We start from the raw sequence: 72089 nt of genomic DNA, 5'->3' as shown, positions 1-72089 counted from the left end.
GGAGTCCAAACGGAATGAAACCTTCGGGAACATGATTTTATCACCGAACATGATCCAGGAGACTTGGACCCTACGACAAGTAACAAAGCAGGAGGCCACGAGGAAGGAGGGCGCGCCTACCCCCCCCTCCCCAAGCGCGCCCTCCACCCTCGTGGGCCCCCTGTTGCTCCACCGACGTACTCCTTCCTCCTACATATAACTACGTACCCCCAAACGATCAGATACGGAACCAAAACCCTAATTCCACCGCCGTAACTTTCTGTATCCACGAGATCCCATCTTGGGGCCTGCTCCAGAGCTCCACCGGAGGGGGCATCCATCACGCAGGGCTTCTACATCAACCCCACCATAGCCCCTTCGATGAAGTGTGAGTAGTTTACCTAAGACATTCGGGTCCATAGTTATTACCTAGATGGCTTCTTCTCTCTTTTTGGATCTCAATACAAAGTTCTCCCCCTCTCTTGTGGAGATCTATTCAATGTAATCTTCTTTTTGCGGTGTGTTTGTTGAGACCGATGAATTGTGGGTTTATGATCAAGATTATCTATGAACAATATTTGATTCTTCTCTGAATTCTTTTATGTATGATTGGTTATCTTTGCAAGTCTCTTTAAATTATCAGTTAGGTTTGTCCTACTAGATTGATCTTTCTTGCAATGGGAGAAGTGCATAGCTTTGGGTTCAATCTTGTGCTGTCCTTTCCCAATGACAGTAGGGGCAGCAAGGCACGTATTGTATTGTTGCCATTGAGGATAACTAGATGGGTTTTCTTATCATATTGCATGAATTTATCCCTCTACATCATGTCATCTTGCTTAAGGCATTAGACTGTTTTCACGAACTTAATATTCTAGATGCATGCTGGATAGCGGTCGATGAGTGGAGTAATAGTAGTAGATGCAGGCAGGAGTCGGTCTACTTGTCTTGGACGTGATGCCTATATACATGATCATACCTAGACATTCTCATCACTATGCTCAATTCTGTCAATTGCTCAACAGTAATTCGTTCACCCACCGTAAAATACTTATGCTTTCGAGAGAAGCCACTAGTGAAACCTATGGCCCCCGGGTCTATTTCATCATATTAATCTTCCAATACTTAGTTATTTCCTTTGCTTTTTACTTTGCTTTTATTTTACTTTGCATCTTTATCACAAAAATACCAAAAATATTATCTTATCATATCTATCAGATCTCACTCTCGTAAGTGACCGTGAAGGGATTGACAACCCCTTATCGCGTTGGTTGCGAGGAGTTATTTGCTTCGTGCAGGTACGAGAGACTCGCGTGTAGCCTCCTACTGGATTGATACCTTGGTTCTCAAAAACTAAGGGAAATACTTACGCTACTTTGCTACATCACCCTTTCCTCTTCAAAGGAAAACCAATACAGTGCTCAAGAGGTAGCAAGAAGGATTTCTGGCGCCGTTGCCGGGAAGGTCTACGCAAAAGTCAACATACCAAGTACCCATCACATACCCTTATCTCCCTCATTACATTATTTTCCATTTGCCTCTTGTTTTCCTCTCCCCCACTTCACCCTTGTCGTTTTATTCACCCTCTCTCTCTCTATCCTCCCTTTCTTTTTCCGTTCGCCTCTTTTCCGTTTGCTTGTCGTTATGGCTAGTCCCTTATCTGCTCCTTTGTCTCCCGAGTTTGAGGTTCTTCATTTCAAACAAAGGGAAGGAGAAAATTTAAAAGATGCTTGGTTTAGAAGGATGGAATCTTATCGTAATTTTACCCCAGATGTGAATTTTAGAATTTTGCTTCGCAAATTTTATGTTGGACTAAATATGTATCATAGACAACTTTTGGATTGCGTTGCCAAAGGCAATTTTATTGAAATTGAACACAGTATTGCGCATGAAATCATAGAAGGTATAGTAGAAACTCTACCTCAACAAAAGGGGCCTCATCATACCCAAGAGGAAACGCAAGTTTTTGAGAAAATTTGCGAAGTAACCAAGATTTTACAAAAGTCTCTTCAACCTCTTAAAAGCGTTAGCGGGAATCTCCACCGCATGAATATGTTGATTACCCTTTGCAATAAGAGGTTGGACTCTTTAGATCTCAAGATTTCCTAATATGAAGGGAAACATAAAGAACCTCCCGGATTCGAGCATAACTCCGCTAAAAGAATTAAGAATCAAGATGATAATACCTAGATCTATCCTTGCTTTTTATGCCTAGCTAGGGACGTTAAACGATAGCGCTTGTTGGGAGGCAACCCAATTTTGTTTTTATTCCTTGCTTTTTGCTCCTGTTTAGTAATAAATAATTTATCTAGCCTCTGTTTAGGTTGTGTTTTTTGTGTTTAATTAGTGTTTGTGCCAAGTAGAACCGTTGGGAAGACTTGGGGAAAGTCTTGATATCTTGCTGTAAAAAACAGAAACTTTAGCGCTCACGAGAACTGCTGCCATTTTCATTTGGAAAGTACTATTTAGTTAATTCTTTTTGCAGATGATTAATATATAAATTCCTCACGTCCAGAAATTTATTTTAGAATTTTTGGGGTTCATATGTTGCGCTAGATACATATTACTACAGACTGTTCTGTTTTTGATAGATTCTGTTTTTCATGTGTTGTTTGCTTATTTTGATGAATCTATGGCTAGTAAAATAGTTTATAAACCATAGAGAAGTTGGAATACAGTAGGTTTAACACCAATATAAATAAATAATGAGTTCATTACAGTACCTTTAAGTGGTCTTTTGTTTTCTTTCGCTAACGGAGCTCACGAGATTTTCTACGTTAAGTTTTGTGTTGTGAAGTTTTCAAGTTTTGGGTAAAGATTTGATGGATTATGGAACAAGGAGTGGCAAGAGCCTAAGCTTGGGGATGACCATGGCACCCCCAAGATAATCTAAGGACAACTAAAAGCCAAAGCTTGGGGATGCCCCGGAAGGTATCCCCTCTTTCGTCTACTTCTATGGGTAACTTTACTTGGAGCTATATTTTTATTCACCACATGATATGTGTTTTGCTTGGAGCGTCTTGTATGATTTGAGTCTTTTCTTTTTAGTTTACCACAATCATCCTTGCTGTACACACCTTTTGAGAGAGCCATACATGATTTGGAATTTGTTAGAATACTCTATGTGCTTCACTTATATCTAGTACTTCACTTATATCTTTTAGAGCACGGTGGTGGATTTGTTTTATAGAAACTATTGATATCTCATGCTTCACTTAGATTATTTTGAGAGTCTTAAATAGCATGGTAATTTGCTTAAATAATCCTAATCTGCTAGATATTCAAAATTGGTAAAAAAATTCTTATGAGTGTTTTGAATACTAAGAGAAGTTTGATGCTTGATGATTGTTTTGAGATATGGAGGTAATAATATCAAAGTCATGCTAGTTGAGTAGTTGTGAATTTTAGAAATGCTTGTGTTGAAGTTTGCAAGTCCTGTAGCATGCACGTATGTTAAACGTTATGTAACAAATTTGAAACATGAGGTGTTATTTGATTGTCCTCCTTATGAGTGGCGGTCGGGGATGAGAAATGGTCTTTTCCTACCAATCTATCCCCCTAGGAGCATGCACGTAGTGCTTGGTTTTTGATGACTTGTAGATTTTTGCAATAAGTATGTGAGTTATTTATGACTAATGTTGAGTCCATGGATTATACGCACTCTCACCCTTCCATCATTGCTAGCCTCTTCGGTACCGTGCATTGCCCTTTCTCACATTGAAAGTTGGTGGAAACTTCGCCGGTGCATCCAAACCCCATGATATGATATGCTCTTTCACACATAAACCTCCTTATAACTTCTTCAAAACAGCCACCATACCTACCTATTATGGCATTTCCATATCCATTCCGAGATATATTGCCATGCAACTTTCCACCATTCCGTTTATCATGACACATTCATCATTGTCATATTGCTTAGCATGATCATGTAGTTGACATAGTATTTGTGGCAAAGCCACCGTTCATAATTCTTTCATACATGTCACTCTTGGTTCATTGCATATCCCGGTACACCGCTGGAGGCATTCATATAGAGCCATACATTGTTCTAAGTATCGAGTTGTAATTCTTGAGTTGTAAGTAAATAGAAGTGTGATGACCATCAATCATAGAGCATTGTTCCAAAAAAAAGAAAGGCCAAATAGAAAAGAAAGGCCAAATAAAAAAAATATATATAAGGGACAATGCTACTATCCTTTGCCACACTTGTTCTTCAAAGTAGCACCATAATCTTCATGGTAGAGAGTCTTTTGTTTTGTCACTTTCATACACTAGTGGTAATTTTTTATTATAGAACTTGGCTTTTATATTCCAACAATGGGCCTCCTCAAGTGCCCTAGGTCTTCGTGAGCAAGCAAGTTGGATGCACACACACTTAGTTTCTTTTGTTGAGCTTTAATACATTTATAGCTCCAGTGCATCCATTGCGTGGCAATCCCTACTCCTTGCATTGACATAAATCGATGGGCATCTCCATAGCCCATTGATTAGCCTCATTGATGTGAGACTTTCTCTTTTTTGTCTTCTCCACATAACCCCCATCATATTCTATTCCACCCATAGTGCTATATCCATGGCTCGCGCTCATATATTGCGTGAAAGTTTATAGGTTTGAGATTACTAAAGTATGAAACAATTGCTTGGCTTGCCATCGGGGTTGTGCATGATGAGAGCATTCTTGTGTGAAGAAAATGGAGCATGACTAAACTATATGATTTTGTAGGGATGAACTTTCTTTGGCCATGTTATTTTGAGAAGACATAATTGCTTAGTTAGTCTGCTTGAAGTATTATTATTTTTATGTCAATATGAACTTTTATCTTGAAACTTTCGGATCTGAATATTCATACCACAATTAAGAAGAATTACATTAAAATTATGCCAATTAGCACTCCGCATCAAAAATTCTGTTTTTATCATTTACCTACTCGAGGACGAGAAGGAATTAAGCTTGGGGATGCTTGATACGTCTCGAACGTATCTATAACTTTTGATTGCTCCATGCTATATTATCTACTGTTTTGGACATTATTGGGCTTTATTATCCACTTTTATATTATTTTTGGGACTAACCTATTAACCGGACGCCTAGCCCAGAATTGTTATTTTTTGTCTATTTTAGGGTTTCGAAGAAAAGGAATATCAAATGGAGTCCAAACGGAATGAAACCTTGGGAACGTGATTTTCTCACTGAACATGATCCAGGAGACTTGGACCCTACGTCAAGAAACAAAGGAGGAGGCCACGAGGTAGGGGGCGCGCCTACCCCCCACTACTAGGGAAAAGGCTAGCAGCAGCGCAGGTTTTAGGTGTATCAGTAGCGCGGGTACCCACGCTACTCATAAGGCGCTACAGCTAATAGTTAGTAGTAGCGTGGGTGAAACCCGCGCTACTACTAACTTTGTTAGTAGTAGCGTGTGCCACCCACGCTACTGCTATTATAGACCCGCGCTACTACTAATGAAGTAGTAGTAGCGTGCCTATGATACCAGCGCTACTAGTATCCTAAATACTAGTAGGGCACTTTTTTCCCAACGCTACTAGTAACAAATTAGGAATTGAAAAAAAATAAAAATAGATGCAGTATTCATGAATGGAGATTAGAGACACATCCAATGCAAAATAAATTTCACAGAACCATCTTAACACTTGCAGTGTTCATGGATGCAACATTGAACATCTTAGCACGAAGAGATCACGAGGACACACACAACCATCATCAAAAGGTTGGTACCTTCCCTAGCGTTTCACCACCAACCTAACCAAACCACTTCTCTAGATGTATGTACAAAGAGTTGAGGTCCTCCACCTTGAGGAACTCCAGACGGTGGGGTCGTCCTCCACCTCGGTGACCTCCGGACGGTGGCGTCGAGGTCCTCCACCCCGGGGACCTCCTGCGTCACAATCACCTGGACGATAATCTGTATGACACGGTCGCGAGGCTTCACGGTGAAGTCTGCCCCCATCGGGCCACAGTAGTCCTCGTCGGTCACCCTGCACCCAGTCGAGAAAGTGAAAACTTATTGTGCAACACTATAAAGCAGTAGAAGTTAGAGACGTGAACCATCAGTTTCACATAGGAAACAGAAAAATATGATATTAGATGAAAGGCAGCAAGCATACTCTATCTCAAACAAACTTCGTGTCTGTGTACATAATAGTAGCATGGAGTGGGCACTGCTAGTGCGTGGTTAGAAAACGCTCTACTGACCATGCTTTCTACCAAGCTAGATATTTATGCAGTATACCACATACTAAGCTTGTGGTTAGCTGATCCGTTGGTTTGCTGTAAAATATTAGGGAAAGAAAGGGCATCAAGGATGATGAGATGATGGACCTACATTTCACATTATACCTGATATGAGCTGCAGTTACCATAACCTTGCTTGCCACCTCATAGATGTTGAAAAAAAAGTCTTGACAGCAAGGAAACTTCAAATGATACTTCCATGGCATGACAAACGAATGAATTCCCTGCACAAATTGTACTACTAGAATAAGAAAATTATTGCAAGATCCATGATGTGTTCATTACCATTTGTGTCATCCTCTGTATGGTACTTAAGCTATTCCTCTGAATCTGCTGAAAATTGTATCACCCTTGAGATCTTCAATAAAAGAAATCAACATTTTTGTTATTTAAAGTTCTTTTCTATATGTGATGGTCCTAGCATTCCACAAAAATATCAGAAATATTCTGAACATAATCTAACGACAGTGGAAAAAGTAATATACACATGTAATATTCATCTTCACTTATTACATGGGTTCACTGGATATGACTACCTCAACATTTGCACATGTTTCTTTTCCCTGCATCTAAGGAGCAAAAATGATATTCATTTTCTTCAGATGTCTTGACTTATAATCCCATAATATATAAGCATAACCAATTACGTAGAGTAATACTGGGATAAATAAAGAAACTTTAATTCACATTTTCCCTATTTGCATATAGTAGTAGCCAGATCTATGAAAATTAAACATCAACTCCTTTGTCATGTAAGCATGACGCACTAGCACAAAGAAGTTGCCGGATTGTCGAAAACCTATGACACTGTGAGACTGAACGAAGCTTCGCATTCCATACTCGTCATTCATGTGTTAAGAGTGTAGCACATAGGTCTATAGAAACATGCAAGCACGCATCTGAACATAGGTAGCAAATTTAAGCTATCTCGGTACAGCATGTTTGTGTATAAATTGATGAAGTGCACAAATAAACTGATGACAACTCCAAGCTGGCAGATAGCCGGACGGAGACCAAAACATTGGCCAGAGTAGAGCCGACAACGAAGCTGTTGGGTATCACCGATCCGGCAACGAATTGCTCAATGTATGTATGTAGCATGATGGAGCGATCGGGAACAGCACCTGCAGCCCAATCATGCAGCTTAGACCTGAGGCACTAACGCATCATCGATCTGCATCGCCCTTGAGCCTCCAGTGATCCCCCGATTTGGTCCCCGAATCGACCCCCAAATCCTTAGAGTTCCGTGGCGGAATACATGGGCGCCCAATGGAGCGCCATGGTGACGGCCCTGCCTACCTGTGCCTACGCGCGCTACCAGCGGGGGGCGAGACCGGCCTCGGACGGGGGAGATCCGGGCTGGCCGGCCAGACCGGACTCGATCCGGCTCGGTTCTTCACGCGGGAGGTCGTATTTAAGCGAGGAAACGAAGGGAAATCCGAGGAAAGATAAGGGCTTCCTTACCGGGAGGAGGACGGTTTCTCGCTGGTGCTCCTGTGGAGATGGGCGGCGAGGGTTTCCGGCGGCGAGAGGCTTCGGGGCGGCCTCTCCTGGTAAACGCCCTCCGACTTGTTCATCGTGCGCGGGCGCTTCTCGTCGGCGGTCGCGGGCTCCTCCCCCTCCTCGCGCTCGCGCTTCCACGCAGGGGACTGGTGCTCCTCCTTGTCCGCGCCCATCGCCGGCCGCCGGGAGGAAGGAGAGAGAAGGGGCGGGAAGAGGAGGAAGGGGAAGGGAGGGGGAGGAGGACGAGGTGGGGTGTTGCGCGCGGCCGGTGCTCGTCGGAACTGGCCGACGTGGGTGGGGGCGGCGGCGAGGAAATCGTGGGGTGAGGAGCCGGGGTGGGGTGGACCGAGGAGATCGTAGGGAGTTCCTGAGATAGAGAGAGTGGTGGGGTGGGAGTGGATCTAGCCGGGGTGGATGGTGCAGCAGTGGACACGGTTAGTAATAGCGTGGGGTTCTTAACTATGCTATAGCTACCTACTTAGTAGTAGCGCGGGTTTTATACCCCTCACTACTACTATGACCTGTTTCAGGGGTATGATGAAGATCATTTAGTAGTACCGCGGGTTTATACCACTCGCTACTACTATCAGCTTATTAGTAGCGCGGTTTTTATACCCCATGCTGCTACTAATTAGCAGTAGCGCCCGTTTTTAGACCGCGCTACTGATAAACTTCTGTGTATAAGGTTTTCCCTAGTAGTGCCCCCCCAGGCGCGCCCTCCACCCTCGTGGGCTCCCTGTTGCTCCACTGACGTACTCCTTCCTCCTATATATACCTACGTACCCCCAAACGATCAGATACGGAGCCAAAACCCTAATTCCGCCGCCGCAACCTTCTGTACCCGTGAGATCCCATCTTGGGGCCTTTTCCACCGCTCCGCCGGAGGGGGCATTGATCACAGAGGGCTTCTACATCAACACCATAGGCCCTCTGATGATGTCCGAGTAGTTTACCTCAGACCTTCAGGTCCATAGTTATTAGCTTGATGGCTTCTTCTCTCTCTTTGGATCTCAATACAAAGTTCTCGATTCTCATGGAGATCTATTCGATGTAATCTTCTTTTGTGGTGTGTTTGTCAAGATCCGATGAATTGTGGTTTTATGATCAAGATTATCTATGAACAATATTTGAATCTTCTCTAAATTCTTTTATGTATGATTGGTTATCTTTGCAAGTCTCTTCGAATTATCAGTTTGGTTTGGCCTACTAGATTGATGTTTCTTGCAATGGGAGAAGTGCTTAGCTTTGGGTTCAATCTTGCGGTGCTCGATCCCAGTGACAGAAAGGGAAACGACACGTATTGTATTGTTGCCATCGAGGACAAAATGATGGGGTTTATATCATATTGCATGAGTTTATCCCTCTACATCATGTCATCTTGCTTAAAGCATTACTCTATTCTTATGAACTTAATACCCTAGATGCATCCTGGATAGCGGTCGATGTGTGGAGTAATAGTAGTAGATTGAGGCAGGTGTCGGTCTATTTGTCAAGCACGTGATGCCTATATACATGATCATACCTAGATATTCTCATAACTATGCTCAATTCTATCAATTGCTCGACAGTAATTTGTTCACCCACCGTAATACTTATGCTATCTTGAGAGAAGCCACTAGTGAAACCTAAGGCCCTCGGGTATATTTTCCATCATACAAGTTTCCAATCTATATTATTTTGCAATCTTTACTTTCAATCTATATCATAAAAATACCAAAAATATTTATCTTATTGTCATTATCTCTATCAGGTCTCACTCTTGCAAGTGGTCTCGAAGGGATTGACAACCCCTTTATCGCGTTGGTTGCGAGGTTCTTTTTTGTTTGTGTGGGTATGAGGTGACTCACGCGTGGTCTCCTACTGGATTGATACCTTGGTTCTCAAAAACTGAGGGAAATACTTACGCTGCTTTGCTGCATCACCCCTTCCTCTTCAAGGGAAAACCAACGCATGCTCAAGAGGTAGCACATACCCATAATGGAGGAAGTTCTCATAACCACAGTGGCCCCAAGAATGGAAACGGGAATGGAGCAGGCAGTTATCAGAACCGCTCTAACGCAGCCACACCCGCCAAGAGGGATCTAAGTCACATTACTTGTTTCAAGTGCGAGAAGACTGGACATTACGCCACCGAATGTTCTGCAAAAAAGAATGGAAATGTCAATGGAAGCTCTGGAAAGAAGCCCAACCCTTTCAACAAGGGACAAGTGAACCACGTGAACGTGGAGGAGGTTCAAGAGCAGCCAGATGCAGTTATCGGTAAGTGTTTTGGTTAAGTCATTTACCGCTCTCGTTTTTTTGATATTGTTGCATCGCATTCATACATTTCAAAGGGATTTGTGGACAATTTTAAGTTACCCACCTTAGCCCTTAGGACACCCTTGTTGGTAAGCTCACCAGGTGCAGAGTATATGGCCACCTGATGGTGCAAACAGTTACCCTTAACCATTGGCAGCCATGTTTGCCCCTCAGACCTAATAATTCTGGAGTCACAAGGATTGGACTGATACTGGGTATGGATTGGCTATCGAAGTATGGAGGAAACATTGATTGTGCTAGTAGGTAAATTCTACTCACCACCCTGGAGGGAAAAAGGATTAAGTATGTATCCAAGCATGCACCAAAGAGAACTCACGTAAATTCTCTCACGGGAGTTGTTCAGGAGGAAGTGCCTATAGTGAATGATTATCCGGATGTATTTCCAGAGGAGTTACCAGGCATGCCGCCGGATCGAGATATTGAGTTTTTGATAGAGCTGTTTCCAGGAACCGGATCGATATAAAAGAGACCATACTGAATGCCCGCAAATGACCTGGAGGATATTAAGGTACAGATTAAGGAGTTATTGGAGAAAGGTTACATTCATCGAAGTTCGTCACCATGGGGAGCCCCAGTGCTCTTGGTTGAGAAGAAGGATTAATCTTTGAGAATGGTAGTTGAGTATCATGCATTGAATGAAGTGACGATCAAGAACAAGTACCCACCTTCGATGATCAATGATTTGTTTGACCAGTTGCAAGTAGCTAAAGTATTTTGCAAGATCGATCTTCGATCAGGATATCACCAGCTGAAGATCCGAGAACAGGATATACCTAAGACAACCTTCACCATGAGGTACGGGCTATATGAGTACACGGTTATGTCATTTGGATTGACTAACGCCCCTGCCTATTTCATGATTATGATGAATAAGGTGTTCATGGATTTCGTGGATAAGTTTTTTATGGTGTTCGTTGATGACATTTTGGTATACTCGAAGAATGAAGAGGAACCCAAGGAGCATTTGTGTTTAGTTCTCGAGAAACTCAGGGAACATCAGCTATATGCCAAGTTCAGCAAGTGTGAGTTTTTGTTGAAGGAAGTTGGATTCCTTGGACATGTTATATTAGGAGAAGGTATAGCAGTGGATCCTACCAAGGTTCAGTCTGTCACGGAGTGGTTGGCACCCACCTCAGTTAGAGAGATCCGTAGTTTTCTGGGACTCGCATGATATTACCGGAGATTCATCGAGAATTTTTCTAAGATTGCGAAGCCCGTGACGGAGTTGTTGAAAAAGGACACCAAGTTCAAATGGACAGATGAATGTGAGGCAAGTTTTCAGGGGCTGACGAAACGTTTGGTTACATCCCCAATGCTGATTCTACCGGATATACGCAAGGATTTCCAAGTGTATTGCGACGCATCTCGCTTAGGACTTGGAGGTGTACTTATGTAAGACGGAAGAGTTGTTTCATATGCCACACGTCAGCTTCGACCACATGAGTTGAATTATGCCACACATGATTTGGAGTTTGCAGCTGTAGTGCATGCGATCAATACCTGGAGACATTTTCTTATTGGAAATCATTGTGATGTGTACACGGATCATAATAGTCCGAAGTACATTTTCACATAGAAGGAGTTGAATCTCAGGCAAAGGAGATGGTTGGAGCTTATACAGGATTATGACATGATGTTGCACTATCATCGAGGCAAGGCCAATGTCGTACCAGACGCTTTGAGCCGGAAGAGTTATGCCAAAACCCTTGAAAGCGGAGGATTACCAAAGGAGTTAGCCGAAGATCTCAGGGAGGTACGTTTCGAGATAGTCCCTAGAGGTTTTGTTGCAGCATTAGAAATTGAGTCGACATTATTAGGAAAGATTCAAGAAGCTCAGAAGGATGATGAGGAAATTGCTGAGATAAAGGAGAAGATGAGCAAAGGAAAAGCCAAAGGTTTTCATGAAGATGAGCACGACACCTTGTGGTTTGAAGACTGTGTTTATGTGCCCAATAATGCAGATATTAGGAAGTTGATACTTTAGGAGGCTCATGACTCGCCATACTCAATACACCCCGGAAACACCAAGATGTATTTGGATTTAAAGGAGCATTTCTGGTGGACGGGAATTGACGGTGTCCTGGACTAGGGGGTACTCACCACGTCATTTCCCGATCTGTTAGATTGGGCCGAGGACCCCGATGGCCGTATACTCATGGGCTAGTTCGGACAGTTGCCGCATACATGGAAGATTCCACAAGACTTGGTGATCAAGACAAGGACTCCTCCCCACCGACGTATTCGGTTAGGACTCTTGTTATCCTAGGCCTCTGGTGCATTATATAAACAAAGGCCAGGCTGTCGGTAGAGGAACAACAATCATACCATAGGCTAGCTTCTAGGGTTTTAGCCTCTACGATCTCGTGGTAGATCAACTCTTGTAATACTCATATCATCAATATCAAACAAGCAGGACGTAGGGTATTACCTCCATCAAGAGGGCCCGAACTTGGGTACATATCGTGTCGCCTGCCTCCTATTACCATCGATCCTAGATGCACAGTTCGGGACCCCCTACCCGAGATCCGCCGGTTTTGACACCGACATTGGTGCTTTCATTGAGAGTTCCATTGTGTGATCAGCAAAAGGATCAATGGCTCGCCCGCAGGTCAACTGCGACGCTGGCATCTTCGTCGCCGGCTCAACTGGTCACCTTGGCTCGACCGAGGATCGTGCTCCATCTTCGGTTGTCATGTTCGGACGGGGGCCTTCTTCAAGATCAACTCCGTTCTCTATCATGATCATAGAGGAGTCATCCATAGAGATCGAGGGCTCAACGTCAACATTGCCCTCGGGCGGCCGTGCTGTTTTTATTGAAAACGAACTTGTATTCACCGTCACCACCTCCTCGAGTGTCGGTTTGATGATTGATTTGGTGGAATAGTGCGGAATTACGTTTACAACAGCCATGCAAAACTTCGTCGAGTTCCGATAGAGGAATCTCCGACAATCTATGATATACCATAGCCCTGTCAAATCTGGATGGGAATCTGGATGAGTTTAGGGTGTGGTCCCTAGAGCCCAACTCGGAGGTCATTTGGAAGATCCAACCGTTCATCTGTGGTGGAATTCCCATATCTACCACCCCTCCAAATTTCAGCTCAATCCGACGGTTCAAACTCCGGGAACCTTCCGATGAGTGGACCAATTTTCGGATCCGTTTTCCGCGTGAATACGGATCCGACCCGAATTCATGTTTATTTATGAATGTGATATTGGACAACCTTTTTAGAGGAATTCTCTTCTAGGGTATTGTGCGTTGTTTTTAAACACGTGCCTGTAATTTTTTAAGCCTCCCCTGAGGTCATCTTCATCATCATGCTGGTGTCAAACCAGTCTGGCAATATTGCTCCAAGGCTGCCGACCTGCGCTAGACACGTTGTCACTTTGTTAAGCCGAGCTCAACTTCTTCGGATCATCATCTCGGCAAGCCGAACAAGAGTCCGGCATCGCAAGGATAAATCATCACCAACATTGCCGCCCCACGGATTACACGGAGCGGGCATACCGGCATCGCCGCACGGTCACTTCATCAAGTCGGCATCGACCACGTCACGACCTGCATCGGCAGGGCCGCACTATTGCTTCTTCAAGCTGGTGTCCATCACTCCGACCTACTTCGACTCATCGGCTGACATCGAGGCTTCGACATCTCGGGTGGACCAGGGGCTTCGCCATCTCTTCATCAACCTACTCCGGAGATTTTGGCATCACTAGCCGACCAGCTCCGTCACGTTAGCTGGACCCAGGGCTTTGCCACGGCGAGGCAACCTTTGCCATCATCGCCATATCGTCGCTTTATTGCCCATCAGGCAATGGGTGTGCGGATCGAGTCCCAATTTTTGGAATCACCTTTCTTCGAATTGCTACAACAAATAAACCAGGTGCTATTAATCCTAGTATTTTTTGCTTGTTCGGGTTCATTTTTCCCGAGGAATTATTACTCTGGTTTGTTCATCATATGTACACAGGTCTATCAAATGATGGCCGCATTAATGACGGTCGCATGGTGGTTCAGTCAGTTTCCGTACATGGTCCGGCAAACGCCGCATCCGGAACTCGGACCGACCTGTGAATTCAGGCTTTGTCACGCCTTTACCTCATCACGCCGACGCCCTACATCGACATTGACTTCGGCGCCAGGCCATATTTCTTTTATTACTCACTTTGCACAAATTATTTATTATGCAACGATTTTTTAATTATTATTGTTACTATTATCTCCGGTTCGCACTATTTTTTGTGCACAGGAAAACGATCTGGGTTGGGCAGTATCGTCAACTCGGCGTACTGACATACCATGTCACCTCGGCTGGACGGGGGGCTTCATCAACACTTCATTACCCCATGCCAGGGACTTCGGCATCACTCTGCCGGCCCGCATGCATTGACCGTGCTATGTCACCACTTCGGAGTGCCGAGCTCTTTGCTCCGCCACCTTGGGACCGGCTTGCGGGATGGAACCTTGTCCCACATCAAGCTCGGGCCGCATCATCAATACCGAACACATTAACCAGCTAAGTTTACTTCATGCTCAAAGTTTTAAATTTCTAACTTGTGTTCGGTTCGACCAAGCATTATACCTTTTTGAAAAAAGGTTGCTTGTAGAGAATCTCCTTGTCAAAACTTTGTTTGTGACACACAAATTCAAATACCCCGTTTACTTGGGGGCTCCCTTGATGGAGCTTTTCCTAATGCATATGATTATACTTGTACGGCTTCGTTCCTTGTTCGTGTATCACGCCACAATATGCACCATATTGACCTAAGCGATTTGCAAGCTGTGTTGCCTGGCTCCTGTGCTTACCCCTACGTTCCCGATTATTCGGCTAGGGAGTAACGCGAGCACCTCTGCGATTGTCACGATCGGGTCATCCGAGCTCTGACCTCAGACAGGGTGAAGCCGAAAGCTAGCACTCTTATTGTTTTCAATCATGGTTGGCACACAACGGAACTCATGAGTACAAAAAATCTATTGCACAAGTCTCATAGTAATAATGAGCACAGAAGAAAGGTATCGGTGGGGGTACTATTTTGTTCGAAGATGCTTCTTACACTTTGTTAGTAATATAGCATAAGTTCCCTGAGCGCGCTTTGTCTGTTACAGCCTTATGGCCTGATTGCCTGGTCATCGGAAACACCGTCGATACTCTCGACAGGCGGAGTACATGACACTTTTCGGCCCTTGGCCGAAGAGGGAGAAGCCGACGGTCGGTTAAGACGCGTTTAAAGTTCGGGTGAACACAAATATGATATAAGTACTTCGGTACATACAATCATTATACATAAAATTCTTACCCAAGTCACTTGGTGGCTCTTAAAACTTATATATGAGCTATAAATGTGTTTTCTTCTTGGTCGTTGTCAAAACACGACAGAAGCACAATTTTTTCTTTCTCTTCCAATTTTCGGATTGGCACCGAACACTTGATCTTGTTCGGATGTCATGTTTTTACTGACGTTTTTTTGGTTTTCCAAGCTTTTTGACACTTTTAAACTATTTGTGTGTTTCCAGCACAAGTCTCACAGTGCAATGCCGGACACCTTTATAGATTCAGCAAAAACATTCTCGGATCTCACTATATATGCATTGGTTTCGAATTGTGTCTTCGGTCAATAGTTGGGTTGCCCGGCTCCTGCGCTTGCCTCCTACGTTCCACTTTTTCGGCTAGGTGTGCAAAGGGAGAACCACTGCGATTGTGCTTCCAGCTGACATGGTTAAGCACCTCAGTGGAGAAAGCCAAAAACTGACTGTCACAATAAGCGTAAACTGGTCAGCGATCCGATGACGGTGTTAAATGACGGGCCATTCATAACAATGGCCGAAGTGTTTACGGCTTGACCTCGACTGTCGCCGAACACTACCGGGGGCTAGTAACTAGCCTCCCAAACTAAATCCTCAATATTTTGCTCTTACATTAGGGCTGAGGTTTCATGATCATGCTTAGCATGACAGCCCAAAGAAAGGAACCGATAGCGGGACTATTTTCTTTGGAAGACATTTCTTATGTTAAACAGTAATATAACATATCTCTCTACGTACCTTTGTTTATAAAACCATATGGCCAGATTGCCTTGTTTGTCGTAAATCTTTGCCCTCATAAAGGCTTTATAAAGTAGGACAAACACTCCTCAGCTACTATCTGAGGAGGTGGAAGCCGATGGTCGGTCAACAAAGTTTTGTATAATGCGGATCAGAGCATTAATGATGTAAAGTACTTGGATACATAGAGTCATATACAAGCAACGAAAGAGCTGAGCAATATATAGAGACTTAATGATAGAAGTAGTACTTACAGACAGTAGCAAGTGACCCTTAATTTATCGAGGGCCTTTTGATAGAACCACTGGAAGAACTCCTCAAATGGAACAGTCAACAAATCAATTCCAACGAGGTCGTGCTCCTCTTTAACTCTCAGATACAAAGTATTCATCCCCCAGACTCTCTGCAGGTTTTCATGTGCCAATCATGGAATCTTCGCATCATCGTTGTTAGAGATTTTTCATATTTGACAAGAGGCTTCCCGTAATGGTATTGTTGTTCTTCCACCTCCAAGAAATCATAATGTACATTGTTGGGCAGGTAATCTTCAACACTATAACCGGGCACCATCCCCGGATCATTCGCGACGATATCGCTAGACACCTTGAGCTTGGGGCACGATTGGTCCGCTTGTTCGCCGAGCTGGGCAATTTTTTTCCCAACTCATCGTTCTGCTAACCTTCGATCACTGATAGTATTTCCCGACTGCTCCGCTTCGATATATACCTTTCCAATAATGCGCTCATAGTTGTTTTTCAATGGAGACTTTGGTGGTTTCCTCAGGGCATCGATAGTGCGCTTTGCTTTCACCCGATCTACCTTCTCCTCCGGATGTGGATGTCTCTTTGCTTTCACCCCTTCAAAGAAGTCATTCACTTCTTTTTCCATGATCTTCGCGTTTTCTTCCACGGTTCTCTCGTATGGTAACTTCTCTAGAGGCTTGAGAGGTGGACCGAATCTGTATTGCCTCCCGCCTCTGGCTGTACTTCTAGACACCAGAGCAGATGGAGCAGCTGCGGCTGTCTTCTTTCGTGCTTGCTTACGAGTAGGAGGGAAAGGACTACGACGCGCCGGAGCAGCCGGGGCGGCAGCGTGTCTCTTCCGCCCTTGCTGGCGAGGCGGAGATGGAGGCTGGTGGCTGCTCGGGCGCGCCGGCGTAGGCGAAGGAGGCGGAGTGCTGCCACGTGCCGGAGAAGGAGGAGGCCGTTGGCTGCTCGGGCGTGCCGGCACAGGCGAAGGAGGCAGAGTGCCGCCACACGCCAGAGAAGGAGGCTGAGTGCCCTGATCACTCGCCGGAGGATGAGGCGGTGGAGGAGGCGGAGTGCCCTGACTTGCCGGCGGCGGAGGAGGAGGAGGCGGAGGCGTCGAGTTTGCAATGTTCATGAGCTTCTTCCGCCATAGGCATGGAGTCATTAGAGCAGAACCCAGCTGAGTCTCCCCTTCACTGGTAGGGTGGCCAAGCTCGAGCTCCTCAAATCCCTCCGTTATTTCATCTACCATCACCCTAGCATATCCTTCTGGAATCGGCCGGTAGTGAAAAGTTGCGCCAGGTTCAGGACGTGCGAATAGGGCCAACAGCCGCCTTGACTTTCATATTCATCTATTGCGTCATAAGGTGGCAATTTTGAGACTCCATGATTAAGTCCACGGGGTAGCTAGCAGGAGCCGTGAAGACAGCCTCCTGAAGCAGCTCCGTATAAGCCACGCTGCTTCTCCACTGAGATGGCGGTGTAGCTTCGGGTGTAGCAGCTTCGGCAGGTCACGTGCTGCGGGCCTCATCTCTCCTCTAGCGCTTGTACCCTTGCGTGCAGCGCCTGTAGTTGGGTCAGCTCCTTTTTCTTCTTCCTCTCCGGCGTTTGTAACTGCCTGCGTCGGGAAATCCAGCCTTCCATGAATGGGAGCCTGGCGTGCCTCGTGTCCGTCCGGGGTGCTCACGATTCCCGAGGGCCTCTATGAGCTCCTCGTACTCTCTGTCCGGAACGAACGTCCCTTGCTGCGCCTTTTCGATATACTCCTGATGCTTCTCGATGGGTGTGTTCATCTACTCGTTGGTCCAAACGCACTTCCCTGTTACAGGGTCCAATTTTCCCCAACCCCGAAGAACCAAGTCCTGCAACGGTCTAGCCAGTGTCGCGTCTCTGGTTCGATCCCTTTAGCAATGAGGTCATTCTCAGCCTTGTCCCACAACAGCCGGGCTTTCAGGTAGCCACCTGACCCCGTGCGATGGTGATGCTTCTTCTTTGCAGCATTTTTCTTGTTTGTCACTGACATCTTCGCTGCTCTCTTAGATTTCTTTTTGGTGACTGATACGTCTCCGTCGTATCTACTTTTCCAAAAAAATTTGCCCTTGTTTTGGACTCTAACTTGCTTGATTTGAATGGAACTAACCCGGACTAATACTGTTTTCAGCAGAATTAGCATGGTGTTATTTATGTGTAGAAACAAACATTATCGGAATGACCTGAAACTTCACGCAGCAACTTTTTGGAAAATATAAAAAATACCTGCAAAAGATGAAGTCCAGGGGGCCCACCACCTGTCCACGAGGGTGGGGGGCACGCCTGCCCCCCTACCTCGTGGGCCTCCTAGTGCCTCTCCGACTCCAACTCCAACTCCATATATTGTGTTACGGGGAGAGAAAAAATCAGAGAGAAGAATTCATCGCGTTTTACGATATGGAGCCGCCGCCAAGCCCTAAAACCTCTCGGGAGGGCTGATCTGGAGTCCGTTCGGGGCTCTGGAGAGGGGAATCCATCGCCATCATCATCATCAACCATCCTCAATCACCAATTTCATGATGCTCACCGCCGTGCGTGAGTAATTGCATCGTAGGCTTGCTGGACGGTGATGGGTTGAATGGGATCTATCACGTAATCGAGTTAGTTTTGTTAGGGTTTGATTCCTAGTATCCACTATGTTCTGAGATTGATGTTGCTATGACTTTGCTATGCTTAATGCTTGTCACTAGGGTACGAGTGCCATGATTTCAGATCTGAACCTATGATGTTTTCGTCAATATATGAGTGTTCTTGATCCTATCATGCAAGTCTATAGTCACCTATTATGTGTTATGATCCGTTAACCCCAAAGTGACAATAATCGGGATACTTACCAGTGATGACTGTAGTTTGAGGAGTTCATGTATTCACTATGTGTTAATGCTTTGTTCTGGTACTCTATTAAAAGGAGGCCTTAATATCACATAGTTTCTGTAAGGACCCCGCTGCCACGGGAGGGTAGGACAAAAGATGTCATGCAAGTTCTTTTCCATACGCACGTATGACTATGTTCGGAATACATGCTTACATTATATCAATGAACTGGAGCTAGTTCTGTATCACCCTAGGTTATGACTGTTACATGATGAACCGCATCCGGCATAATTCTTCATCACCGATCCATTGCCTACAATCTTTCCATATATTGTTCTTCGCTTATTTACTTTCCCGTTGCTATTGCTATCATCACTACAAAATACCAAAAACATTACTTTTACTACTGTTACCTTTCGCTACCATTACCACTACTATCATATTAGTTTGCTACTAAATACTTTGCTGCAGATATTAAGTTTCCAGGTGTGATTGAATTGACAACTCAGCTGCTAATACTTGAGAGTATTCTTTGGCTCCCCTTGTGTCGAATGAATAAATTTGGGTTGAATACTTTACCCTCGAAAACTATTGCGATCCCCTATACTTGTGGGTTATCAAGACTATTTTCTGGCGCCGTTGCCGGGGAGCATAGCACTATTCTTTGAGTCACTTGGGATTTATATCTGCTTATCATTATGAAGAACTTGAAAGATCCAAGAACCAAGATTTATCCCTCAACTACGAGGGGAGGTAAGGAACTACCATCTAGCTCTGCACTTGATTCACCTTCTGTTTTGAGTAAGCTTGCGACACCTAAAATTGCTTCTGCTATTCGTTCTGATATGTCGCATGTTATTGATGATGATACTTCTGCTATGCATGATACTTATGATGAAACTACTTCTATGCTTGATACTACTGTGCCACTTGGTGAATTTCTTGATGAACAACTTGCTAGGGCTAGAGAGATTGAAAATATTGAATCTGATAATACTAATGAAAGTTATGATGAAGAATCACTTGTTATTCCCGGGGGTTATGTTTTTGATCAAGAAGCTTCTTTAGCTATTTTAGCTTGCAAAGACAGAAACGAACTTAAGAGGTTATTAGCTAAATGGAACAAGCAATCTCTAAATGCTAGAATGAAACCTGACCCTGCTTTTGCTACTTCACCTATTTGTGTTACCGATAAGGATTATGAATTCTCTGTTGATCCTGATATAATTACTTTGGTTGAATCTGATCCTTTTCATGGGTATGAATATGAAACTGTTGTGGCACATCTTACTAAATTAAATGATATAGCCACCTTGTTCACTACTGATGAGAGAACTCGTTAGTTTTATATCCGTAAATATTTCTGTTCTCATTAAAGGGTGATGCTAAGATATGGTTTAATTCTCTTGATCCTGGTTGTGTGCATAGTCCCCATGATATGATTTATTACTTCTCTGCTAAATATTTCCTGCTCATAAGAAACAAGCTGCTTTAAGGGATATATATATAATTTTGTGCAAATTAAAGAAGAGAGTCTCCCACAATCTTGGGGGGGCTTCTCCAATTACTTAATGCTCTTCCTGATCATCCTCTCAAGAAAAATGAAATAGTTCATATCTTTTATAATGGACTAATCAATGCTTCCAGAGATTACCTGGATAGTTGTGCTGGTTCTGTTTTCAGGGAAAGAACACCGGATGAAGCTGAAATTCTATTGAATAATATGTTGACAAATGAAAACAATTGGACACCTCCGGAGCCAATTCTCGAGCCTATTCCTAAACCAACTCCGAAGAAGATGGGTATTCTATTTCTCAGTCCTGAAGATATGCAAGAGGAAAAGAAATCTATGAAAGAAAAAGGTATTAAAGCTGAAGATGTTAAGAATCTACCTCCTATTGAAGAAATACACGGTCTTAATTTACAGCCCATTGAAGAAACTCATGGTGTTGATAACCCGACACAGGTAGTAAAGGTAAATTCTCTCTATAGATATGATAAAGCTGAAATCCCATTTACTAAGTTTGCTAGCCCAAGCTTAGATGAGTTTGATAAATTTATGGCTAAGCAAGAAGACTTTAATGCTTATTTTGGTACACAATTGAAATACAATTCAAATATGCTTGAACACTTGGGTGATTATATGGCTAATGCCAAAGGTGAACTTAAACTTATTAGTAACATGCTTATATGGTTACCACTCAAGTAGAACAAGTACTTAAAGCTCAAAATGATTTGCTCAATGAATTGAATAGTAAGAATAATGATAATGTTGTTAGAGTTATGACTAGAGGTGGCAGAATGACTCAGGAACCTTTGTATCCTGAAGGCCACCCTAAGATAATTGAGCAAGATTCTTAGAGAAATAATATAGATGCACCTAGTCCTTTTAAAAGGAAGAAAAAGAAAAATGATAGGACTTTGCATGCTTCTAGTGAACCTGTTATTGAAACACCTGAAAGTCGAAATGATATTTCTATTTCTGATGCTGAAACTCAATCTGGTAATGAACCTGAAACTAGTAATAATGTTAATGATAAGTTCATGATGATGCTCAACCTAGTAATGATAATGATGTAGAAATTGAACCTGTTGCTGATCTTGATAACCCACAATCACAGAATCAACGTTATGATAAGAAAGACTTTGTTGCTAGGAAACATGGTAAAGAAAGAAAACCATGGGTTCAGAAACCCATGCCTTTTCCTCGCAAACAATCCAAGAAAAAGGATGATGAGGATTTTGAGCGCTTTGCTGAAATGATTACACTACAAAAAAATACACTTCCGTGATGATACGTGTTTGTCACAGTAGGTCGCTTTTTTGTCATGCATGTACATCCATGACAAATTTATGGCAGAATAAAGATAGTCATACCTGTGCTGTCGTAGAAGTGTTCCATGACATTACCAAAATTATCATCACGGAAGTGTCCACTTCCATGACGATAAATCGCGTGTCACAGAAGTGCTTTCGTCAAGGGTGACCGACACGTGGCATCCACCGTAACGGAACGCCGTTAAGCTATCGGGTCGGGTTTTGGATCCGATAACCCATTAACAGCCCCGACCAATGGGGATTTTCCACGTGTAAAATCATCATTGGCTAGAGGAAACACGTGTTGGCTCATCGTCAGGACAGATGTCATCCACTCACTGGACAGAAGGCGCCTATGATATGTCGACACGTGGCACGGCCCAACAAGTTTAAATGGGCCGGCCCAACTAGAGGCCCAAAAGATTTTGCGGACCATAATGGGCCGGCCTAGCTAAAGGCCCACGAGATTTTGCGGACCATAATGGGCTGGCCCAGCTAAAGGCCCACAAGATTTTGTGGGCCATAATGGGCCGGCCCAGGTAAAGGCCCACAAGATTTTTTTGTGCCATAATGGGCCGGCCCAGGTAAAGGCCCACAAGATTCTTGCGGGTCATAATGGGCCGGCCCAGCTAAAGGCCCACGAGATGTCGCCGACATTAATGGGCCGACCTAGCTGTAGGCCCACAAGATTTTGAGAACCGCAGTAGGTCGGCCCATTAACTGGCTGCCAAGTTTTGGGCCAAATGCCGACCCATTTTTGATCCGGTCCATTAATGGCCTGCCACGCTCCGGGCCTAATGGTGGCCCATATGAGATCTGACCCGTTCAAAGCCTACCACGTTCTGGGCCCAAATTACGGCCCAGATCTGGTCCGGCCCTTTAAGAGGCTTTGGGCTCAATTATGGCCCATATCAGATTCGGCCCGTTAACTAGACACTATGCTTTTGGGCCCACTTGCTAAAGGCCCACTTAGTAATTTAGCCTGATATTAGTTTTGTCCTGTTAAGGGCCTGTTTAACATTCTGGCCCTATATTAATTTCGGCCTGTTAAAAGCCCGTCATATAGTTGGGCCTAACTATGGCCCGGTTTGCATCCGGCCTGCTCGCAGCCGATATCTGATTGGGCCAAACAAGGTCCCAGACAATTTTGGCCTGTTAAAAGCCCGTGATTTGATTCGCACAATCATGGGCTGGGGTTCATTTCGGGCTGCTGCTTAAGTAGTAGGAATTAAGAACAAACCTACTCTATACAATAAAGAAATTACGGCATAGTAACTAAGAATAAACCTACACTACACAATAAAGGATTTAAGGTATATTACATCCACTGGGCATCAAAGTTTGCCACTAGTGATCATAAAGCGCAACGAAGAAGCAGATTACAAAAACTGGGCACCATTGCAGCATAACAAAATAATACTGAACCGAGACCACTTCCAAGACAGTTCAATAAAGGTTAGCCTTGCGGGGTAACTGCTGGGCAAGCTGCTGAGCAAGGCTGCGAGACCGGCCTAGCATGTCGGTCATAGCTTCCGGGTTTAGCTGTTTAGCGATGAGGTTCTCATTGGTGGTCTGTGCAATCTTTCTTAGAGATAGGACCTCAAGTCGAAGTTGAGTTCCAGAATGCCTTTCTGCTAGAACTTGGGACTGAAGAAGTCGAACTGATTCAGACAACGAAATCTGTGAGCTTGTTTGACTGTTAGTCTCAAGTAACTTGAACACTGCATCAAGACAAGACTTTGGGGTTGTCTCGCTATCTTTAAGATGGTTTTCCTTCTTTGCTGCAATATATGTTGGGTTTGTCTCACAGCCTTCACCAGACTTGTACATGCCATCAGGCATATCACCCTGAAACAAAGCAAAGAGATGACAGGTTTTGCATGTGTATAAACAAAGATGGTAACTGTTTTGTCAATTCTATCCAATTTCAAATTAGAAAATAAGGAGTATGTTCAAAATATCAATAGCATAATTTGGCATTGTTCATAATGCGGGGAGCTTCACCACACTACTGGATTACCATGTCAACATAACAAGCATAGATGAAGGGCAAAGAAAATCATTGTATCTATTTTGGATAGTGTGCATGGCATGTTGTTCATATCATTAGCCACATCAGTAAGATAAAATAGGAGATGACAAGGCGCAAACGTGGGCTGCTTCACCACACACTAGATTATAGATCCACAAAAACAAGCATACATATAGGGAGTATTAAGTAATGTGCATGGTATGAATAAGGAATTTGGTTTTACAAGTAAAACTTAGAACTTACGGTTCTTACAAACATGCATTTTGGTAGAAACAGCAAACTAAACAGCAGTAAACGATAGGGAGTATGAGCAAATTAAACAGCAGTTGAGGATAAAGGATTTATAAGGACTGACTTACATTAACAATTAACACGGGCTTTATAATGCCCTTCTCCATGGCAAGGGAAGGATAACTCAAGAATTTCAGCACAGAATCTTCTTCATAAGCATTGCCTGTACTCTACATTTTGTAGAGAGTAATTATAGATATGATAATACTGGAAGGGATAGAGGATAATGAAGATAAGATGCAGATTGATGCTATATAATGAACTACCAATCCCTAGAAGTACAAGCGTTATAGGACAAAATGTACTGACAAGAGCAATGGGCTACACTTCTGCACTGGCATTGTCTGTGTATTCTACTTGTTGGTAATATTAAATATAGATCTAATCTTTTTTAGTAAATGGTGGGCGAGGGAGATAAGATGTAGAATGCTACAAAATGAACCAATCCCTCTTCCCATAATACAAGAGTGTTTTGAACACTGGTGTATTGTACAAAACGTTCTTATATTATGGGAAAGAGGGAGTAGCTGTTAATGTAAGTACAGTGATAGACCACATTCAGTCCTTACAAGAGGACTTCAGAGCTAAACCTCTTCAAAAGCATTGGGTTGATTCTAAATTTATGTAAGAGTCCATACAGATCTTATAATGTCCACCAAATGGATGATTACGAGGCTAACATGTGCAGTGATGCTACATAATCAAACAGCTATGAAAGTAAGTATGGTCATACAGGGCAAGAGGTACTCACAAGAGCAATGTAGTGTGCAATATAGTTGCGAGATTCTGTGGTCCCTTGAGAACGAATGTTCTTCTGCTAACAGTTTTGTACAAGTGAGACATTAAGGCAAATGCAGAAATGTAGTTCAAATTGTGATGTGATATCATAGACAGTACCTTACGCTGCAGCCGAGACCAATGTGTAACAAGATTATTCCAGTCACCGTCGGATAAATGTAGCACCAGAGACTTTACAGAAATTTCGTTCAGAGGCTTGCCATCGATGTGCGCTTGCCTCAGGTAGGAACGATACTTCATCAACGAGTGCTTGAAAAGTGCAACCAACCCTTGCTCGTCATCACAATCCAGTTTGCGCCTCGCCTATTTAAAAGAATGAAATCTTGTGTCTTCTGTCAGTAGAAACATATGCAGTAATGAACATGAATAACATTGGTACATTACTTACACGTAAGTTGCGGAGGAAGACTGGAAATTGTTCTGTGTCTGCGGTATAATCTTTCCATGAAGGAAAGATGCGCACAAAGTTCCTGACAACAACATAAGCTTTGTCTTCTAAACTGGGAAGAAATGGAACAGGGGTCCTATTTGCTGCAATTGGGGCTCTCTCCGGTTCGAAAAGGGATTTGGCAACTAGATTTGGTGTAGTCTTTGCTGGAATGGGGGTTTTGCGTCGTACAGCTGGTGCTATGTCAACTGGCATAATCATATTGTTTGCTGCAGTTGGGGTCTGCTAAGTTGGGGCATCATAAATGACCAGTGTAGAGGGCTAGAGTCTGCTAGAGTTGGGCTATTTTGTGGGTCATGTGATATTGCAACTACACCTAATGGGCTATTTGATTTATCAGGTGCCACTACCTTTTCCAAATACTTTGCTTGTGCTCCTCCACGATCAGCAATCACCCTCTTCCGTTTGAACGTCTGATACACAAGAACAACATTTGAATGGATAAGTATGGTATGATGACAGATGGAATATGTACTGAAAATGGATAGGCAGGGCGTATTCACATACACGATGTGTAAACTAAGCTAATGGCAGTTCAACAAAGTAGAAGCAATGCAAAGCATCAGTGGCAAGATATGTGCTAGCAATGTAACCTTGGAAAGTTAGAGCGAGTACCTTGATGGGTGAATAAGATAGGGCATCTTCCTCTGACTCCTCCACTAGGGAGCTACATTGACTTAGGTCTCCCTCTAGCTCAGAATCACTGTTAGGATCATATTTTGAGCATGAATCTATAGGTGGAGAGTGTTTGCATTGCATTGCATCCAGACTTGATTTTAGACCCGTAATGCCAAGTTTGACAGCCATGGCATTGTTCTTCTTTATTCTTTTCATGTGCACAAGCTCATAATCATTATGATGCTGTTCAGAATCTGAGATTCATGAAAACATAAAAAGTAGTCATATTATCTATGGAATGCTTTGCGGTTTCAACTCGGAGAGTGTCTCCCTATAAACCCCACCATATGCAAAGTTCACCTTCCCAACCGTGCTGACCAGACCACACACAGAGATACACACCCAAGCGGCGAACATGCATTTTCGAAACTAATTTAGGAACATTTAGCTGACCAATTAAACAACTCTATTTTAATAATATCATATTCGTATTTGAACAACTAAGCTTGTTTAGCTTGATGGGTGGAGCAGTGTTATTATGAAACGAAGCATGTATTCTGATTGTATAGTGATCAAAAAAGGGGGAAACTCTAATCATATATTTTTTAGAAAAAGAGGGTTTCCCCTATATTTCTATTAAAGTAACCACCACGGAACCAACAGGATCAATTAAACCCTAAGAATGATCAATTAAACCGTATTATGGCTGTGCCATGGCAGATTTGAAGCTGCAACCCGGAGAAATGATATTTAGCATCCATTGTTTGCTTCGAACTAAGAACTAAATTCTAAGAGCTGAAAAGAAAGTAGAGTAACCAAGTTAAGATCTATTTTATGATTGAGATCAAAAAGTTGAGGAGGTATGAAGTACCACCTCTCTTGCGGCGCCATGTAGGCATCGGGGGTGCAATGGCTGTCGGTGGCGTTGAAGCAGATCTGCGATGGTAGACGGGTGCATTGGGGGATAAGTCCCGTTGCGGTGGAAGAGAAGGTCGTGTGAGCGGCCCCGGCAAAGAGGACGACGGCATCGATGAAGCGAGAGGACGCGATGCAAGGCTATTGGTCCATCGCTGTTGATGAGATACGTCCATCTCTAGCAGTGGACGACGCGGCCTTGGTAGGCGCTCCGGCATGGTGGAGGACGGTGGCGATGGATGTGGTGGAGGACGACGATGATGGATGGGGTGGCGGATGGAGGCTGGTGTGGGAATGGGGTGTTCTAGCATGGACGGTGTATGAATGGGAAAATGGAGGGAGAGGTACGGGGAACCATGTTTTTGAGACGCGCTTGTCTAAAATATGGGAAAGTTATGAACTTATCCCCCATTTCAAATTTGGACGTCTCGTCGGTTGGGGATAGAACGGTAATCTCGCATCTCCCAAATATTTGCCGGTAACTATTTCGGGCGAGGAGAGGGTGTTTTGCCGCCCACAGTTGGCGCCCATGGTGTATGAACGGGGCTGACAGGTAGGGCGGTTGTGTCACGTCTGATGGAAGTTACACATTTGCCCCTATTTAAAATATTAGCTTACATCTATGTGGGGACCCGGACTCATAAGTCGAGATCACCGAATGCACATGTAAAGTGATCCCAGAGATCAATGCTCACTGAACACACAGAAGCTGAATAACAAGAGTCTTACATCCATATATACTGTTTTGCATAAGTAGGGCCATTATGGTCAAGTCTTGAGTGTATCATCGCAGCGGAAATCTTCAATAACAACTTGGACCCATGTCATCTGCCTTAACCCTACAAGCATTCTGATTGGGAAGCGTCCTAGCTTGCATGTTCGTCACCAAGGTACTCTTCATTATATCCTGTTCTTTCATGCCTGGCCAATAGAATAACCAGTGGCAAGCCAATGAGTACTTCGAATGTACTCGCAAGCAACCCATGTTTTGGTTCAAGATACAACAATGCATGATATAGGTAAATTTTTGCAGAAAGCTAGTTTTGAGTGCAATGACATGTTCATTAACTTGTAAGACATGCATCAGGAGAATTAAAGTAACCATGACGACGGGTTACAGATATCAACATAAATAGAGTGGGCATCAACCCAACTCAATCATGTCAAGTCCTTTGACTTGACCCAAGTAGTTCTTCCCACTTATCCAAACACATACACTGGTTTGTAAACATGTGGACGTAGCCTAAGAGCGGTTACCCAACTGTCCTTGACCGTGGACACGGCTATTCGAATAGTTTTACACTCTGCAGAGGTTGCACACTTTACCCACAAGATCCGGGGAACTTTCGTGTCATCCACGACCCGCGGTACATCAAGTACCCGGGGTAAGCACCCAATCACTATCTTTCCCTAGACGACACTAACAAGGAGTCCACTCGTTGTTCCGCATCCTCACGATGTACATCATACGAGACTCACTCGAGATCGTAACATCCGAGAGGGGACACAACGGTGTATCCGATGCCCTGTGAAAATAGTCATGGCCGCCCTACCTGGCATGACCCCATCCCGAGAGAGCGCACCAACAACTCTCCCGTCACTCGTAATGCGGGCTCCAAGCTAGTATCGACCTAGGTAATCAATAATGCCCTTTCCCATACAAGGGTAGAGTGGTTGCGCTTGTAAGGTTGGAATAACAATCGCAACTTAAACCAATCCGTTTTGAAAAACAACACACACACTTGCCTCGGTACACCACTTCGTCATCAAGTGGTTACCCAACTCATCATCTCCCCCGGGCATAAGTGGCACCCAATGGGGGTTTTCAAAAAGTCTTTTGAAAATACTTTGTCTCCATCACCATGCATATTCCCGTCCATTTTTGCGTAGTAACTACTTTAGCATCCTATCTACTCCCACCGGCATAACCCTCATAAGGGGTAGGGTCATGCACAATGCAAGTATCAACAAGGAAGTAACAGAGGCAACCCATCAAAAGTGGTTACCTCCTCATCATGATTCCGTTGCAACAACAATATGGTGCTATATGACATGCATAAAAAGGGTTTCATAGACATGGTCAAAGGGCTGCTTGCCTGTTTTAACAAAGTCTTCAAGTCTTCTGGTCCTTCTCCACATATTCTGTCTACTTCGTCAACTAATGTCGGAACTATCATAATAAGCAACACAACAAGGTAGGAAATAAAAGTGCTCTAAAAATATTAATTTGACTTTTCTAGGACATCTCTGGTTATATGAAAAATAACCAGAGTGGTTTCATTGGAATTGGATCAGTGGTTATTTCTGGACATTTCAATATGATAGAATCAATGGATTTACGGATTTGCAAGAAGTGTACATAAATATATTTTTGAAAAATGAGCAAAGGCACCCATTTAACAAATCATGATTTTAGAAGCATCTGGAAGTTGGTTTCACTGGATTTGGAGTTCAAATGAATTTCCTATGAATTTGCAAAGTTAATAGATATGAAGAAATGGGTAATTATTTTATGTGGTACAGAAAGTATTAAGAAAAATGTTCATAAACTAAGATATGAACTTATAAAGATCTAGGAATTTGAATCATGGCATTTGGATCAAATTTGAGCTCTCTGTGATTTTCTAAAGTTCATCACAGAAATTGAAAATGGGATTTTGATAAATATTTCTAAGGAGAAAGTTTTTGGAAAAATGTGCAATTAGCACCATGTGATAGATCATGATTTTTGGAGCCCCTATAAATTTGAATCATCAATTTTGGATATCATATGAATTATTTGTGGATTTTACAAGCTTACAGAAAAAGAAAAAGAAAAGGGGAAGGGTTTTACCCTTATCCTGCGCACTGGGCGAGGGATAGGCAGCGGGCCGGCCCAGCAGCTCGGCCGCAGGCGCGCAGGGGCCACGTCGGAAGTGGCTTCATGAAAATACGCCTTCGCACGGGAGAGGCGGTTACGGGGAAGCCGTCTCCACTTAAACGGGCAGGCCCGCCCATTGGGTCGCTGACGCGCGGGCCCCAGCAGCAGGTCGCCTTCAACCTCCCGCGCGGCGCGACGGGAACCAGAGGAGGCGAGGCCGAGCAGCGCCGGTGCTCTACCCGGCGGCACAGGCCCCCTCCATCGACTCCCAGCACACCGGCATGTTCAGGAGAGCGTGCCGCATCCGTCGAGGTGCGCCACGATCGCTGGGGTGGTCAGACGTGAGCAGCGCATTGCCCGCGGCAGATAGCGGCGATGGTAAGGGTGGGACACGACGCTGCAGCCGCGGAGAGGAAGAAATGGAGCTCGGGAGATGTCCTTGGGGAGGTTGGTGATGCTTTGGTGGAGTCTAAAGGGGAGGCAGAGACCGCAAAGCACGAATTTAGGTGGAGGCCGACGACATGGCTCCGGCCATGGAGGTGGGCGGAGGGCATGAGAGGGAGAGGTAGGTTGGTCTAGGGGATGCACGGGAGGGGGAGAGAGCAAACGGAGAATAGAGAGGGTTCGGGGTGGCCTTATATGGCGAGGTCATGGTGCACCACGAGCCGCGCTCGCGAGTGCCCGCTGAATCGGTCCTGGGGACCGTTGGGAGGGGCCAGGCTGGGTCAGTGGAGCTCGTGGAGTCCGTCCAGGAGCGAGGGAGGTGAGAGGGGGAGCGGGGCGAGGTCAGAGGCGGGCCAGCCGCGTGGCCAGGGAGTGGCCGAGTCGGGCGGTGCTCGGGCATGCGACGGCGGCTCAAAGGAGAGAGAAGGAGGAGGGGGGCCGACCACGTAGCGTGTCACGCACGCCGAGGCGGCCTCGGGGGACACGTTCCCGGCGCCCAAGGTCGACAGGAGCATCGGGCAGAGGGCGGCTACAGTGCCCTGGTGCACTGTAGCGTTCTCCAGAGCGCGGCCATTGCATGCCATGGCATGCAAATGGCTTCCTACGCGTGGCCAAGCCGGTCCACTAGCTCCTGCGAGTTTCTGATATGCTCCATAAAGCTTAATAGTTAAGGCAAGTCCATAAGAAAGAAGGGGGAGGGAAAAGAGGTGCTGCCATGGTGAAAAGGGAGGGGCAAACCAGGGTTTTACCCTCCTCAACTATTTAACCAGGGTTGGAGCTTTTTACTGGAGGTAGAAGGGAACTAGGAGGGGCTGTGGTAAAAAGATAGGGTAATGGAGATTAGTGGAAGTGGTCAAAAATGGAATTTTGGTAAGGTGGCAGAAGGTGTTTGTTGTTGGTTTGGGAAGGTAAATGAATTCCATTTGGCATGAGACTCCATAGGGTTAAATGGCACATACAATTAGGGCCTTCCACCAACCTTGAGCTCATTTGGACAAAGTTCACAATGTAACTTTTGTAAACCCTAGAAATTAGTAGAAATGAACTTGTGTAGATCTAGTTGAGGAAATCACTTCTCCTTGATGCACCACCTGGTGTAGTGGCCTCATTTGGTCATGTTAACATTCTCACAAAAGTTGGGGTCAAGGGGAGAAAGTTGGTAGTACAAAGTTGTTCAAATTTGATTCTGGTCAGAGAGGGTTTTGGGGCACTTTGATCAAGATGCACCAAGTTTTGCCATTTGGTATGGATGAATAATTAGACCATTTGAGCAGGTGCACCAAGTTTTAGAACATTTGGACATGTTTGGCAATGTAAAGTTGGTCAAACTTCAAAATAGACAGAAATGGTTTTGAGGGGATTTCATGGGGTTATACTATTCTCCATGACATGAGACTTGGCAAGATCATCAAAAATGTCATATGTGACATGCTAGAATTTTTCTGGATTTATTGGAAAATATTTCTTGTAGAAATATTTCAAATCCTTGAAATGGGAAGAAATGGTTTTGGGAGGTTTTGTCTAATATTTTGATCATGACCATGTGTTGAAACTCATATATATGGAAAATATATGTCCACTGAGTTTCTCTAGGTTTTTGTCAAATATTTTTGAAACAATAAAATATTTTTTCCCTATTAAAGACCATTTCTGGCCTAAAGAAAAAGCTTTTAAATAAAATAGGAAAATAACCTTTAAAATTATATTTTTGTGGTTTATGGGAGTCCTATATCTAATAGGATTCAAATATACTTTTTGAAAGATTTTTCACACCCCAAATCAAGTACTTGTAGTGCAAACCTCAATTCAGGGGTTTTGGAAAACTAATTTTTGAAAATACTATTTGGTCAAATTATTTTTGTAAGAAAATACTATATTGCACTATACACATGGCATGATCATTGTGCATAAGTTTGGGGCAAGGAGATGAAGTATGGGATGGGGAGTTGTGTTGACTTTAAAGAGCACTTGAAAAACACAGAGAGAAAACCAACTCCAAATAAAGGCCAAATAATGCAAAAGTTTTTGTCAAACCACACTTTATCATGATTTCTTAGCTTAAGTGTTGTGGCATGAAAATTAGGGTGTGACAGACCTACCCCCCTTACAAGAATCTCGTCCCCGAGATTCCCAAACTAGACATGGAAAGGAATACGAAAACTGGATCCGGGGGTAGTCTTCATGTCCTCATACCGCTTGTGCTTCCGAGTGGTGCTCCATTGAACCTTGAAGTACTCGATGGCGTGGCTTCGTGTTGGTCGTCCTGCTTGATCCAGATTACAATTGGGGTCTCTCACGTAGGTCATATTGGGTTGGAGGTCGATGGCTCAGAGATTGATGTCCTTGTAGAGACCGAACTAGTTAGGAAGTTGGAAGCATTTTCGGAGTGGTGTTGTGTGGAAAAACGTTGTGCACAGTGGGTGACTCAGGTGGTAACTCTAGCTGGTAGCCGTCTATTCTTCGTCTTGTAGTGATCTTGGAGAGGGCCGATAAATCCTAGTGTGAGCTTCCCTTCGACATGGAAATGCTTGGCTCCTTTGAGAGAAGTGGCTTGCAGATATGCTTGGTCTTTGATGCGGAGGTTTACTTCTTGATGATGGTGGTTGGTGTAGTTCTTCCTCCTAGACATGGCGATCTTCAGATGTTCCTTGACCAGCTTAGTGATTCTTCTTCCGTCTTCGGGTAGACAAGTTTGTTACCAAAATAAAGATGACAACCAAATTGTCCAAGTACTCCATGAAGACTTTGTTCATGAGGTACATAAAGTAGGATGGGAGTATTGGTGGTGGTAACGGTTGAGTATGGTCCAAGGTGTTCTCGATCAAGAGTCAAGACCCAGGGTCATGATCCGACCATGTTGTAGCTTGGTAGGGCTTAAGGGTTTCAAGAATTCTAGTGTGCGAGTGAACATTTTATTATCTTGTCCTTAAGCATGGTTTCTGAGATGCCAATAGTCTATCTCGTATAGGCCAAATCCAATCATCACTCATGTGATCTATATATACCCGTGACTCTTGAGAGGAGGTCTATCAGAATCATATATGTCTACAATCCCCAAACACATATGTATGGCTACCCCTAAAAATCCATTGGGTAGAGCATACAAGCTTCCAAGTAGGAATAAAACACGACAATCCCAATGCTCATCCTATTCTTCCAAGGTCCAAGGCATTTCTACCCTAAGGAAACACGTCGTAAGACACTCCAAGATCTTGTTTCCTTCCTATGAATCAACTTCAACAGCCCATTAACTTCCATCAATCACTACATAATCCATTTAATTATACTAATCCAATGTTTATGGTGTTCCACATGATCTTCTAATGTCCTATAATCCTCAATATTTGAAAAGGGTCATCTTTACTATAGTCAGTCCATGAATTCCCATTATCAGGGTCAAGTAAATTCCAACCTCCAGCTTATATAGATCCTTAAATCAATTCCAATCTCCTAGTTTATTTTCCATCGAGAAACATGGTATCACGATCAAGATCATCGGTCTAAATCTAATTTACTCCGAACCATGTAGACTTACTCACCACCTATACTCAACTAGGATCACCTATTTAAATCCAAATCTCATGTCCAACGAGAATTCCTACATGCTTCCCCAAAGTCATTATCATAATGTCAACTATCTTCTATCAATATCCCCTGGCTAATTCAAATCCTCATACTTCCAAGAATTCAGCTTGCGATCTTAATTGCCCCACTAAATCCAATTTATCTAGGGGTAATGAAAGCTATGCTATTCTATATTAATGATCCCACCAAGTTCATCTACCAACATGAAATCCTCATAATCCACCAAATAGTCTCATATAATTTCTCAAAGTCATTGATATAAACTCATCAAGTCATTTGTCCTCCATTCCTATATCCTCAAACTGGTCTTCCCTATGGCATCGTTAGTTCTGGTGCTAAATTAGGATGATAATGTGCTTGTTCACTATGTCCGCTAGTTCCATAATGATCCCAGTGTTGTGCAAGGTTTAAAGAGGCTTAACTGGCCCTCCTACGATTCTGTGGGTTAAGCACATGGTGAAGTCTCAAACGGTCTAGGGATGCGGTTTCCAGTCATGAGGGGTAATACTACGGGTTTGCACCTGGTCGAGGAGGCTGTAGCAAAAGTCTTCACTGTCAGTTGCTTGCCGAAGTGGAATCCTTAGTGCATTTTGTCTTGCTGGTCTTCAGAGATGAGAGAGATGAGAGGGAAAATAGCATAGAGGAGGGGAATGCCAAAAGGGGGTTCTATAGTGCAAGTGCAAACAACAAGTGCCGAAAGGGCCAAACACAGGCATTAAGATAAGTAAGGTGATATAGTCATGTACTTGTTGCCTAGGGCAAAAAGGGCGACTGATATCAAAACACAAACAAATAAAAACAAGCAACACACAGTCATGGTTCTATTCGAACCATCATACGGACTCGACTGCGCATAGGGGGTACACGACTCATCCTACCCTAGGGGTTCTCACACTAAGTAGTCGTGCTTTACTTCATGCCTCATGCAGTCTTCTGGATTTTTCCTCAGGTGTTGCTCCTTTTTTTTAGTTGTTTGATGAAATGATCCGGGTTGGCCTGAAGAATCTTCAACACTTCTCGCCCGATGAGATGATGGGGTGAAGGTGGCTCCTCGTAGCTGGCATTGACTTGGTCTTCTCTTGTCCTCTTAATCATGATGATCGCTTTTGCCTTTTTAAGGTGTCGGCGGTTCCAGGTGGCCATCCTTTATGCAATGACATTAACAAGGAATAATAGAGGTCCAATCCGTCGGACACATTGTGGACAATATCGTCACCGAGAGCGGGGGATGAAGAGAACCATTTTTCCTTCTCACTATAGTGAGGCGGACCAAATGGCTAGGTTCTCATCCACCGGTGGTCGCCGATACAACAACGGTAGTGACAGGGTTACCCTATTAGCGATGTATATCATGATCTTGCATATCCTATGCCCTGATCGTCATAGGCTAAGGTTGCATCATCTTGGGGCAGTGTCAAGGGTGTCACCATCTCCTGGGTCTTCAGGTCCTCATCCCTCAAGGATGTATCTTCTGTTGGTATTGTCTTGTTGTGATGTCGCCAAAGTTGTGTTCAGGAGATGTGGGTGAATGTCTGGCAAGCCATCTTCCTTCTAGATTATCCACGAGGATTACAAGGAATCCAATGGTCAGGGGCATAAGGGTTCTAGCGACCAAAGGTTTTCAAGGGGAAGAGATCAATAAGGAAAGTATACCTTAGTTTTCGAAAAACTGAGAAGGGAAGAGAAGTATAGATAGTTTTGAAAACTAGTAGTAGTTTTGTAAATAGTTTTACCCTAACTAACGACCATGCTAACTAAGGCTTCCTACAGTCAGGATGGCTCTGATACCAGCTCTGTGGGGACCCTGACTCATAAGTCGAGATCACCGAATGCACGTGTACAGTGATCCCAGAGATCAATGCTCACTAAACACACAGAAGCTGAATAACAAGAGTCTTACATCCATACATACTGTTTTACATAAGTAGGACCATTATGCTCAAGTCTTGAGTGTATCATCCCAGTGGATAGACCGACACAGCGAACAGACCATTATGGTCAAGTCTGGTTCGCTTCTAACCTAGCCGCCGCTGGACAGACCGACACAGCACTTCCTCGCGCCCTCGTTAGAGGGCGGTCGCCGGGCTTCAAGCGAATGGAAGAACAAGAAGATGAAGATCCAACCCTGGGTGTAGCCTGCGTGGGAGGCAGCGGCAGCAGCACGGGCATGGCATCAAGCTTGCGCAAACGGACAGTCACAGCTTGCAAGAGTAGCATGCGCAACAAGCAGGTACATCACATCCCTGATTATATCTAATTCAACTCTTCAATTTTTGGCCAATAGTTAAACCTGACAGTGTTGTAAAACTGCTTGTATGTAGGGAATCTATGAGAAAATGAAACCAATTTCTACTTATTTTATAACTCCCCTCAATGCTGAACTGACTGAATCTGGTGTATATAATCAAGTTTCCAGTGCAAACATACAAGCTCATGTTGTTTTTGAGCCTGAAGTGTCTAATGAACAGACTGCTAATGAAGGATTTGATGCAAAAAATTTACATGCTCCTGGTGATGAACATATAGTGTCTAATGAGGGATCTAATGCAAGCATTTTGCAAGCTCATTGAAGGATTTAGTGTCTAATGATGATCTACTATGTTGAGAGAGACAAAGATTTGCAGGCATTGATGACAAGCAAATTATAGTGCATTTTCATAGCATGAGGAAACATCGAGGCCATCTACCAGAAAGTCCCCGTATCATGACAACATAGAAAAAATACTTTTCTAATCTGTTGTTTGAAACTATTGGCATACTTGTCTAGGATAGATATATTGATATGCAGTTTGCGCACTGGTTATACGTGCAATTACACTTCGATATTTTCAGCCAGAGAACGAATAATTCAAGCAGGTACAGACCATGTTTGTAGTCCTTGTACACCATGTTGCATTTTGTGTTTTTTGGTGCTTGCATCATTTAGTGTTTATAATCTGAACTACTTTGGATCATTAGCTGGTTTTCAAAGTGCATGTAGCTTCACATTACTCAAGTTATGTTGATTTCCGGAGTGCAAGTGCCTTCGTATTTTTTAAGTTAAATGTTCGCCCCTGGTAACTTGAATTTGTGGATCAGCCACTACACACAAATCATACACGAATGCCAGTACGAATCAAATGAAATGCAGGGACTTACGCTAGATCATTGTACAGGCTCACTGCAGCTCTGCTTGCGCTTGGGATGTTCCATGTACAAGTCCATGTTACCACTTGCTTGGATGTGCAGGCCTTGTGCTCCTTGCATCCCCCTCTGCAATTTTGACACGGCGAAGGGTTGATCAAATAAGAGGAATCGACCTTGATGTTGTACTAGAGGACATATACTTACAAGGTTGTACGGGTGTGCAGGATGTTTACCAGATCCCGTAGCGCCGTCATGCTTCGCTAAAATATGGATTTGCTTGTTTCAGATGATATCTCCAGAAGAAATAAGAGTTAAGGTCAGAGTTGCATAGGCGTGTAAGCTAAGAGAGCAGGGAAAGGATATCCAAACATTGTCGGAACAGTGCACAAGGGAGTGATGTGTGGATACCTAGTTTGGGCCGGCATTTGGGCATGCTCGCCTAGCTAGAGTGCGGATCACTTCAGAGCCGGTGAGGGTGATGCACTGGCGTTGGCTAGCCGCGCACGGTTGCAGATCTTCAGTGGCAGCGGAGTGCTACGATGCGGTGGACGAGATCGCTGGTGAAGCCCCAATGGCCTCGGGGGGCGGAGGTGCGACGATGTGCTCGGTGAAGTAGCCCCGGTGAGCTGGGAGACGGCGTCGGTGAAGCGCACCTGATGCGGTGGAACTCGGTGTCTGTGAGGCACGTTGGTTGCGGCGGCCGACGTTGTCGGTGGACCACCCGGTGCGGTGGACGAGGGCGTAGATGAGGTAGCTCCGGTGCGGTGGTGAAGCGCGACCGTCGTCTTCGTCGTCGTCGTCCGGCATAGAGGTGTGCAACGGTGGGGAAAGAGACGAGACGAGGAGATATTCTAGGGTTGGCGGCGAATTAGGATTTGAGAAATCTGGGCGTGGAAGGGGATGGTGGAGAAGAGAGATTTAGCAGGCCTGGAATTGGGGCTGCCAGATATTTCAATCCGAAACGTGGAAGCGCAAACTTATATTTTCGTCATCCTTTTTGGGGGGGGGGGTGGCTGGGTGCTACGCGTCCGTCCCACACACGCGACCAACCCGACAGGACTATGCTTCGGTGCCTTAAGGCACCTGCCTTTTTGTCCATGACATATGGGCCCAACAGGTGGCTGGCCCATATGTCAGTGACCCAAAGGCAGTTGCCTTTAAGGCACCGAAGCAGTGTCCACCCCGACACGACCCTGGTTTGCCTGATGCACCTACATTTGAGAATGCAAACGAATCTTCTTTCATTTGCAAACGAATATGTAAGTATTACCATGCCCGTGTTTTCCTTGCAATAATTAGTCATTCAAAGCGAGATACTCCATCCGTTCACTTTTGTAAGTCGTTTCAGAAAACTTAAAATGAATTGTTTTGCACATTGTCTGAAATGTCTTCAAGGTCTTATAAAAGTGAACAAAGGGAGTACTATAAATTAATTAATGAGGAGTTATTTGAAAAAAATTGAAACAGTACCCACGCTCGTGGATTAGAGTGTGTGTCACATAATTAGTTATTTGAATTAGAGTGTGTGTCACGTAGTTAGTTATTTGAATTAGAGTGTGTGTCACGTAGCGATCACCAATTCTAACGTGGATTCCGCATTTCACTGTATCCACGCTACTTTTTTAATACAAATTCATATGTATATGATGAACACCATGGTAGTGAGAAAATTTTGGATGGATTCAAACATGTGACCTACAAAATAGCACAACAAACTGAGTCAATGTCATCTTTTCGAAACTTAGTATGGCACGAATTCGAAATAATTACCCGTATGGCTGGTCCTCGGTTCAAATCTTACAGTGTACACCGAATTGAAACATCGATATTAAGTCTCGTACTATGTACATTCAAATGTTGTTTTTAGCCCCCCCCCACCCCCCGCACAAACGCTCCATACTTCCTGTATCGGTCAATCTTCCTCTCCTAACCACCTTAGGAAGCTATCGGTTTCCAACACACGTTCATTCTTTCTCTCCATGTTTCGATCTCTAAGTCTCTCAACTACACAACCCCTTTTTCCACTCTGTTACCAAATGTATTTACCTCACACACCCGCCATTGCACCCCATGCCGAGCTCTCTCTCTCCCCCTATCCCTCTCACCCTCTCGCACTAAATACATGCATTGCCTATCTAGCCCCCCAACCTATCGTGCATGCGCACGCACGCATGTTGTATATCTAGGTCACTCCCTCGAGACTGTCTCACTCTCTCTTCCACACGGCGGCCACACTCGCTCAATCTCGCTCTCTTTATCTGAGTCTCGTTTAACCTCGTTTTCTTTCAGACACAAATGATATATCTCCCTGTTCGGGCCTCGATCGACACACTCTATACTCTCTCACGAAGATTGTCTATCTAGGTCAGTTCATCCAAGCCGCCACCACTCTTTCGACCTGATGGTGGGCCACGCTCACTCAATCTCTCTCTCTCTCTCTCCGTATGTCTCGATTGACCTCGCTCTTTCTCAGACAAAAACGATATATCACCATGTTGAGCCCAATTCGACCTATTCACATTGTATACTCTCTCACGCACATCGTCTATCTAGGTCAATCTCTCCAACCCGTCTCACTCTTTCGATCGCACGGCGACCCTATGTGATCGGTTGAGCTTGCTTCCTCCCACGCACAAAATATATCTACATGTCTGTGACTGGATCATCTCTCAAGCTCTATCTTACAGCCCTCACCCTTGCCAAAAAGCTCAATCGGGTAGTATCTCTCCAGAGCATATATATTTGTTCAATGAATGTCAGACCACACTCACTTTGTCTCTCTATCTATATGTCTCTCGATTGACCTCGCTTTCTCACACCGTATCTTCCACGCGTTGAAGCTACTACCTCTCCATCCCTCGCAAAGCCGGAGCTATTTACATTGCGAGGGGCACTCCAACCTTGGATTAATTTGTGTAGGCATTTATTATGATCTGTTTAGATTATGTTTTCATAGCATTCGGCCCACAACTACTCCATTCACCGTAGCGGGTAATTAAGCTACGGGGAGCACCTAATATAAGCACCGGGGAGCCGTTGGATCGAAGATGTAGCGGCACACATGAGGCCTGAATGTTTTATTTGCAAAAAAACCTTTGCACATAATTACAAAGACTACTCCAAAGCCATTGGATCTCACTTCCAATGGTGTAAAAACTCCTATCACCATAGTATCTAAGCTGCGGGGTGGATGTGATATTCTATGCCGCTGTCATTTTTGTTCGTAAATTTTCAAAAAACGTGTAACTCGTGCCGATACTTGTCTAACCGCGCAAAGTGTTTGTTCAAAAAAACCATCCTACGCTGAAATATCGGAACAACACACGGGGGTCCCACTTGTCATTAATCAAATTTGGACCTAAAACTAACAAATCTAAAAGACGAGATTCGAACTGGCAACCTGGACTACAAAGCGTAAGTCGATAGCCTGAAAAACGTACGGTTATTGGCTTTGTCCCATAACTTGATTTTATACAGTACTTGCGTTGAGTAGAGTAGAGGGAGTGCCTCGTCAACACGTGCATGACCGTTATCTCACTTACTTGTGGGTCCCAGGTCTGCGATCTCAATCTCTCTTCTCTCCATCATCTAAACTTTGCACGGTCACACACGAAGAGTGGCGCTAGCTTGCCGTGGTGTTATTACAACTAAAAAACTTGGAAAATAGAAGAATCGCCTATTACAAGAGACGTTGTGGCTGGTCAAGACGGAGCTAACCACATCTATCCTCCGTGCCACGTTTGCATGATGAAGCTGTGTGGCTAGTGGGGTGTTTTCAACCGACTGGCTGGGTCCCGAGGTCGAACCATAGGTACTCTACTACGTCTGATACAGTATATTTTTACACGCACATTTTTCCTCTGTGCCGAGACGTGGCACACCCTACCGCGCGGTTTCGCGGTCCTCCCGGGTGGTGCACGCATATATTCTTCCTGGCGTGGGACGCCCTACCGCGCGTTTTCTGGGTCCTTCTCGGTCATAGCGCTGAAGCAAGTAAATGAGTCATCAAATCACGAAAGACCACCTTTCCCGCCAAGTACATCAATGAAGCACGGTGGCTAGCTAGTTGGGCTAGTTCGACTGATTAGCTAGGCCGCCGCCACATTTGTTTTTTCACCCCTTTTTTACCTACTTGCCGGTAGGTAAATTTAAATATCCACTGCGGCGTTGCTCTGGTGTTTGGGTGCGGTAGGATTTTTAATTTTTTGATTGACGGGAGCAGGCGCGGCAGGATTTTTAATTTTTTGATTGACGGGAGCAGGCGCGGCAGCAATTAGTCACGATGACTCCGCCTGTACCCACTGCTCCCTGATGTGAGAAGTCGTCGGCTGGTGTTTTACTGTTGTGAAAACCAAAAGATTCCCTGCTCCCTCCGCCTTCCCGTAGATTGCATTGCCTTTCAGCTGTTTCGCCCCCTTTGCTTCCTCTCCCCATTGCTTCTACCTGGTGCCATGGCGGCGCAGCAGATCACGGAGTCCGAGGTGAGGCTCCTGACACAGGAGCTCCATGCCAAGGATGCGGAGCTCTGGGCCAAGGACTTGGAGCTCCGTGAGCTCAAGGAGGAGAGGAGTGACATGCTCCTCCGTTATGTGCGGGAGTTCACGGAGCTTCAAAAGCGGCAGGCGTCCACCACAAAGATGCTCGAGGCGTCGGCGGCGTTGCTGCAGAAAGCGGGAGATACGATAGGCCGTCAGGGGAGCCAGCTGGAGCACGAGCGGGCCGACCGTGACGAGGTCCAGGATCGCCTCAGGCACTTGGTGAACCAAGTTGCCACGCACGTGTTGCGGCTACGCGATGCCTACCGTTGTGCCAGCGCGACGATGCTGGCCGTCGGGCTAAACCCGTTTGACCACCCTGTCGACTTCAACGAGCTGCGGCTTCCTGACCTTGTCTCCTTCTTCACCTATATCTCCGAGGAGCTATGTCATCTCCGCGCGATGGTGGGGGCTGAGCTGGACAAGGAGGGGTTGCGGGCTGCCATCGCCGTTGTCAGGCAAATCCTTTCAGGGCTCCGTCACCGGAATCCATTCGTGCCATTGGACGCCATCTTTGACGAGCTGGCTCCCATTGACCGGGAGCGGGCTCTGCGGGCGGTTGCTCCCTGCATCACCAACGTCGTGCGCCTCAAGAAGCAGAGGGACTTCGGGGGTGTTTAGGCGCCCTATGCATGGGCATGTCCATGTCTCGGCGCAACATGACCGTTGGATCAAACTTAGACGGTGCGGATCAGTCACTGTAGCACAAAGCGTGTGGGCGTGTTTGGTTGCATTCTCATCTCAATATAGTTGTTTCCTCTTCGTGTATTTTTTTCAACCTACTAGTGTGGACTCATGCACCCTTCATGCACTCTGCCAAACACCCAAAAGTGGGTTGAGAAGGGAACTTTTGCTCCCATCCCGTGCACCCTTCATACACCCTGCCTAACACTATTCGTGCTTCATATGGTTCATGTTTCGTGGAGTACTGTAGCACTGTACTCTCCGTGCGCTGTGGACCTAGTTCTGTTAACATTGATCTCACCGTCCATTCTCGACCGGACAGTCAAAAAAGCAGTACTATGTTACATATAGGAGTAGTTGACATGCGCACAACATCATTTGTTATCGTTATATCTTACTACACTAGCAACAAGATTGTGTAGTACTGACGTATGAACCACTGCACATGCCTAGTAGTAGGAGCACTGTGTATGTTCAAGTGGCTGCCGTGTTTCGCACTCCTCCGTCGTAAGAGTGGAAACGCTTGCTGTAATCATTTTTTTCTTCTGAAAAACAGTGGACACGCTCTACCGTGCGGATCCTCCTCCATCCATGCACTAATTTACTCACTTTCACGGACGTGTGGGACTGCCAGCATCGGGGTCCACCAGCCATGCACTAAATTACTCCATAGTAGAGTGACGGTAGACTACCCCGATCGAAGTGCCGCAGCAACCATCATTTCACTCTTCTCTCTCAGCTACCTCTCTACCCAACCCTCGCTTCTGCCTCATCTTTTTCCTCATTTCTTCAAGAAAAGCCCGACCTGCTTCTACCACTGTTCTTCTCTCCCAAAGAAGGAAAGGTGAGCGCATGAATGGTGTTGATTCTGGCCAAGGCCCGGTCTTGCAACCCCGAGACTGTTCCTATAACTCCCTCTCTTTTCTTCTTTTGGGTTTGTGATTATGGTTTCTTTTCTTTTATTTCTATTTGACAGTTTCTTGATGGACGCTGGAGCACCGGCCGAAGTGATGTCTATGGCTCCGACCAAAACCGTCGAGGATCATGGTACGAAGAAGCGCAAGCACCCCGCCGAGACTACCACAGACAAGCTCAAAGCCATCGCCCTGTCCAAGCCCCCCTCTCCGGGATCCCTCATTAAGCAAGTCCAGGTAATATCTCTTCTTGATGATCTTTTTCTCGATCTTGATCATGTTTTTTCATCTAACACGCAGTACTAGTACTAGTAGTACAACTTTCTGGGTGATCTTGCTTGTGATTTTTGTGTGCCAAATGACGGTTCTAAGTTCCTCTTTTGACCAAAACATGCGAGAGGTTGACACTGATTTCTTATAGATTACTTTCAACTACTCCCTCTGTCCCAAATTTCTTGTCTTAGATTTGTCTAGATATGGATGTATCTTATACTAAAATGTGACTTGATACATCCGTCTCAAGACAAATCTAAGACACGAATTTTGGGATGGAGGGAGTACTTTATGAACATCAATGCTACCTTTTAAGAGGGTATATTTGCCTCAGTAACTTCTGTTATGGATATTACATGTAATCCCTCTGCTCTCATGCCTTTGAAGACATGTTCTAGTGTCTTTGTTCACTCATTTCTGTGCGTATATGTAGTCATTTATGGAGTATAATATCGAAAATCAGCTTATATTTCTGAACGGATGTAGTAATAATATGGTTTCTGTTTGAATTAGAACCAGGTCCGCCATGGAGATGAAGTTCTCAAAGTCATGCCGTGTGAACTGGAAGACCTGATGATGAGTTCTACGACTGAACTATCCAACTGCTGTGTCCTTGTTGCCATGTGTCCTGAACTAGTGTTTTCCTGTAGCATTGTTGTCAGGCGTGTTCTTGAGGATGTACTTGACCACAACAATTTCCTGGTTGTGCCTTTGATTACGAAGGGTGTGGTTCTTGTAAAGCTTCCCAACAAATCTGATGCGGCATGTCTTCATCATCATGTTTCAGAGTGGAAAGACCACTCTGTTAGGTTCTCCAAGGTCGACAAGATGGTGATGGTGCATGTAGACATCTCACACGAAGTCCATGGCCTAGTCAGTTATGCGGGGTTCATCCCGTAGGTCAGTGGCAAAAAATAGTCTGCAGAGTTTAGTTAGTGCAACTTTGCTTGTCTGTAGTAAGTACTATTGTTCAGTACTTGATTTGTGTTTGTGAACCCTGTATTGTTTATTAGTACTACCGCTTTTGGTGTGTGGTCAGTCCTGAGAACGGTCTATGTTAATGTCTGTCCAGTCAATTCAGTCTGTATATTTTGAACTATCCATATCATATTTTTTGTGAGGGTGGTCTATCAATTATGGTTACACTCCAATATCTATATCCATTGCAGGGTTTATCGCACCCACCAGGATTTCCAGCCCCATGGATGTTCGGTCCATATGATTTCTCATGACCTTTGGACTCTCCTGCTTGTGGGAGTAGGCGAGGCCCCTGCATGCCACACGTAGTTGAACGATCAATCTTCTGTTTAGTACCTCAACATAGTGATTTCCTGGTAAGGATTCACTCGTGTCACATCAAGTAAATCTTATTGATTTACTGTCTAAATCTTATTGATTTAATGTCATGTTTTCTTTCTTTTCCTGCAATTTTACGATGCAGGTTTTGCCATGTGACATTGATCACAGAATAAACCGTTTGGTTTGCTCTACGATGGCTATTTTTGCAGGTTCCACTTCTTATGTCGTGTCAGTAACGAAGGCACTGTCCATCACTTATATTACTGGAAAAAATTGGATCAGTCTGTTGTCTGAGTACAAGCTGAATCCCTATGGTGAACTGTAGTTTGGTTTAACAAAAACGCCACAATTAGTCCTTCTCACGTTTAAAGGAAATGAAGAAAAAAACTGGATCACAGTCACGGATCCTAGTCAAGTTAGAAAGCTGATCATAGCAGACCAGACACGATCGCCGTTGTCTCGCACAGATCGAGCACCGACAGTTGATCTAGCACTGACAGCGGCAGCAACTCAGTCTGATCCAGCTGAGGATTGGGCACCGACCGCGTCAGCGGATCAGTCTGATCTACCGGAGGATCGGGCATCAACACAGGCACCTGCTCCGACACCGGCACCAACTCTACAAGGAGCACCATCTCCGACAGCAGCAGCGGCATTGGCACCTGCACCAACACTTGCACTTGCATCTGCTCCGGCCCGTGCAGTTGCACCGGCAACAGACTGGGCTGCAGTTCGCACTTCATATACCAAAGTCCTTACAAAAACAGACATGTCCACCTTCTTGGTAAGCATTGGCTGCCCAAGTGCTTCGTTCTTTTTTCTTTCCATGTTGTTTCACATGATTCACTGTGTTGATCTAACTGTTTGGGTATGTCTTCTTATTTGCAAACAGAGAATTCCTAGAGCAACGAGGGACTCGTTCAACAATCCGGGCGACCGCGGCCAAGTTTCTCTTACCATGCGCAGCCTTGGTGTGAATGAACCTACTTAATATATCGTAAGTACAAAGGATGGTCGCATGATGATTGATGCTAAAGGATGGACAAGGTTCAAATATAAATCATATCTTGCGGTAGGGGATGATGTCAAAATCGAACTTTCTCGGCAAGGAGAGCTGGTCCAAATCAAGTTTGAAATTCTTCAGTAGCAGCACGCAACTGCCTAACTGATCTATCCTCCGAGAGATTTTGATGTAATAATCTGGCATGGTGAAACAAGTGTCCTGTGTGTATAAGTAGTATGATAGTATTATTTATCACATGGTTTATCGTTGATGGAATTGCAACTCTGATTGCTGGTTAGGAACTATCGTTCGATTTCATTCCAACAACCGTCGTGCTTTATTCAATTTTGTGTATTCGCCTTGCGACAGCATCTAAAACCAGCGCCGTACCAATCGCTTGCAATATGAAAAGCGCTGAGGTAGAGCACATAGGCACCCAAACATGCAGGGTCGGCCTGCGGCCCAAAGTCTAGAACCTGGTTTCAAGAAGCACTAGCTCGGTGCAGAAGTGGCGTCCTCCTCCTGCTGTGGGTTGGGCGAAGATGAATGTTGATGCTGCGTTATCTCGCAATGGTGAAAGGGGAGCCCTGGAAGTTGTGAGCCGGGATCATACAGGCTTCTTCCTTGGAGCATCGGCACAGGTGTGCGGAAGTGTTACTGATCCAGAGATCCTAGAGGCAATGGCATGTTGCGAGGGTCTATTTGTGGCTCTTGACTTAAACCTGCAACAAGTTCAGATTAGCACCGATTGTTCAGCAACAGTCAAGCATATTGGAGAGGCATACTTGGGGCCCAGCAAAGTTATTATGGGCGAGATCAAGATGAAGAAGAATATGTTCCAAACCATGGAGATCATACATGAAAAACACGAGTGTAATGTTGAAGCGCATGTGCTCGCAAAAGCTGCTACTTCTTTGCCCTGTGGACGCCATCTTTGGCTCACAGGAACCCCCGGAATTATTTGTATACCTATGACTGTTAATCCTCAATAAAGCAGCTTTTATCCCTCAAAAAAACCATCTGAGTATTATATTCTCAGCTGAACCCCCATAATGCCCGTGCGTTGCACAGGGAGTATATTTCTTGGCAAGGTGAGCATGTGATATAAAAGATTTGTATATTTCTTTATAGAGGGAGTATCTCTCTGTCAAAAAATATATTTATGTGTAACTAGTAACTCCTGTCTTTCTACTTCCTTTCGCTGATATGTGGGGCAACCGGCAACGGGGTCCACATGCCATATGCACAAATTAGAGTGCACAACTTCCCAGTAGACACACCCCGGTCGTAGCGCCGCAGTAATGCCCAATGAGCCGTCAAATCACAACCCCCCCTTTCCAGCTTTAGCAGTAAGCTGGACGGACGAAGCGACAATATTTCACTGGGCCTGAATCCCCTTCTCCCTCGTTTGCTTGTTCAGAGAAAACCCCCTCTCGGCGATTGCATAGGGTTTTCTCATGGAGAAACAGGTACGAATTCTTCATCCATCCCCGATAAACCAAAGTCCCTTGGTCGCAGGTAATCCTAGGATGGCAGCCGCCGCCGTTGATGCATTTTTCTTCCTACTGGATCTAGTGTGTTTCATTTGCAGTGCCCAAAGTGTGAGTACCCTACAGGTTTCTGCGCCCTCGATGAGATGCCACACTTGTTCCTTCTCATCCTAACACAGCATTTTGAAATGCGCACAGTATGTTCCTAGAATCCTCTTTTCTATCCGGGAGGCTTGGGGTTTTTTGAACATGCTTTGTTCTCATATTATTTTTCCTGCAGTGTATTATTTGCTCTGCCAGAACACATGTACTCAAGATGCTCGGCCTTGCCATAACTGAATACACTAGTTTAATGGTCACAGTGAAGACAAGCCATGGATATAAGTTCCGAGTTGGGTTCATGAACCAAGAAGATCGCTGCTTTTTTATGGCCGAACATGGATATACTTTCTCAAGTGCTACGGACTGAAAGTTGGTGCACGAATGTTGATGGAAATAGCAGAACCTGGTCTCATCTTCAGTGCGATCTTCCACCCCGACGTCGTTCCAATTTTTCATCCATGGTAGTTTTGTATCTGGTTCTTGCTTGTTGCCTCGATTACTTCTTAATCCACCTATTCTGTCTAACTAATCACAATTTAACTTTAGAAGTAGCAACGAATCTTTCACGAAGATGCTACTTCTAACTAATATTTTCTTATAATTGGTGGCACGTGTAGGTTTTTTCAGAGTTAAGCAGTCTGCTCGTTTGTTACTCTGTAATAACTCGGCTGTTACTAATGGCATTAAAGTTGACTGGATCGACATCCACAAGTTCCTACACTTTATTGATCGTCTTGAGGTCCTTTTGGGCCGTTTCAATGGTGGAAGGCCACGTGGGATATGTGTGCCACTTCTGCACTCATTGAACAGGTCCAACTGTGTCAAGAAACTTATGGTATGAGATGTTTTTTGTTATATATGTTGTTCATAAACTATTGCTTATACACAGTTTTACAGATGTGATCTTCTTGAAACAGGAACTGCCGAGTTCTATTGTTCCTATACAGATGCTTGACTTGCGCTTGGTCACAACATGATGTTTATGTCGACCTACTCAATTCCCCTTTGAGGTGAAAAGATACTTATTCATGGGTGGTGAGGGAGTCCTGGATTAGGGGGTGTTTGGGTAGCCGGACTATACCTTCAGCCGGACTCCAGGACTATGAAGATACAAGATTGAAGACTTCGTCCCTTGTCCGGATGGGACTTTCCTTGGCGTGGAAGGCAAGCTTGGCGATGTGGATATTCAAGATCTCCTACCATTGTAACCGACTTTGTGTAACCCTAACCCTCTCCGGTGTCTATATAAACTGGAAGGTTTTAGTCCGTCGGACAACTTCATCATACAACAATCATACCATAGGCACGCTTTTAGGGTTTAGCCTCCTTGATCTCGTGGTAGATCTACTCTTGTACTACCCATATCATCAATATTAATCAAGCAGGACGTAGGGTTTTACCTCCATCAAGAGGGCCCGAACCTGGGTAAAACATCGTGTTCCTTGCCTCCAGTTACCATCCGGCCTAGACGCACAGTTCGGGACCCCCTACCAGAGATCCGCCGGTTTTGACACCGAAATTGGTGCTTTCATTGAGAGTTCCTCTGTGTCGTCGCCTTTAGGCCCGATGGCTCCTTCGATCATCAACAACGATGCAGTCCAGGGTGAGACTTTAGTCCCCGGACACATCTTCGTCTTCGGCGGCTTCGCACTACGGGGCAAGTCGCTTGGCCACCTTGAGCAAATCGAAAGCTACGCCCCTGGCCATCAGGTCAAATTTGGAAGCCTAAACTCCACGGCTGACATCCGGGGGGACTTGATCTTCGACAGATTCGAGCCACAGCCAAGCGCGCCGCACTGTCTCGATGGGCATGATATAGCTCTGCCGCCGAACAGCGCCTTGGAGGCCGCACATGCATCGGTTCCGACCGTTGATTCGGAGCCTACTGCACCGATCGAGGATCAGCGGTTGGACGCTGCCTCAGGGGCTGCGATCTCAGAGGCGATCGAGCCGAACTCCAGCCCCGCACTCCCCAGGCCCGTGACTCCGAGGAGCCGGATTCCTTTCCGAACTCCGAGCCCCCCGCGCACCTACCGATCGAATCCGATTGGGCGCCGATAATGGAGTTCACCGCCACAGACATCTTTCACCACTCGCCCTTCGGCGACATCCTGAATTCACTAAAGTCTCTCTCTTTATCAGGAGAGCCCTGGCCGGACCACGGTCAGCAAGGATGGGATTCGGATGATGAAAAAATTCAAAACCCACCCACCACCCACTTCGTAGCCACTGTCGACGACTTAACCGACATGCTCGACTTCGACTCCAAAGACATCGACGGTATGGACGACGATGTAGGAGACAACCAGGAACCAACGCCTATAGGGCATTGGACAGCCACCTCATCTCATGATGTGTACATGGTGGATACCCCTAAAGGAAGAAACAACGAGGAAAACGGGGATGGAAAGAGGGATCGATCTCACGAAATACAATCAAAGCATCGGCGTAAACGCCGACCCAAGCCCCGCCTCGATAAAGACCCAGCCATAGAGCAGGATGAGCCGGTAGACGACGAGCATGCCTTAGAGCAATCGTCCCAATAGGACAACCCGGATAGAGAAACCGAACATCCCTCCCCCGGCGAAAATGGCATTCCGGACGACCCTACGCAGGACAAGCCCACGAAGCAGAAGAACCTCCACAAACGGCTCGTTGCAACCGCACGCAGCCTGAAAAAGTAGAAGCGGAAGCTAAAAACTGCGGAAGATGCACTCTGCATCAGATGGAGTAAAGCAATCAATACCGCAGACAAATACGGTGACAATCGCCGCAGTAAAAGCTATCCGAAGAGAAAGCTACTGCCTGAATTCGACAAGGAGGCCTTAGAGCCCTCGCTTTCCAAAAGTGAGAAAGCCACACGGTCGGATAGACGACCCCATGGCCAGCATAAAGCGGCAAGCAGCGCCGCACTTAAGCCGGCATGCGACCCACTTAAGGATTCGCATCATGGCCCAGCCAGGTCCGTTTACGGGCCAAGAAAGCAAGCTCTCGTAAGCAATGCAATAAAGCCATTATCAGAATCCGGCACACCCAAATACAGGGGTGCCGCACACCCCCTATGTTTCACCGATGAGGTCCTGGATTATGAATTTCCAGCGGGATTCAAACCCGTAAACATAGAGGCATATGATGGAACAACAGACCCTGGAGTCTGGATTGAGGATTATATCCTCCACATACATATGGCTAGAGGAGATGACCTCCACGCCATAAAATACTTACCCCTCAAGCTTAAAGGGCCAGCCCGGCATTGGCTCAAAAGCCTTCCTGAAAACACAACCGGAAGTTGGGAAGAGCTCGAGGACGCTTTCCGAGCAAATTTTCAAGGGACCTATGTCCGCCCTCCGGATGCAGACGATCTTAGTCACATAACTCAACAGTCCGGAGAGTCAGCTCGGCAATTCTGGAATAGATTTCTTACTAAAAAGAATCAGATAGTCGACTGTCCAGACGCTGAAGTCTTAGCGGCTTTCAGGCATAATGTCTGAGGCGAATGGCTCGCTAGACACCTCGGACAAGAAAAGCCAAGAACAATGGCCGCACTCACAAGCCTCATGTCCCGCTATTGCGTAGGAGAGGACAGCTGGTTGGCAAGATGCAACACCAGTGACCCAAGTACATCCGAAACTAGGGATGGAAACGGAAAACCGTGACGCAATAAGGACCATTGCCGGACTAAGGAAAAAAGTCCGAAGAGCACGGCAGTCAACGCCGGATTCAAAAGCTCATGACAGAATCAGAAAAAGCCGCCCCTCCAAGATAACAGGGACGACCTGTCCAACCTAAAAAAAATCTTGGATAGGATATGTCAAATACACAGCACTCCCGGAAAGCCTGCTAACCATACCCACAAAGATTGTTGGGTTTTCAAATAATCCGGAAGACTCAACGCCGAACACAAGGGGCTCGACACACCAAGCGAAGACGAGGACGAACTCCAAAAGCAGAGTACCAGGAAACAAAAGAATTTCCAACAAGAAGTAAAAACAGTAAACTTACTCCACATAACAAAACGTGCGGCGCCCATAAAGGTACGCGGCCCACGGCCTATCCCAAAGGAATCCCGCCACTGGTTGTCAAAACCAATCATCTTCGATCATCTGGATTATTCTAGAAGTGTCAGGAACCCAGGCTGGACTGCCCTGGTACTCGATCCAATAATTGGCGGACTCCAGTTTTCAAATGTCCTTATGGACGGTGGCAGCGGACTCAACCTGATATATCAGGACTCAATCCGCCACATGGGGATCGACCCAAAAAGAATTCGCCACAGCAAAACCTCCTTTCAAGGAGTAACGCCAGGTCCGGACACCCATTGCATGGGTTTTCCTCGGCTCGAGGTTATTTTCGGCTCTGCCGATAACTTCCGTCATGAAAAGCTGACTTTCCACATCGTCCCATTCTCAAGTCGCTATCAAGCACTACTGGGACGCAAAGCTTTCGCCCGCTTTAACGCAATACCATATTATGCATCTCTTATGCTTAAGATGCCCGGTCCACGCGGCATCATCTCCTTAAAGGGGAAGCAGTGAGAACACCTCCCCCAAGCGGAGGATTGTGCGGCCGCTTTAACAGCCCCACAATACAATGGCTTCACCAGCCAGAACATCGGAATAGGTCATTAAGACCACAGACACGGATAGACGAGTCCGGCACAAAAGTATTGATAAAGGCTTAGTGGCCATATACCCCTGCACTAGGGGCTTCACACGTATAAAATAAGAGACAATAAAGCTCAATTTTTCATATTTTACTTTACACTTTGTTTATTTCATATAAATTTTGTTCGGCACGCCCCTTTTTCAACTTAGTTGCTCTCTTTTACAGATGAACGTCGTGCTGCGCCCGTCCAGGATATGGCACAACGGAGACACACGCACAGACGTACAGTAGGGACCTGTTCCAAGGATTCTTTTCAGATTAAGACCCTGTGTAAACCTTTTTTACTGTCTCTTGTTGATACACATCCCCTGGTTCTATGACCAAGGAGGAGGCTGGCGTCTTGGCATGTGGCCACGTCAGAATTCTTGCGCGTACCTGGACACTAGGGGCTCATACCTCAGAGCGTTACCTCGCCCGCTCTCATAAAGATCGAATACCTTAGGGAGTGTTCGGTGTTGCGAGTTTGGCCTTATATGCATCAGCTCCGAGTCATGATTTTGGTCAAATGTTGGGTTGCCCGGCTCCTGTGTTCGGCCGCCTTACGTTCTGCTCTATCGGCTAAGGCGGCACCAGGAGAACTACTGCGATTGTGCCCTGGTTCGGCCAGGCGAGCACCTCAGTAGAGAAAGCCGAAAACCGACTGTCATGATATGTCGTGAGACTGGTGAACCACTCGATGACTCTCCGGAATCTGTAGGATTCCTCCGCATTAACGAAGGGCCATTTCCCGGCCAGGCACATACGCGCCCCGAATTAGGGCGAGCAAAGTCGCCACCAGGGGCTACCTAAATAGTCCCATTGTCAAGCTCCTATGGCTAAGTGAAAGTGTTAAAGCATTATAGTCCGGTTGCCTAGCTCGCTGCGCTATCACCTCCTTTGTAGGACCAAGACGTTGGATTAAGTATGAAAATGTGCCTTCTGCGAGCACCCCCAAACTATGTGCGTGGGGGCTGAAGCCAACGACTGCAATCTTTCAGATTTTGTATATATATATCTTAAAATGGCCGCACAGGAGGTTTTCCAAATACTTGAAGGCACAAGTATAAAAGGCTACTACAATTCATCAAAATATCGCTTTATAATTACATATGCTATCAGAACATAGCATCCTTCGAGCACTGCGTCTCTATTACACGAGCGCCTTCAAGGACTTCCTAAAAATAGTGCTCAGAGGGTACTCGGCTTTTGTCCGAATCTCGGGATGCAACAACGGTGGTCTCCATCTCTGCCCAGTATGTCTTGACATGGGCAAGAGCCATCCGTGCGCCCTCTATGCATGCTGACCTCTTCATCGCATTGATACGTGGCACCGCGTCAAGGAATTGCTGCACCAAGCTGAAATAACTCTTTGGCTCCGATCTCCCCGGACACAAATGACCCATGACGTACTTCATGGCGAGTCCGGACAATCTATTCAGTTCGGCCCATTGAGCCAGACGATCGTCCACTGCTAGTGGATGCTCTGGATTCTGGAACTGCGACCAGAAAAGCCTTTCCACTTCACGATCTTCTTGATCTCGAAAGTATTCGGTCGCATCAGCAGCACTCGCTGCCAAATCCAGATAGGTGTCCTCCGCACTCCACATCCGGTCCAACGGAGCAAACTTCGGATCGCAAAACTTCCTCCGCATCATAAAGGGCTTTCCAGCCGCAATCTGTCCGGCCTGACGCAGCTCCTCCTTCGCAGCTCTCATCGTAGAGTGAGCGTCCTTAGCATCAGCAACGGCCTTCTCTAAGTCCGTCTGTCTCGCCTGGTCTTCTTTCTCAAGAAACTTGCAATGGTCAGCAGCACTTTTTGACTTCACGGCCATCACGGCCATCTCCTTCTTGCTTCGGCAGTGAGCAGCCTGTTCGGCTCTCAGCTCTTCAAGGGCCTTCTCGGCAGCCGCATCACTTTTCCTGGCTTGTTCCTTAGCTCGGGCAAGTTCCGCCCGAAGACTCTCCACGGCGGTCGCACCATCTGCGTCAAGCACACACATTGTAAGATACTGGCATAAAGCTCCTCTTACCAGATGCCGCCCGAGGAATTGCATACCTTGAGCCTCATCAAGCCGCTCGTTGAAGAGCGCGATGTCGGCATCTGCCACGTCAAGTTCCTGCTTTAGTTCGGCAAAATCATCAGTTCGACATTTTAGACCTGGGATTATGATCCTCTGCGCGCCGTCAATTTTCACAACGCACAGAGTCTCAGGGGCTACTATCTACACAGGGCGCATCTTGTTTATGCGCAACTGACAAAGAAGTACATTATCAAACGTACATCAAAACCCGTCAGCAAACTTCTGACGGCCTCATGCAATCCACTTTCCGCGAACGAAATCCTTCCTATCACCGTACCCATCAATGCACGGTGCTCCTCTGAGATAGAAGCTCGCCCCAGCAGAATCATCAGCTCCTCCGACCGCGCATCGGACGGTGCCGGACTCATCCTATGACCTCCATCGAAGGCCGGATGCGGAGAACCTTGGGGGGACATATGGCTACCTTCCACCCCTGCCGGATTCGGAGAAACCCTCCGTGACGACACCTCAGGGTCGCCCGCCTCGCCAGGCGGTAAGGCAGGGGGAGGCGTTCCACTCTCCATCATCTCCGGAAGAAGATCCCCCGAAGACGAGCTCTGCTGAGAAGGGCTGAGGTCCGAGATACAAAGTAAAATTTTGGTTAATCTTCTTAGATAAAAAGAAAGGATTTATCTCATCCCTCTAAAGGAAAATCTTTCTCTACTTACGGCTCGCTGGAGGGCTGATCCCTTTGAGGGCGTAGTTCGGCCGAGGATCTCCCCGGCGTCGGACCCTCTGATGAGGACTTTTTCCCCTGCTTTGAGGCCATGGTCTCCGGGTCGTCAGAGGCGGCCCTCTTCTTCCCCTTAGGAGAGGAATTGTCGGTTCTTCCCTTCGGAGCAGCCTCCTTCCAGGAGGCCATAGTTTCCTTGTCCTCCCCCTCACTTCCCTCCAAAGGGACGATCTTCAACATCCTGACTAGCACGGGATCCGGCCTAGTCTCAGGAAGGGGAGCCGGACACCTGATCAGCTTTGCCTTCGCTATCCACTCCTGTTTAAAAGGACAGCTCTTTTAGGGGCGAATTTATGACAATTTTACGGATAGCGAGTCCGGGCACAAGGTTACTTACTTGAGTATCCGGGCGGTTGCAGCTTAAACCTGCGTCCTCGGTCAAATCCGGACACATTGCTTGTGATCCGAAGAACATTTTATACATCTCCACGGGCGTTGCGCCCATAAAATGCTGGAGAGCTAGTGGTCCCTCCTAATTTAACTCCCACGGACGAAGGGAGCGACGTTTGCCGGGCAGTGTTCGGCGAATCAGCATGACCTGCGTCACCTTGACATAGAGGTCTCTTTCTAAGAGATCGCTAATGCGGCCCTGCAATAAGGGCATGTCTTTGGATAACCCCCAATCTAATCCTTTGTTGACCCATGACGCTTGCCATGGTGGGGGACCCAAGCAAAAGGCAGGAGGCGCCACCCACTTGGTGCGGCTGGGAGCGGTGATATAGAACCACTCTCGTTGCCACAAGCCGAGCTCCTCTTGAAAGGAGCCCTCGGGCCATGGAGCATCAGCATTCTTACTTATGACAGCGCCTCCGCACTCTGCGTGCCGTCCCTCGATCATCTTCGGCTCCACTCCAAAAGTCTTGAGCCATAATCCAAAGTGAGGAGTAACACGGAGGAACGCTTCGCACACAACGATGAATGAGGAAATGTGGAGGATGGACTCCGAAGCTAAGTCATGAAATTCCAGACCATAATAGAACATCAGCCCCCTCACGAAGGGATCCATCGGGAAGCCTAACCCCCGAAGGAAGTGAGACATGAACACTACGCTCTCACCGGGCTGGGGACTGGGAATAGCCTACCTTTGAGCAGGCAACCTATGCAAAATTTCGGCGGTCAAGAACTTAGCCTCTCTCAACTTTAGCACGTCCTCCTCTGTGACGAAGGAGGGCATCCATCGGCCTTGAAGGTCGGAAGCGGAGATTGTCGAAGGTCCGAAGCGCCTGGAATCTGGAGCCTAGGGTGTTGGAACTCGAGGCAACGGGCAAACTTGTTTTGAGATTGGAGAAAAGGAGTAAGGCCTTGGTCTCTTTATAAGAGGTTGAATACCAGGAGCCCTCCTCGTAACCGTTTGGGACTGGACTTTAATCGAGAAGACATGCTAACGGGCACGATTGGGTTACCCATTTCCGTATTGATGAGAATCCCGTAAATAAAGGGGACACGATCTCTGCTTTGACAAGACGTGCCAAGGAAACCACCTCGCAAAACACGCTGAGGTGGAAAAGTGAAAACGATTCGAATAAAGTCTTGGTCGAAGTGTGATGTCACGCTGCGGAATACGTCAGCGGATTAGATTTGTGTTAATATTATTCTCTCTGTGGCAATACGTGGAAACTTATTTTGCAGAGCCGGACACTACTCTTGGTGTTTACAAACTTTTATGAAGAATTTGGAGGAGGAACCCGCCTTGCAATGCCGAAGACAATCTATGCGCCGGACTCGTCGTCATTAAAGCCTGGTTTAGGGGCTACTGAGGGAGTCCTGGATTAGGGGGTGTTTGGGTAGCCGGACTATACCTTCAGCCGGACTCCAGGACTATGAAGATACAAGATTGAAGACTTTGTCCCGTGTCCGGATGGGACTTTCCTTGGCGTGGAAGGCAAGCTTGGCGATGCGGATATTCAAGATCTCCTACCATTGTAACCGACTTTGTGTAACCCTAACCCTCTCCGGTGTCTATATAAACCGGAGGGTTTTAGTACGTCGGACAACTTCATCATACAACAATCATACCATAGGCTAGCTTTTAGGGTTTAGCCTCCTTGATCTCGTGGTAGATCTACTCTTGTACTACCTATATAATCAATATTAATCAAGCAGGACGTAGGGTTTTACCTCCATCAAGAGGGCCCGAACCTGGGTAAAACATCATGTTCCTTGCCTCCTGTTACCATCCGGCCTAGACGCACAGTTCGGGACCCCCTACCCGAGATCCGCCGGTTTTGACACCGACAGGTGGTCTCAAATAATGAAGGCCCGTCCATCTTGGAGAATAGGAAATAAAATTATGTTCATGCTTTTCCATGGCTCTAAAGCAAATATCCTGTTTATTGACCACGTTGCGAGATGAAGCCGCTTTCAGAGGGTTGTGGATGCGCGGGGTGGCGCCTGGGCCTTGTCCTGGGGCTTGGCGGCCTCACCCTTGGTTAACTGTAGGCAAAGTAGCACTGTTCGAGGCATGCTTTGTACGGTTGAACCTGTATAACTACTCATACTGCTTTCAGCTATGGTTGTTAAGTGCCCCTGCTGGTTTCAGTTAAGGTTGTTAAGTACTCCTGCTGCTTTTACAGTCTGTCATGTTTCTTCAGTCCTATCTTCCTCCAGCCGCCAAAACCAAACCAGCGCCGGTGGGGCCGCCTGCTTCCGCCTCCCAAGGCTGGCTGCGCCTCAGCGCACGCATCGCCGCCCCACCGTCTCCTAAATCGTTAACGTCGATGTCCTCCGCGCGCTTTGGTGCGCTCGCCACGGTGCCGCCCTCTCGCGTTGTCAACATGGTCAACAAACAACAGGAATCGGCAGAAGTATGTGGAGAGGATGACAGTAGGGGCCCACCACGTCAGCGTATGGAAAAATAAAATGCTTCCTCCAAGTGTTTTCCTGGCATCTAAGACCCACGACATTGGGAGCGTATATAGTCAATAGACAAGAGAACATCACAAGATCGGCTGACACCTGGGACGTAGCTACTCGAGCAGTATTTTTTTCGTTTGGTGTTGTTGACACGGAGCAGGGTTTGAACTGGGTTGTGGCCCGTCTAGCCAAGGCTTATATTTTATGTTCACCATGTGACCAGCCCAGCTATTTTTTTGTGAAAATGAGCCCAGTTTATTTTTTCTGAAGAATACCCAATCCAGGCCTACTTATTTTTCTACGCCCTGATGCGCTACAACTCTTTCAAGACGCCTGCAAATCTTGGAAGTAATATGAAATGGGTTGTAAATATAAAAACAGATGACAAATTGGCAATTACTTTCTAATTTCTGAATTTTATTACATTTTCAGATTCCTATTTCACTAGGCATTAACCTCATTTAAATATATCTTCAAAGTACTTTAAATCTGGTTGGACATTTCGGTATTAAAAATAGTTTGGAACCCACAGAAATATGCGAAATTGGCCCTGGCCAACCAAAAAAACGACTGCAATAAATTGCATAAGAAGTTGCCATGAGCTATATATAAATTATTAAAAAAAGAGGGAGTGGTCTGACTTGTGGACCTGTTTAGTTGATGCGTATGCATGATTTTTTTAGTTATTATATACGAAAAACAAACGATTCTAGCAGACGTAACCGTTGCATGTCAATCCAACGACCGTCGTGTTTCTTCAATCTCTGATCTTCTTGCTCCAGCCGCGAAAGCAGCGCCGGCGGGACCGCCTACTCCCGCCTCCCGTGGCCGGCTGTGCTGCCGCGCAGGCCTCAGCGCCCCCTACTACTCCCACCGCTGGTCAGGGTATCCCTCTACTCACCCACACCCCATGTTATTCTGCGGCGACGGCAGCCTCACACCGCAGCCGAACTGGTGAACGCTCGTACTCCTCTCCGCGTGGGCATCCACTGCCGCGTCTTCACCGGCTCTGCATCGTCCCCTTCCTATGCCTCGCCGTCGTCCACCGCTGTGGTGCTCTTGGCGCGGCGTGGTCAATGTGGTCAACGACCGACTTCCATCGGAACAGTACTCTACGTGGAGAGGCTGACAGCTGGGTCCCCGGCAGCCGCAAGGAAGTGCCTCCTTATTACGCGGAAAATAATTATTCCTCCACCTGACAGCGGGGACCCACCGGACGGGCCACCAGTATTTTGCAAAAAAAATCGTTCCCCCCTGACTGCTGGGACCAACCGGACGGGCCACCGTATTTCGCGAGAAAAACGTTCCCCCCACTGTCAGCTCGGACCCATCGGAAGTGCCTCCTTATTACGCACAAAAAAAATGAATACTCCCCCGGCTAGCTGGGACCCACCTTGGTGGGAGGCTGACTTCTGGGCCTACTAAGTTGACGGGGACGAAGGGCTTTGCCAACTTAGTTAATATGAACGATTCTAGCTCCAGTGACCGTACGATGTCCATCCAACGGCCGTAGTGCTTCTTCAACCTCTGGTCTTCTTGCTCCAGCCGCCCAAAGCAGCGCTGGTCGTGCCGCATGCTCCTGACTCCTGTGGCCGGCTGTGCTGCCGTGGAGGCCACACCGCCCCTACTATTTCCACCGCTGGCCAGGCCCTGCGGCGACGACAGCCTCACACCGCAGCCGAACCAGTGAACCCTCGTACTCCTCTCTGCGCGGGCTTCCACTGCCGCGTCTTCCCCGGCTCCATGTCATCCCCTTCCTAGGCCTCGCCGTCATCCACCGCCGTGGTGCTCTCGGCGCGGCGTGGTCAATGTGTTCAACGACCGACTTCCATCGGAAGAGTCCTATGCGTGGAGGCGTTGACAGCTGGGTCCACGGCCGTAGCAAGGAAGTGCCTCCTTATTACGCGCAAAATAATTATTCCTCCACCTGACAGCGGGGACCCACCGGACGGGCCACCAGTCTTTTGCAAAAAAATCATTTCCCCCTGACTGCTGGGACCCATCGGACGGACCACTGTATTTCGTGAAAAAAACGTTCCCCCCGCTGTCAGCTCGGACCCACCGGAAGTGCCTCCTTATTACGCACACAAAAATGAATACTCCCCCGGCTAGCTGGGACCCACCTTGGTGGGAGGCTGACTTGTGGGCCTACTAAGTTGACGGGGAAGATGGGTTTTGTCAACTTAGTCAATATGAACGATTCTAGCTCCAGTGATCGTACGATGTCCATCCAACAGCCATAGTGCTTCTTCAACCTCTGGTCTTCTTGCTCCAGCCGCCCAAAGCAGCGCCGGTCGTGCCGCATGCTCCGGCCTCCCGTGGCCGGCTGTGCTGCCACGGAGGCCTCACTACCCCCTACTATTCCCAACGCTGGCCAGGCCCTGCGGCGACGACAGCCTCACACCATAGCCGAACCAGTGAACCCTCGTACTCCTCTCCGCGCGGGCTTCCACTCCCACGTCTTCCCCGGCTCCACGTCATCCCCTTCCTAGGCCTCACCGTCGTCCACTGCCATGGTGCTCTCGGCGCGGCGTGGTCAATGTGGTCAACGACATACTTCCATCGGAAGAGTACTATGCGTGGAGACGCTGACAGCTGGGTCCAGGGCCGCAGCAAGGAAGTGGCTCCTTATTACGCGCAAAATAATTATTCCTCCACCTGACAGCGGGGACCCACCAGACGGGCCACCGTATTTCACAAAAAAACGTTTGCCCCTGACTGCTGGGACCCACCAGCTACATCTTCGCAAGCAAGGAAGTGCCTGACAGTCGGGACCCACCTGTTCAAAGCGTACGTAGCATTGTCATTCTAGTCGTGAACATGTACGTACAAAGATACTGGTCGATGTAGAGGCGCGCACGTGTCGTAGTAGAGGCGTGCACGTAGCATGTACACGTACGTATAGTAGCCAGGGTGCAAGAAAGAAAATACGGCCACATATGTGTACATACGGGCGGGGTCTCGAACGCCTACTCACGCATATGTACGGCCAGGGCTCGTGTACATAGCTGGGTCGGAACGGAGAAACAGCGTCGTCGTCGTGTTCATGGGGAGGCAACGGAATGCATTGTGTTCATGGGGAGGCAATGGAATGCGTCATGTTCATGGGGAGGCAACGGAATGCGTCGTGTTCATCGGGAGGGCTTGGACGGAACAGGCGATGGAAACGAGGCCTGGCGTACCGCAGAACGGAGGAAACGACCTTGTGTTCGACCGGCCACGTTCGAAATGGGATCCTGTTGATCGGGAGGGGTCTGGCGTACCGCAAAATGAAGGAAACAGACCTCCTATGGTCAAAACGGGGGTCCTGTTGATCGGGAGGGGTGTGGCGTATGGCAAAACGGACGAAACGAACTTGTGTTGGAGCGCTACGGTTGAAACGGGGGTCCTGTTCATCAGGAGGGGTGTGGCGTACCGCAAAACGGGACTCCATGAGATACTGTTCATCTCCACCATCGACCTCCTCCAGCCTCCACGAGCTACTGTTCCTCCACCGTCAACCTCCTCCAGCCTCCACCTGCGACTGTTCATCCACGGGCTCCTGTTCATCCAGCCTCCTCCGCGCGCTACTCCACCGGCTACTATTCAACCAGCCCTATCCACGGGCTCCTGTTCAATCACCCCTCCATGGGATACTGTTCATCCTGCCCTCCACCGTCTACTGTTCATCCTGCCCTCCACGGGGTGGTCCTGTTCATCCAGCCCTCCACGGGGTCCTGTTCATCCAGCCCCAACCGGCTCGATCGATCAGGGTCCTGTTCATCCAGAGGCAACACCACGGGGTCCTGTTCATCCACCCCCACTGGGAACTGTTCATCCAACCCCCCCCCCAACGCTCACTGTTCATCCAGAGGCAGCATCGATCGGCTTCAGTTAGCAGCAGTAGCGAAGGAAACGCTCGATCGGGTTCAGTTAACAGCCATCGATCGATCGCTCGGGTTCAGTAACGCGTAGCCTGCAGTGCAATCGCTCGGGTTCAATTAGAGCCAACGCCTCGCTTGGGTTCAGTTAGAGCCAACGCCTCGCACACACGCATGTACGTGTACGAGAGAAACGCGCATCGCTCGGCACCCGACCTCCCACCGTAACCGGGAACTCCCCGAAATTTTCCTCGCCCTCGCTTCTACCATGGTTTTTTCCATCATGGACGGCCCAAAGAATGTCATGCAGCTGCGTCTCCGGCCCGCCCAGGACGAAAAGCCCATTTTCTATCATGATTTTTTTTCATAGAAGTAGGAGCCCACCACATCTATGATGATACCGGGTTTTGTCACAATTATCGTCATAGAAGTGTCATATGTATGACAGAAAATAAATTCGTTTGGCCGAAAATGTCACGGATGTGTCTTTTTTTTGTAGTGTTAGACCTATCTTTTTGCGTATGCGATTAACTGATATGCTCAAAATGAATCCTTATGCTAAGTATATGAAAGATATTGTTACAAATAAAAGAAAGATACCGGAAGCTGAAATTTCCACCATGCTTGCTAATTATACTTTTAAGGGTGGAATACCAAAGAAACTTGGAGATCCAGGAGTACCCACTATACCATGCTCTATTAAAAGAAACTATGTTAAAACTGCTTTATGTGATCTTGGAGCCGGTGTTAGTGTTATGCCTCTTTGTTTATATCATAGACTTGATTTGAATAAGTTGACACCTACTGAAATATCTTTGCAAATGAATGATAAATCAACTGCTATAACAGTCGGTATTTGTGAGGATGTGCCTATTGTAGTTGTAAACATTACTATTTTAACAGACTTTGTTATTCTTGATATTCCCGAGGACGATAGTATGTCTATTATTCTTAGAAGACCCTTTTTGAATACTGCAGGGGCTGTTATTGATTGCACTAAAGGCAATGTCACTTTTCATGTTAATGGTAATGAGCATATGGTACACTTTCTGAGGAAACAACCTCAAGTTCACAGTATCAATTCTATTGGAAAATTTCCATCAATTATATTTGGAGGTTTTGAATTTGCTCTTCCTACTGTCAAGAAGAAATATGATATTCTTATTATTGGGGATGTGCATATCCCCATTGAGGTAACATAGTGTTCTTCGAAATTTCTTTTGATGAGCATGAGATGGATGAAACTAGAAGGAACAACCTTCAGTACCCTCCTTTTACTTTCTGTTATTTATATTAAATAAAATAAAAATAAATATTTTTCTGTCTGTTATCTGATTATCCGTGCAATATAAAAATACCCCAAAAATAAAATTTCTCCAAATGCCCTGAAATTTAAATATGATTATTTTCTAGAATATTTGAGAATATTTGGCACTGAGAACATAGCAGGGGGGTCAACCACCTGCCCACGAGGGTGGAGGGCGCGCCCTACCCCCCTGGGCGCGCCCCCTGCCTCGTGGGCCCAAGGTGGCCCTCCTCCACTTATCCTTTCACCCACACACTCCTTCTTCCTCCCCCAAACACGAATATCAAGCTCAAACCCGAGCCCAAGCTCGTTTTGCTACCATTTTCGATCTCCTTGCTCAAAGCACCTCTCACAAAACTGCTTGGGGAGATTGTTCCTTGGTAAGTGACTCCTCCATTGGTCCAAGTAGTTTTTGTTCTAGTGCTTTATTCATTGCAAATTTTTTCTGCTTAGGTGACCCTATTCTTGAGCTTGCATGTCAAATTTATTTGGTCAAAAGTAGTTTTGATGCATGATATAGGCCCTAGGCACTTGTAGGAGTAGTTGCAATCAATATTATTGTGTTTGGTTTACTTTTATTTTGAAGTTACAAAAAAATTCAGAATTTTTCAGAGGAAGAAAAATGCTTAGGAAAATGTTCCAAGGTGGTTCCTCAAGGAAGCAAGGACCCAGGTATTACTGATTATTTTGTTATTTTTCATGCATTACTGATTATTTTGAGCTATAAGACCCTGAAATTGAAAAGCACTACAAATGAACTCTGAAAAGGTTGAGAGTTGGCTTGGTATCATCATTTCACCCGCATACCATGTGCAAGAAAGTAGAGAGGCTTACGGCAAAAAATGGATGCACTTCGTGTATAAAACGGACAATCTCTTTCGAAGTATGAGGGTTTCATACGGAAACTCGTATGTTACGAAGGGATTTCATTTTTTTTGAACTTATTTGAACTCCATACATTTTCTGTGTTCAAAATGCACCATTCAAAGCCACATCATCAATTTTCAACCCTATCTGACTTCATTTGTTATTTTTCATGCATTTACTGTTTATTTTGAGCTATAAGACCCTGAAATTGAAAAGCACTACAAATGAACTCTAAAAAGGCTGAGAGTTGGCATGGTATCATCATTTCACCCGCATAGCATGTGCAAGAAAGTAGAGAGCCTTACAGCAAAAACTGGATGCACTTCGTGTACAAAACGGACAATTTCTTTCGAAGTATTAGGGTTTCATACGGAAACTCGTCTGTTACAAAGGGAGTTCATTTTTTTGAACTTATTTGAACTCCTTACTTTTTCTGTGTTAAAAATGCACCATTCAAAGCCGCATCATCAATTTTCAACCCTTTCTGACTTCATTTGTCATTTTTCGTGCATTTACTGATTATTTTGAGCTATAAGACCCTGAAATTGAAAAACACTATAAATGAACTCCGAAAAGGTTGAAAGTTGGCATGGTATCATCATTTCACCCACATAGCATGTGAAAGAAAGTAGATAAGCTTACGGCCAAAACTGGATGCACTTCGTTTACAAAACGGACAATCTCTTTGGAAGTATCAGGGTTTCATACGGAAACTCATCTGCTACAAATGGATTTCATTTTTTGAACTTATTTGAACTCCATACTTTTTCAATGTTCAAAATGCACCATTCAAAGCCACATCATCAATTTTCAACCCTTTCTGACTTCATTTGTTATTTTTCATGCATTTACTGATTATTTTGAGCTATAAGACACTGAAATTGAAAGGCACTACAAATGAACTCTAAAAAGGCTGAGAGTTGGCATGGTATCATCATTTCACCCACATAGCATGTGCAAGAAAGTAGAGAGCCTTACAGCAAAAACTGGATGCACTTCGTGTATAAAACGAACAATCTCTTTCGAAGTATTAGGGTTTCATACGGAAACTCGTCTGTTACAAAGGGAGTTCATTTTTTTGAACTTATTTGAACTCCTTACTTTTTCTGTGTTCAAAATGCACCATTCAAAGCCGCATCATCAATTTTCAACCCTTTCTGACTTCATTTGTCATTTTTCATGCATTTACTGATTGTTTTGAGCTAGAAGACCCTGAAATTGAAAAGCACTATAAATGAACTCTTAAAAGGTTGAAAGTTGGCATGGTATCATTATTTCACCCACATAGCATGTGAAAGAAAGTAGATAAGCTTACAGCCAAAACTGGATGCACTTCGTTTACAAAACGGACAATCTCTTTCGAAGTATCAGTGTTTCATATGGAAACTCGTCTGTTACAAAGGGATTTCATTTTTTGAACTTATTTGAACTCTATACTTTTTCTGTGTTCAAAATGCACCATTCAAAGCCACATATTGAATTTTTAACCCTTTCTGACTTCATATGTTATTTTTCATGCATTTACTGAAAGATTTTTGAGCTATAAGACCCTGTAATTAAAAAGCACTATAAATGAACTCTGAAAAGGATGAAAGTTGGCACGGTATCATCATTCCACCCACATAGCAAGAAAGTAGAGAGGCTTACAGCAAAAACTAGATGCACTTCCTGTACAAAACGGACAATCTCTTTCGAAGTATCAGGGTTTCATACGGAAACTCGTCTGTTAGAAAGGGATTTCATTTTTTGAACTTATTTGAACTCCATACTTTTTCTGTGTTCAAAATGCATCATTCAAAGCCACATCATCAATTTTCAACCCTTTCTGACTTCATTTGTTATTTTTCATGCATTACTGATTATTTTGAGCTATAAGACCCTGAAATTGAAAAGCACTACAAATGAACTCTGAAAAGGTTGAGAGTTGGCATGGTATCATCATTTCACCTGCATACCATGTGCAAGAAAGTAGAGAGGCTTACGGCGAAAACTGGATGCACTTCGTGTATAAAACGGACAATCTCTTTCGAAGTATTAGGGTTTCATATGGAAACTCGTATGTTACGAAGGGATTTCATTTTTTGAACTTATTTGAACTCCATACTTTTTCTGTCTTCAAAATGCACCATTAAAAGCCACATCATCAATTTTCAACCCTTTCTGACTTCATTTGTTATTTTTCATGCATTACTGATTATTTTGAGCTATGAGACCCTGAAATTGAAAAGCACTACAAATGAACTCTGAAAAGGTTGAGAGTTGGCATGGTATCATCATTTCACCCGCATACCATGTGCAAGAAAGTAGAGAGGCTTACGGCAAAAACTGGATGCACTTCGTGTATAAAATGGACAATCTCTTTCGAAGTATAAGGGTTTCATACGGAAACTCGTATGTTACGAAGGGATTTCATTTTTTTGAACTTATTTGAACTCCATACTTTTTATGTGTTCAAAATGCACCAGTCAAAGCCACATCATCAATTTTCAACCCTATCTGACTTCATTTGTTATTTTTCATGCATTTACTGTTTATTTTGAGCTATAAGACCCTGAAATTGAAAAGCACTACAAATGAACTCTAAAAAGGATGAGAGTTGGCATGGTATCATCATTTCACCCACATAGCATGTGCAAGAAAGTAGAGAGCCTTACAGCAAAAACTGGATGCACTTCGTGTACAAAACGAACAATCTCTTTCGAAGTATTAGGGTTTCATACGGAAACTCGTCTGTTACAAAGGGAGTTCATTTTTTTGAACTTATTTGAACTCCTTACTTTTTCTGTGTTCAAAATGCACCATTCAAAGCCGCATCATCAATTTTCAACCCTTTCTGACTTCATTTGTCATTTTTCGTGCATTTACTGATTATTTTGAGCTATAAGACCCTGAAATTGAAAAACACTATAAATGAACTCCGAAAAAGGTTGAAACTTGGCATGGTATCATCATTTCACCCACATAGCATGTGAAAGAAAGTAGATAAGCTTACGGCCAAAACTGGATGCACTTCGTTTACAAAACGGACAATCTCTTTGGAAGTATCAGGGTTTCATACGGAAACTCATCTGCTACAAATGGATTTCATTTTTTGAACTTATTTGAACTCCATACTTTTTCAATGTTCAAAATGCACCATTCAAAGCCACATCATCAATTTTCAACCCTTTCTGACTTCATTTGTTATTTTTCATGCATTTACTGGTTATTTTGAGCTATAAGACACTGAAATTGAAAGGCACTACAAATGAACTCTGAAAAGGCTGAGAGTTGGCATGGTATCATCATTTCACCCACATAGCATGTGCAAGAAAGTAGAGAGCCTTACAGCAAAAACGGGATGCACTTCGTGTATAAAACGGACAATCTCTTTCGAAGTATTAGGGTTTCATACGGAAACTCGTCTGTTACAAAGGGAGTTCATTTTTTTGAACTTATTTGAACTCCTTACTTTTTCTGTGTTCAAAATGCACCATTCAAAGCCGCATCATCAATTTTCAACCCTTTCTGACTTCATTTGTCATTTTTCATGCATTTACTGATTGTTTTGAGCTATAAGACCCTGAAATTGAAAAGCACTATAAATGAACTCTTAAAAGGTTGAAAGTTGGCATGGTATCATCATTTCACCCACATAGCATGTGAAAGAAAGTAGATAAGCTTACAACCAAAACTGGATGCACTTCGTTTACAAAACGGACAATCTCTTTCGAAGTATCAGTGTTTCATACGGAAACTCATCTGTTACAAAGGGATTTCATTTTTTGAACTTATTTGAACTCTATACTTTTTCTGTGTTCAAAATGCACCATTCAAAGCCACATATTGAATTTTTAACCCTTTCTGACTTCATATGTTATTTTTCATGCATTTACTGAAAGATTTTTGAGCTATAAGACCCTGTAATTAAAAAGCACTATAAATGAACTCTGAAAAGGATGAAAGTTGGCACGGTATCATCATTCCACCCACATAGCAAGAAAGTAGAGAGGCTTACAGCAAAAACTAGATGCACTTCCTGTACAAAACGGACAATCTCTTTCGAAGTATCAGGGTTTCATACGGAAACTCGTCTGTTAGAAAGGGATTTCATTTTTTGAACTTATTTGAACTCCATACTTTTTCTGTGTTCAAAATGCACCATTCAAAGCCACATCATCAATTTTCAACCCTTTCTGACTTCATTTGTTATTTTTCATGCATTACTGATTATTTTGAGCTATAAGACCCTGAAATTGAAAAGCACTACAAATGAACTCTGAAAAGGTTGAGAGTTGGCATAGTATCATCATTTCACCTGCATACCATGTGCAAGAAAGTAGAGAGGCTTACGACAAAAACTAGATGCACTTCGTGTATAAAACGGACAATCTCTTTCGAAGTATTAGGGTTTCATATGGAAACTCGTATGTTACGAAGGGATTTCATTTTTTGAACTTATTTGAACTCCATACTTTTTCTGTCTTCAAAATGCACCATTCAAAGCCACATCATCAATTTTCAACCCTTTCTGACTTCATTTGTTATTTTTCATGCATTAAGGATTATTTTGAGCTATCAGACCCTGAAATTGAAAAGCACTACAAATGAACTCTGAAAAGGTTGAGAGTTGGCATGGTATCATCATTTCACCCGCATACCATGTGCAAGAAAGTAGAGAGGCTTACGGCAAAAACTGGATGCACTTCGTGTATAAAACGGACAATCTCTTTCGAAGTATAAGGGTTTCATACGGAAACTCGTATGTTACGAAGGGATTTCATTTTTTTGAACTTATTTGAACTCCATACTTTTTATTTGTTTAAAATGCACCAGTCAAAGCCACATCATCAATTTTCAACCCTATCTGACTTCATTTGTTCTTTTTCATGCATTTACTGTTTATTTTGAGCTATAAGACCCTGAAATTGAAAAGCACTACAAATGAACTCTAAAAAGGCTGAGAGTTGGCATGGTATCATCATTTCACCCACATAGCATGTGCAAGAAAGTAGAGAGCCTTACAGCAAAAACTGGATGCACTTCGTGTACAAAACGAATAATCTCTTTCGAAGTATTAGGGTTTCATACGGAAACTCGTCTGTTACAAAGGGAGTTCATTTTTTTGAACTTATTTGAACTCCTTACTTTTTCTGTGTTCAAAATGCACCATTCAAAGCCGCATCATCAATTTTCAACCCTTTCTGACTTCATTTGTCATTTTTCATGCATTTACTGATTGTTTTGAGCTATAAGACCCTGAAATTGAAAAGCACTATAAATGAACTCTGAAAAGGTTGAAAGTTGGCATGGTATCATCATTTCACCCAGATAGCATGTGAAAGAAAGTAGATAAGCTTACGGCGCACTTCGTTTATAAAACGGACAATCCCTTTCGAAGTATTAGGGTTTCATTTGGAAACTCGTATGTTACGAAGGGATATCATTTTTTGAACTTATTTGAACTCCATACTTTTTCTGTCTTCAAAATGCACCATTCAAAGCCACATCATCAATTTTCAACCCTTTCTTTGTTATTTTTCATGCATTACTGATTATTTTGAGCTATAAGACCCTGATATTGAAAAGCACTACAAATGAACTCTGAAAAGGTTGAGAGTTGGCATGGTATCATCATTTCACCCGCATACCATGTGCAAGAAAGTAGAGAGGCTTACGGCAAAAAATGGATGCACTTCGTGTATAAAACGGACAATCTCTTTCGAAGTATTAGGGTTTCATACGGAAACTCGTATGTTACGAAGGGATTTCATTTTTTTGAACTTATTTGAACTCCATACTTTTTCTGTGTTCAAAATGCACCATTCAAATCCACATCATCAATTTTCAACCCTATCTGACTTCATTTGTTATTTTTCATGCATTTACTGTTTATTTTGAGCTATAAGACCCTGAAATTGAAAAGCACTACAAATGAACTCTAAAAAGGCTGAGAGTTGGCATGGTATCATCATTTCACCCACATAGCATGTGCAAGAAAGTAGAGAGCCTTACAGCAAAAACCGGATGAACTTCGTGTACAAAACGGACAATCTCTTTCGAAGTATTAGGGTTTCATACGGAAACTCGTCTGTTACAAAGGGAGTTCATTTTTTTGAACTTATTTGAACTCCTTACTTTTTCTGTGTTCAAAATGCACCATTCAAAGCCGCATCATCAATTTTCAACCCTTTCTGACTTCATTTGTCATTTTTCATGCATTTACTTATTGTTTTGAGCTATAAGACCCTGAAATTGAAAAGCACTATAACTGAACTCTGAAAAGGTTGAAAGTTGGCATGGTATCATCATTTCACCCACATAGCATGTGAAAGAAAGTAGATAAGCTTACGGCCAAAACTGGATGCACTTCGTTTACAAAACGGACAATCTCTTTGGAAGTATCAGGGTTTCATACGGAAACTCATCTGGTACAAATGTATTTCATTTTTTGAACTTATTTGAACTCCATACTTTTTCTGTGTTCAAAATGCACCATTCAAAGCCACATCATCAATTTTCAACCCTTTCTGACTTCATTTGTTATTTTTCATGCATTACTGATTATTTTGAGCTATAAGACCCTGAAATTGAAAAGCACTACAAATGAACTCTGAAAAGGTTGAGAGTTGGCATGGTATCATCATTTCACCCACATAGCATGTGCAAGAAAGTAGAGAGCCTTACAGCAAAAACTGGATGCACTTCGTGTACAAAACGGACAATCTCTTTCGAAGTATTAGGGTTTCATACGGAAACTCGTCTGTTACAAAGGGATTTCATTTTTTGAACTTATTTGAACTCTATACTTTTTCTGTGTTCAAAATGCACCATTCAAAGCCACATATTGAATTTTTAACCCTTTCTGACTTCATATGTTATTTTTCATGCATTTACTGAAAGATTTTTGAGCTATAAGACCCTGAAATTAAAAAGCACTATAAATGAACTCTGAAAAGGATGAAAGTTGGCACGGTATCATCATTCCACCCACATAGCAAGAAAGTAGAGAGGCTTACAGCAAAAACTAGACGCACTTCCTGTACAAAACGGACAATCTCTTTCGAAGTATCAGGGTTTCATATGGAAACTCGTCTGTTTGAAAGGGATTTCATTTTTTGAACTTATTTGAACTCCATACTTTTTCTGTGTTCAAAATGCACCATTCAAAGCCACATCATCAATTTTCAACCCTTTCTGACTTCATTTGTTATTTTTCATGCATTACTGATTATTTTGAGCTATAAGACCCTGAAATTGAAAAGCACTACAAATGAACTCTGAAAAGGTTGAGAGTTGGCATGGTATCATCATTTCACCTGCATACCATGTGCAAGAAAGTAGAGAGGCTTACGGCAAAAACTGGATGCATTTCGTGTATAAAACGGACAATCTCTTTCGAAGTATTAGGGTTTCATATGGAAACTCGTATGTTACGAAGGGATTTCATTTTTTGAACTTATTTGAACTCCATACTTTTTCTGTCTTCAAAATGCACCATTCAAAGCCACATCATCAATTTTCAACCCTTTCTGACTTCATTTGTTATTTTTCATGCATTACTGATTATTTTGAGCTATGAGACCCTGAAATTGAAAAGCACTACAATGAACTCTGAAAAGGTTGAGAGTTGGCATGGTATCATCATTTCACCCGCATACCATGTGCAAGAAAGTAGAGAGGCTTACGGCAAAAACTGGATGCACTTCGTGTATAAAACGGACAATCTCTTTCGAAGTATAAGGGTTTCATACGGAAACTCGTATGTTACGAAGGGATTTCATTTTTTTGAACTTATTTGAACTCCATACTTTTTATGTGTTCAAAATGCACCAGTCAAAGCCACATCATCAATTTTCAACCCTATCTGACTTCATTTGTTATTTTTCATGCATTTACTGTTTATTTTGAGCTATAAGACCCTGAAATTGAAAAGCACTACAAATGAACTCTAAAAAGGATGAGAGTTGGCATGGTATCATCATTTCACCCACATAGCATGTGCAAGAAAGTAGAGAGCCTTACAGCAAAAACTGGATGCACTTCGTGTACAACACGAACAATCTCTTTCGAAGTATTAGGGTTTCATACGGAAACTCGTCTGTTACAAAGGGAGTTCATTTTTTTGAACTTATTGGAACTCCTTACTTTTTCTGTGTTCAAAATGCACCATTCAAAGCCGCATCATCAATTTTCAACCCTTTTTGACTTCATTTGTCATTTTTCATGCATTTACTGATTGTTTTGAGCTATAAGACCCTGTAATTGAAAAGCACTATAAATGAACTCTGAAAAGGTTGAAAGTTGGCATGGTATCATCATTTCACCCAGATAGCATGTGAAAGA

The sequence above is a fragment of the Triticum urartu genome, chromosome 5A, assembly GCF_056163025.1.
Source record: "Triticum urartu cultivar PI428250 chromosome 5A, HENAU_Tu73, whole genome shotgun sequence".
Lineage (NCBI taxonomy): Eukaryota > Viridiplantae > Streptophyta > Magnoliopsida > Poales > Poaceae > Triticum > Triticum urartu.
Note: the sequence above shows the minus strand (reverse complement) of the source record.